Source organism: Osmerus eperlanus, chromosome 13 (genome assembly GCF_963692335.1).
Source record: "Osmerus eperlanus chromosome 13, fOsmEpe2.1, whole genome shotgun sequence".
In the NCBI taxonomy this organism is placed as follows: domain Eukaryota; kingdom Metazoa; phylum Chordata; class Actinopteri; order Osmeriformes; family Osmeridae; genus Osmerus; species Osmerus eperlanus.
The window spans coordinates 17,925,278-17,986,225 of record NC_085030.1 but is presented as its reverse complement, the minus strand read 5'-3'; the positions used below and the strand labels follow the sequence as shown (position 1 = coordinate 17,986,225).

At 48.6% G+C, this 60,948-nt stretch overlaps 2 protein-coding genes across 3 annotated transcripts; both read right to left on the bottom strand.

The window, feature by feature from the left end:
* Positions 1 to 468: 468 nt before the first annotated feature.
* On the bottom strand, positions 469 to 20,361 carry LOC134032282 (gamma-aminobutyric acid receptor subunit alpha-2). Its single transcript, XM_062476205.1, has 9 exons — positions 20,283 to 20,361; positions 19,078 to 19,193; positions 12,314 to 12,381; positions 10,154 to 10,374; positions 9,110 to 9,192; positions 8,482 to 8,625; positions 4,794 to 4,946; positions 1,497 to 1,699; positions 469 to 859 (listed from the first exon to the last, which is right to left on the bottom strand). The coding sequence occupies exons 1-9, from the start codon at positions 20,351 to 20,353 to the stop codon at positions 554 to 556; spliced, it is 1,365 nt and encodes a 454-aa protein (XP_062332189.1). The 5' UTR covers positions 20,354 to 20,361; the 3' UTR covers positions 469 to 553.
* Positions 20,362 to 33,597: 13,236 nt separating this feature from the next.
* On the bottom strand, positions 33,598 to 46,911 carry gabra4 (gamma-aminobutyric acid type A receptor subunit alpha4). Of its 2 annotated transcripts, XM_062476204.1 has the most exons (10): positions 46,467 to 46,911; positions 46,167 to 46,428; positions 45,847 to 45,965; positions 43,787 to 43,854; positions 43,445 to 43,665; positions 43,179 to 43,261; positions 40,871 to 41,014; positions 40,351 to 40,503; positions 36,164 to 36,420; positions 33,598 to 34,273 (listed from the first exon to the last, which is right to left on the bottom strand). In XM_062476204.1, exons 2-10 carry the CDS (start codon positions 46,250 to 46,252, stop codon positions 33,710 to 33,712), a joined length of 1,695 nt encoding a protein of 564 aa, XP_062332188.1. In that variant the 5' UTR covers positions 46,253 to 46,428; positions 46,467 to 46,911; the 3' UTR covers positions 33,598 to 33,709. The 2 variants fall into 2 exon arrangements, with proteins under 2 accessions (XP_062332188.1, XP_062332187.1); XM_062476203.1 differs by having other exon boundaries at positions 46,167 to 46,911.
* Between the last annotated feature and the right edge of the window lie 14,037 nt (positions 46,912 to 60,948).

Below are 60,948 nucleotides of genomic sequence, written 5' to 3'. Positions count from 1 at the left end.
AAGCTTACACAATAAAGAATTGAGTTTGCTCACAAATTAAAACAAACACAACAAAAGTCACCAAAAAGATAAAGGAAATTTGAGCTAACAGTATAATGGAATAAAACACTGAGTATTTAATGTAAACTTGTTTTTAAATTGTTCATGTCAGACTTCCTGTCTCAGTTTCTCAACACCATAGGGTGAACGGAAAATAGAAAGCACACAGATTTAAATACTATTTACAGATTATACCACCAAACACACATAACTCAGGAATATAAATACATACACATTTACAAAGGCAGTTATTTAAAAAGCAGAAAGTGGTGTAGAAAAGAGAAGAAAGAGGGTCCCAAAGCATCCATGGCTGGGCTGGCTGTAGAGCTCAGGGTTAGGGTTACTGCTGTAGAGCTCAGGCCTGGCTGTAGAGCTCAGGCCTGGCTGTAGAGCTCAGGCCTGCAGTTACTGCTGTAGAGCTCAGGCCTGCCTGTAGAGCTCAGGCCTGCAGTTACTGGTGGTTTTGGTTTGTCTCTTAGTCCCCGAATTCAGATACAGTATAGAAGTCGAGTCTTTAATTGGATGGGACCATATCCTTAATGACAGGTTCTCTGTTTAGGTACGTGGCCCAGTAGACCAGGTTAAAGCTTCCAAACAGAACAGGGAACATTATCCTCGACATCCGGTCGATCTTACTCACGCTGTTGAACGTTTTCTTGCTGTCCGCGGCCTTGCCCTCCACCTTGGTCTTGCCAGGGTCGGACACCCCGCCCTTGGCGATGGTGGGCAGGCCTGAGTCCTTGGTGATGTTGGGTGCGTAGTTGGCCACCGCTACGGCATACGCGTTGTTCTTCTTCACGACAGATGCCTTCTCTTTTTTCTGTCCAGGGATCGAAAGTTCAGAGATAGTCATCAGAGCTCACAGGAAGAACACCATGTGACACTCCTCCAGCCAGTCAGACTTAATGAATGAATTCACCGAGGCGGGCTCATAACAAGACAGAATGGGATCTGGGAAAGGCTAATGTATCAGAATGGGATCTAGGAAAGGCTAATGCATCAATATAAATGCAGGGGAACGGCGGAAAGAAGACGGCAAGGTCTCATATATACTCAAGTCAAGACGCACAATATCTCAGCCTCTGTCTATAGCTTCGTTCCCTTCCTGCCTGAAGAGGTAAGGGCAGCTCTACGCTGTATTGACTCGTCATTAGGAGCCCTCATACTGCAACATCTACCTGAACATCATAGTAATCACTTGACCTGTATAACAGGCTATGTTCTGGGCAGGAGAGGAAGCTGAACACAAACGTATTCACTGCTGAGCTTGTACTGAGGAATATGAAATCTGACTTAAAAAACAGATGTCATATAAAAGTGTCACTGGTAAAAGTGTTGCAGAACTCTGCATCTGAAGCACAGCCAAAGGTGCTTACACACAGCATAGTGCAACATCCTAGATTGGAGAGGATCCCCTTACAGAGAGATGCTCAGTAACAGAAGGACAGCATAGTTACCTTGTCATTCACAATGCTCTTCCCGTCCCACGCCCAACCGCGCTTGGTGAAGTAGTTGACGGTGGCAAACTCAATGAGGGCGGAGAACACGAAGGCGTAGCAGACGGCGATGAACCAGTCCATGGCCGTGGCATAGGCCACCTTGGGGAGGGAGTTACGGGCGCTGATGCTGAGGGTGGTCATGGTCAGAACAGTGGTCACCCCTGCAGGCACAGAACAGACCAGCACTCTGGTTGAGCTAGAGAAAACAGCCACTGAAAGGTCAACTGAAAAAAAACAGTTGTGTTGTTAAAACATCCAGAACTGGTCAAATGTTGAGGTTTGGACACCGTCGTGATTTGTGTCTCCGTTCCGCATCTCTTTAGATGACATTTACATTACGATGCGGTACGAGCCGGGGGTGGAATATGACACCACTGCTAAGGGTCTGAGGACGGAACTATATCTTCAGCATGTCATACTCTATATCCCCGGGCTGAGCTCCACTAACAACACAACTGGAGTTAGTTCAAGCTGACCTTTCAGGGACTTCCTTCGTCCTGGTTCCCAGCCTTGCAGGCTCACTATGTGGCTGTTTCAGATTGGTGATGACCTTCTTGTTATCTGTAAACTATTCCTAAAGCAGGCTTTGCGTTGATGGGAGCATTGTCTCCACTGTCACCATGTGCAGAGTACAGTCCTGCTGTCAATGGTTATTACTACATTGAAGATACTGTAACATATTTAAAACGTTGACTCCTCAAACTCAGACTGACGCTGAGCTTCTTGCCAGTCTTTCTTTTTCTGAAGAAGAAAAAGAAATCATCTTCTCTACAAATCACACAAAAGACAGTATTTACCCAAAGGATATTTTTAGAACCAACAACCAGAAAATAACACTTTGAATTTCTTTAGCCTACTTTTTTTTCTTATCAGAAGAGAAGAGAGCACACTCTACCAAGGGTAAACCATATGTGGCACCAAAATAATGAGGATGACTTGAAAAGCACACAGTGAACCATGAGCCAACAAGCCCCTCGTTCGACACAAACACAATTCAGACAGAGCCTGATCCATTAAAACTGTTGGAAGAGCTTCACCATCAGCCACTGTGCCGAGGTCATCATACTGTCTCAGTCCAGCGGGAGGTTCTCTTAGATTTTGCTACACATAATGAGTTACGTCAAACCCAGTTTCTCCTCTCAGACAAGGAATATAACACTGCATATACAGCATTCTCTACTGTAAATAATATAGTATACTATACTACAGTATACTATCTGTATATATTATACTTTACTGCTGTATAAACTTTATATAATATAGTATCCTATACTGCTGTATTTACTCAGGTAACAGACTGCAGTGGCTTGACATGCAGTACCGATGAGTACCAGAGCTGTTTAGCTAAGAGTGTAGATTCAATTGCAGTGTCATATTAGAGCCCAGCTGAGCATTTAATGCTGTCACATCACATCAAGTTGGTGTTGCACAGTTCCAATGACAGTCACAGGGGAGTCCCCTCTCCCACCCCCCCTGGCTCCCACACTGAAGCACAGATGCAGGGTCTGCATGTCAGACTTGAGGGTCAGTCTGGGACAACGCTGGCCAGCTGAGATACTACTGCAGGGAAGAAATAAAGGATTCCTAATCCTCACCCAACACACTATTTACCTACCCAACACACTCCTTACCTACCCAACACACTCCTTAACTACCAAACACACTCCTTACCTACCCAACACACTCCTTACCTACCCAACACACTCCATACTCACCAAACACACTCCTTACCTACCCAACACACTCCTTACCTACCCAACACACTCCTTACCTCCCAAACACACTCCTTACCTCCCAAACACACTCCTTACCTACCCAACACACTCCTTACCTACCCAACACACTCCTTACCTCCCAAACACACTCCTTACCTACCCAACACACTCCTTACCTACCCAACACACTCCTTACTCACCAAACACACTCCTTACCTACCCAACACACTCCTTACCTACCCAACACACTCCTTACCTCCCAAACACACTCCTTACCTCCCAAACACACTCCTTACCTACCCAACACACTCCTTACCTACCCAACACACTCCTTACTCACCAAACACACTCCTTACCTACCCAACACACTCCTTACTCACCAAACACACTCCTTACCTACCAAACACACTCCTTACCTCCCAAACACACTCCTTACCTACCCAACACACTCCTTACCTACCAAACACACTCCTTACCTACCCAACACACTCCTTACCTACCCAACACACTCCATACTCACCAAACACACTCCTTACCTACCAAACACACTCCTTACCTACCCAACACACTCCTTACCTACCAAACACACTCCTTACCTACCCAACACAATCCTTACCTACCCAACACACTCCATACTCACCAAACACACTCCTTACCTACCCAACACACTCCTTACCTACCCAACACACTCCATACTCACCAAACACACTCCTTACCTACCCAACACACTCCATACTCACCAAACACACTCCTTACCTACCCAACACACTCCTTACCTACCCAACACACTCCTTACCTACCCAACACACTCCATACTCACCAAACACACTCCTTACCTACCCAACACACTCCTTACCTACCCAACACACTCCATACTCACCAAACACACTCCTTACCTACCCAACACACTCCATACTCACCAAACACACTCCTTACCTACCCAACACACTCCTTACCTACCCAACACACTCCATACTCACCAAACACACTCCTTACCTACCCAACACACTCCATACTCACCAAACACACTCCTTACCTACCCAACACACTCCTTACCTACCCAACACACTCCTTACCTACCAAACACACTACATACTCACCAAACACACTCCTTACCTACCCAACACACTCCTTACCTACCCAACACACTCCATACTCACCAAACACACTCCTTACCTACCCAACACACTCAATACTCACCAAACACACTCCTTACCTACCCAACACACTCCTTACCTACCCAACACACTCCATACTCACCAAACACACTCCTTACCTACCCAACACACTCCTTACCTACCCAACACACTCCTTACCTACCCAACACACTCCTTACTCACCAAACACACTCCTTACCTACCCAACACACTCCTTACCTACCCAACACACTCCTTACCTACCCAACACACTCCATACTCACCAAACACACTCCTTACCTACCCAACACACTCCAAACTCACCAAACACACTCCTTACCTACCCAACACACTCCTTACCTACCCAACACACTCCTTACCTACCCAACACACTCCTTACTCACCAAACACCGTCCTGGCAGGGACAGACTCCCTGTTGAGCCAGAAGGAGACCTGAGACAGGATGACAGTCATGATGCAGGGCAGGTACGTCTGGATCACAAAGTAACCGATCTTCCTCTTCAGGTGGAAGTGTGCAGTCATCACCGTGTATTCACCTGCACAGCACAGGAACAAGGACACATTCAGTGACTTTTTTATGTTGTTACTGTAACATCTCATGACAGCATTAGACGAGGCGATGCATGGTGTATTGTATGTCTAACAGCATTATGAGCTGCTTGATTTCATATTAAAGTTCTGTGTTAGGATATCTAGTTGAGCCATTCACGTGAAATCTTGCATCATACAATATCTACAACTTTATTTTGGGCTGGGGCATGAGGATGTTTCCTGGTGTCCATTTTCTCACACTCAAAGTATATCGAACAACTGATGATTCTATAATAATCACACAAAGCTGGCAGAAGCTCGCGGCTAATGAGGACATGCTAGTGGTGCAGCTGATGGGAGATCTGATCTGATCTCAAAGAGAAGCTCAGATTAGACATGAGACGAAGAAGAAGAGTGTTACCCATGGCAACCGAACAGAGAAATATATCTAATTTTCTGCAATTCTGCAACGAAGGCCTTGATACTGCCACTTGACAGGAGGGGGCTCCTCTCTGAGCAGGAGGGAGGGACCGCTCAGTCTAATCCCTCAAGAGTTTGTATTCACTCTTTTATTCCAATGCACTTCCAGTGTTTTATCCATTGATGTGGCATCCTCTCTCTCCCTCTCTGTCTCTCTCTCTCTGTCTCTCTCTCTGTCTCTCTCTGACACGCACACACACACACACACTTCCCACACTTCCCAGCTCTGGAATGTAGATAAAGTGAGCCAGCACACTCCCAGTCCGCTATATAGCTCTACATCATGTGTAATTTAATTAGCATGCCTGTCCTCATGCCTGTCTGCTGTGGGGGGAGACAGAGGAGAGGGAGGGAGAGAGGGGAGTGGGGGAGGGGAGGGAGAGAAGGGGAGTGGGGGAGGGGAGAGAAGGGGGAGGGGAGAGAGAAGGGGGAGGGGAGAGAAGGGGGAGGTGAGAGAGAAGGGGGAGGTGGGATATGTGAGCCGTGGCAGCAGTCTCACCAGAGAAGCTCCTGCTGTCTGGTGAGAGTGGCAGGATGGTGATTACAGCACGATGACGCTCATGTCAGCAGGTGTCCTGGCGTAGGAGACAGGCCCTTTGCCAGAGGGACACAACATTGCTCACAAGGAGACGCAGATCCACGGCCAGCGGACCAGAGGACCAGTCTAGATGACCAGGGGACCAGGCTAGATGACCAGGGGACCAGGCTAGATGACCAGAGGACCAGGCTAGATGACCAGGGGACCAGGCTAGATGACCAGGGGACAAGGCTAGATGACCAGAGGACCAGGCTAGATGACCAGAGGACCAGTCTAGATGACCAGGGGACCAGGCTAGATGACCAGGGTACCAGTCTAGATGACCAGGGGACCAGGCTAGATGACCAGGGTACCAGGCTAGCAGACCGGAGGACCGAGCTAGATGACAACACGTCCTTACTAGGAATGCTAATATGGTAATGCTCGTGTCGGCGATCGTCTCTCGTCCTGGTGCTAGGAGGAGGAGACTGAGTCTCTTGGAAATGTCTCTGACCCATAAGACAAGCACATGAACACATGAAGGTGAGAGGTGTAGTCGTTTGGTAAAGGTGCCATGAACACTTATGAAGTCCTTTATTCATGTGGTGTTTTTGGGTTCTTTACAGTCAGTGTCTTGTTGTTCTCTTGGCTCCATGCAGGATGTCCCTCACCACCACGCCTGCAGGCACACGGGGCTGCCAGACGGCCTGGTTTCACAGCACGCTAGACGAGCCTCCCACACTGCACTGCTGAATTATTAAGCTGCTGTCAGCCAATCACTAGCATCCAAGCACATCATCAAACAAGGAAACAGCCTTGGGCGGCCGCCTGTGCGCTCCTATTGGTTGAACCACAACACTTGTTCTAGATTGCAGCTTTTAGTTGTGCATAAAGAACAGGACAGGGATTCCCTCTGGACGGGGGGGGCGTCTTGCTGTGGAGGTTCTCCTCAGAGAGGAGACACACCAGAGAGGAATCTAGGAAGAAGCTCCTTCCCCCTGGAGTGCTGTCTCTCTGTGCTGAGGAGGCAGAGAGCTTCAGATCTGTGGTGTCACCCTGCACTGTTAGGAATCCAACCTCTGTGACCAGCGCCACCTCTGAGAGCGTTCCAGGGCCTTAATGGCCCGTGTGACAAGGCTGCTCCCAGGAGAACGGCTAAAGGGCTGATCCTAATTACTGAAGACCACTGCATCTGCAGGCTATTACTGAAGACCACTGCATCTGCAGGCTATTGATCTGACCAGCAGTGACAGGCCTGATGACAGGACAGTCAGTGTCACATATTGGACAATGTTAAAGCCCCTCTCTCACCTCACTACAACAAACTATCGCTAGTTAGTTAGTTAGTCTGTACATTGGGTTAGTCATGTGATGAACCATGTCGGGGATGTGAATCAGCAGTTCTCTAGGATGACTCTGGGCTTTTGACTCATGATGATTACTCATGATGCTCAACTAAAAACGAAGAACTACATTTAATGTGGGAATCTGGTTTTTGAAAAGTCTCATAAGAAATGAAATTCTAAGTGACCAAACCTAATTCAACCAATGCACAAACCAGGGGTAAAGTGCTGTATCATGCAGCACGTACACCAACACGGCTACAGCGCTGCCTGTAGGTCTGGCCTGTGGACGGTAACGTCTAAAAAAAAAAAGATAAACAATAACTAGACCCATGATGCTATATCCAGTTCCGACATTTCAGAGTGGAATTCTGAAAAAAATCTCCATCGTAGTGTTCTTCATATTCCAGGTGAGGCCTGGTGACTGAGCCTTGCTGTTGGACGACTCTGGATCTGCTAATGACTCCTCTCCCTCCAGCCCCTCTGAGGAAGACACATCTGTTCCCCTCCAGTGATTTATGCTTCACCGTGTCTCCAAGCCCAGAACACAGCCTCTCCTGCTTAGTGAACGCTTCGCTGCTCGCCTGTTAGACAGGCTCTTCCTCCACAGCGCCAGGAGAGACGACCAGATATTCTCTTTAAGGATCCTTGTGTTGCTGACTGACACCACACAGATCCCCATTCTCACCTGACCCCTCATTTCACTCTCTCTTTCCCTCTTTCTCCCTCTCTCTTGTTCTCTCTGCCTCCCTCCTTCCCTCTCTCTTCCTACCCCCCCCTTCTCTTGTTCTCTTTGTGTTATTTCCAACCCCCAACTGTGGGTTGAGGCAGTTTTCTGCACATCGTCATACTGTGACTGAATTTCTAAAGTCCTTTGTCCTCTGTTAGAGGTTTTCTGTTCTTTGGTGAAGTGTAACGTCCTGGGAGGGGCAGAAGGTCTGCTTCTGTTGTCACACGCACAGTGACACATTCTGTAAATCATCTGCAGGTTGCCTTACATGTGGCTCCTACTTTAAAGACAACAAATCCCTCCTTTCCTACATGTCCTCTTCAATAAAGATGCTTGAAAATAAATCAACAGCCATCATTCAAGCTGATCAAAGTTGTGTACAGAGCTGGCAATAACCATACCCCTCCTGTGTGCTACACCAGTGGCCAGCTACAGCAAGCTCTTTGTGTGTACCAGAGGGTTGGGGGTACCTGTGCTGGACTTGATGGTTTCCTGTCCTGCAGTTTTCCCCACCAGGTCGTACTGGTTGAGACGGGAGCTCTCCTCCTCCACTACCACGGAGGATGAGGCGTTGTGGGTCCAGGCATACGTCACCTCCGACATGGTGTAGGCATCTGCAGGGGGCAGTAGATCAGTACTGGAGCTACATAACCAGGCAGCACAACAGGAAGTACACATAGCCACAATTAAACTACTGCTACACTATGAGACACATAGAGGAGAGGACGTCTGCTACACAATGAGACACATAGAGGAGAGGATGTCTGCTACACAATGAGACACATAGAGGAGAGGACGTCTGCTACACAATGAGACACATAGAGGAGAGGATGTCTGCTACACAATGAGACACATAGAGGAGAGGACGTGTGGTCACTATGTTGTTTACTAGAGGGACAAGATTCAACACTGACTGGGTGAAAGCAAATGACTCTGACCAAGGTCATGCTGCTGGTGCAATCTAGCTGGTGGACCTCTCAATCAATGAACCCTCATGATACATGACATATGATGTCCAGAATAACTTAATGATAATATACTTTGTGACAGCTGTTTTTTTGTATTTCTCTTTAAAGGATGTTGAACATGATCACTCACAGCTGCCGAACTTCAGGGGACATGAGTGGAAGTCCATGGGGAAATCTTCTAGATGCATGGGACACTCAGCATGAACTGTTAACCTGCGTCCGAAACACAGATACAGACACACATACCCCCACATATCCACACACACACACACACACACACACACACACACACACACACACACACACACACACACACACACACACACACACACACATACACATACACAGTACATTAATACAACATACAGTGCAGGTTACATGTTTTTCATCTGTGTTTGATAAATGAGGGACAACATGTCTCTCCATGGTAAACTGTCTCAGTCACTGAACCAGTTTCAGATGTTTCCTCCCCTGCTGTCTGTAAACCAGCGCGCCATGAAAGCATGTTTCCACTCTGCTGCTTTCACCAATTAAAACGTGTCAGGTCAGCAATCACCTCCACAAGGGATGGAGAAAGGAGGCGTCTAATATAATCAAACATGCTCAGATGAAGGAACTGAATGGATGCGCCTGGGCAGCAGAGATACAGCAGAAACCAGAGCAGGTCTTCACATTCCAGTCTGCATGCTGTGCTGAGGAGCTTTATAGTTTCATATGAACGACCTGACTATGCTCTTTCCAAAGTGATTTTCTCTCAATGCTTTTGACAATTCAATGCTTTCAGCAGTATCTGAGGGGAGTCACTTGTCAGAATAATGGCTGCTGTCAGACGCCATTCCATAAATCACTGCTTTATTGATTTAGAGAGATTGAGGTAGAGGATTTTTCCGAGACCGATTTAATGAGAAGCAAACGAGATGTGCAATAACATTTAATCTCTTATTTATGTTTAGGAATCCTCTGTTGGGTCAGTTTCCCTCTATTGCTAGAATATAATTATGATGTTATAAAATATGTTGAAAGACAGTTAATTTAGGTATTAGTGTGTTGTACATGTGTCATATGTTAGATGTGAAGCAACACATGCTATTTTTGGAGTGGTTTGGTTTTAAACAGAGTGAGATGTTTGTGTTTAGCTCATGGTGTAGAGCAGGTGAGGTGTGTGTGTGTTTACCTCATGGTGTAGAGCAGAGTACCATCATCTTGGATCCTCAGTAGCTTGTTGGGCATGGTCATGTTGTGGGCGACTGACTTCTTGCCATTGTGGAAAAACGTATCTGGAGTCCAGATCTTACTGGCCATCAAATTGTTCAGTCGCAAAATGTTCATTGGTCCCTCAAACTTCAACCGTTCATCTTTCCAGCTCTGCCGGAAAAAGACGTCGATGGTGTATTCCTGTGGAAGGAACATGGTCACTCACAACAACCTCAACATCTGTACACAGACCAGCACAGCAGACCATCTGGAGCGGCATGAAGGTGCTGTTCCTTGATGAAAGCTCAATGAAAACTTATTTGAAAAGGTTAGTTGGTAAAGCCAGAGTTCTTTAATTAAGCCTGCCGGTACAGGCACACACACACATTGATTTAGCAGCCTCCCTAGGTCATGAGCACAGACGCAGACCAACCCCCCCCCCCCCCCCCCCCCCCCCTCCTAGAGCTAGCATAGGGTATGGGATAAGGATAGGGTACAGTTAGCATGGGGTTAGTTTTGAGTTAGGATGGGGGATGGGGTTAGGGTTAGTATGGGGTTAGGGTTGAGTTAGGGTGGGGGGTGGGGCTAAGGTTAGGTACTGCTCTGTGGGTGCATGGTAGTTACTGTAACCTTGATGTAAAGTGTAACTATGAGGCTGTTCCTATAGGTGTATGTATCACACACCAGCCATGTGTGAACAGCCTCACATGATGACTAACCAGAGCTCACAGGCATGAGGGCCCTGGCCTCCTGAGACCATCACACAAACTCCACGAGCAAGTCTCCAACACCCCACATATGAACACTCATGTTAGTGACTTGAGTAAACTGATCACTTTTAGATGAGGGGCCGTGGCGTTAGCAATCACCTGCATTCAGACATCATAAATGTTTAATCAACAGTCCAATCACTTAAAGAATGCCCCATCTCCCTCTCTTGTCATTTCCAAGGAACCAGATGATAAATGCTTGTGTACTTTCTTGAAAACAAGCAGAAGATAAACGAAAAAGTGACTTGAATAAATAATAAAGTATTAGTAATTCATAAGATAAAACTGCCAATAGATGAGTGAACATTATCTGGCATGTAGGCAACAAAGACTTTTAAACTGAAGTTAGCACTTTTACCCTGCTTGATAGATCTAAGTTTAGAAAATAATAAAATATTACTTAAACATTCAGTGTGGAAATATCAAGTACAGTCAGTTACTATTCAGAAGGTTAGCTGTTACATGCACATTTAAACCACTTAAACTTAATCAGCTAACAAGTGTAATCGAGATGTTATTGTTGCTCTGCGAGTATGTACTGCACTGTTGTATAATATTTTGTTTACCGTGCATGTTGAGAAGTGGCTCCTTTGTCATGTGGCTTGTATATACAGACTGTTTCTTGACTGTGACCATCGAAATACTGTAGAACTATACACTTCTGCTCCTTGATCTGCTGCTGTACTTTCAATATACACGACTCGTGAGTCGCTTTGGATAAAAGCGTCCGCTAAATGAATGTGAATGTAACCCAACGATCCCTTCCCAGGCCTGGTCCAGCTCTGCTCTCCTCTGTCGCCTGGATCCCACGCCTTCCTTTAGTCTAATAATAGAGAGAAGGGAGCTGGAGGAGGGCATGCTGCCCTGCTCTCTGAGGTATATCATGAAGGGAATCAGGCAGGGGCTGACAGTGAGACACTCCAGCAGAAGGGGGAACCTGACGGACTGAACTGGAAAAATAAGGGACCCTCACAATGAACACAAACTGTCTGCTCTTATCTCTCCTTGTCATGCAGTGTGTTCCTGTTGAAGAGAGGGAACAGAGAAGGCTGCGCTGTGGAGAACATTAACCAGTCATGAAGGATCCAAAGAGATACGTTTTAGAAAAGCAAACAGGTGTGCAGCCTGTGGTATGAGGAGCACTAGTCTGGGTGAGGAGAGACTCGGAGCTGGGATGAGGAGGAGAGACTCGGAGCTGGGATGAGGAGGAGAGACTCTGGGCTGGAAGGAGAAGGAGAGACGCTGGGCTAGAGGCCTGGCGTGTGGAGTCCAAAGTGGAGGCCGGTGTGGAGGTCCTTTCCTCTTCAGGAAGGAGGGAGCTAGCAGGTCAGGATGCAGACGGACTGTGTGTGAAGAGGCAGTGTTCTCACCATATCTGTGTCTGACACGGGGCCAAAGCTGGTGACGTAGATGTTGGTCGTCACTTCTGTCACACGATCTGAGGAGAAGAACAGAAATGAGAGACCAGAGCTGCAAAATATAAAGCTTTCCTTGCCGACAAACATCGATAAATATGAATATACAGAGATGTGTCTGTCCTCCCTGTTCCCCCTGTTCTCCCTGTTCCTCTGGTCTGTCCTCCCTGTTCCTCTGGTCTGTCCTCCCTGTCATCCCTGTTCCTCTGGTCTGTCCCCCCTGTCATCCCTGTTCCTCTGGTCTGTCCCCCCTGTCATCCCTGTTCCTCTGGTCTGTCCCCCCTGTCATCCCTGTTCCTCTGGTCTGTCCCCCCTGTCATCCCTGTTCCTCTGGTCTGTCATCCCTGTTCTCCCTGTTCCTCTGGTCTGTCATCCCTGTTCCTCTGGTCTGTCCCCCCTGTCATCCCTGTTCCTCTGGTCTGTCCTCCCTGTTCCTCTGGTCTGTCCTCCCTGTTCCTCTGGACCACCGGCATGTCCTTGTGGTCTACTGGTAAACACCAGGGCAGGAGACCAGGGTTCAATCTCACCGGGACAAACATGTTGAACTATGTCATGACACAACAAACCCAAACGTTTCACACGAGCCTCCAGGTAATATTGCATAGAACCTGCCAACAACAACAGCAAACAAGCACAGCTCTGTCTCAGCAGCATGTCTGCTTCATTAAGCACCGCATCTCCTCTCCGCTCGGCCAATTCCAAAAGCTTTTAGAGGTTCCTATCCGCCCTGCCCGGCACACCACCTCGGTGTTCCAGAGAGCTTCTCATTAGGCTGACTAAAGTGCTGTCAGGAGCAGACCCGCCTTGCGCCTCGCCTCCCTTCGCCTCGCCTCCCTGTGCCTCCCTGCGCCTCCCCTCCCTGCGCCTCCCCTCCCTGCGCCTCCCCTCCCTGCGTTTCCCCTCCATGCGCCTCCCTGCGCCTCTCCTCCCTGCGCCTCCCCTCCATGCGCCTCGCCTCCCTGCGCCTCGCCTCCCTTCGCCTCCCTTAGCCTCCCCTCCCTGCGCCTCGCCTCCCTGCACCTCCCCTCCCTGCGCCTCCCCTCCCTGCGCCTCGCCTCCCTGCGCCTCCCCTCCCTGCGCCTCCCCTCCCTGCGCCTCCCCTCCATGCACCTCCCCTCCCTGCGCCTCCCCTCCCTGCGCCTCCCCTCCCTGCGTTTCCCCTCCATGCGCCTCCCAGCGCCTCCCCTCCCTGCGCCTCCCCTCCCTGCGCCTCCCTGCCCCTCCCTGCGCCTCCCCTCCATGCGCCTCCCCTCCCTGCTCCTCCCCTCCCTGCACCTCTCCTCCATGCGCCTCCCTGCGCCTACCCTCCCTGCGTTTCCCCTCCCTGCACCTCCCCTCCATGCGCCTCCCTGCGCCTCCCTGCGCCTCCCCTCCCTGCGTTTCCCCTCCCTGCGCCTCCCCTCCCTGCGTTTCCCCTCCCTGCGCCTCCCCTCCCTGCGCCTCCCCTCCCTGCGCCTCCCCTCCCTGCGCCTCCCCTCCATGCGCCTCCCCTCCCTGCGCCTCCCCTCCCTGCACACGGACATGTAATGGATATTCTTACTTATTCATGAGCTACAGGGGGACCACAGTGGGTGGAGGGTGCGGTACATACTTCACACTTCATATTTCATGACATATATTTAAGTATGTAAAGCTAGATTACGGAAGATTTTCAACATGATTCAAAACAGAAGCAGATTTGTTTTCCTTTTTTTTTATGCAAAATGACATTTGATAGAAAAGACAACATGCAATAACAACATGCTGGGAAAAACTGTATAACACTAAAGGGCTTGTTAGTAACCTTTATCTAGTGTCCTGGCATACATAGATGTTTCATGCTCTAGTTTGGCTTCATGAAGTATATTGTGTGCCTACATTATGTAAATGTATACATATGTGCAAAATGATGTTGGGGAAATCAACAACGCTGTAATAAACAAGATTTAAAAACCTATTTAAAAACACAACATACCTGTGTACATTTTAACAAACAAAATATAATGTCAAACTAAATCAAGAACAAAAATAATTTGAGCTATATTTTCTACTAAAAGAGGCACCCTAACATAACTGCAGAGTATAAGAAGACAGAAGAAGAAGCCCTGGGATGTTTATTAAGACCAGAGTGCTTTTACTGCCCCAGGACTTCAAACCACCCATTTATAGTAACAAGGAACAAACTGTCAGAGGTTCATTTGTGTGTCTCAGACGAACAGACCGAGTTTAACGGATGAGCTGTGGAACGGTCAGTTTGATCATCTGTCCTCGTCTTTCTACCAACACACATGATTCATGCATCCAACGGTCACAAATAAACTCAGTTAATTCAGCTGGATAACTCTAATCCGGAACAGTCAACAAAGCATGAAACAAAATATATTGTTTCAATTGATCTGTTGAATTTATCCATAACAATACCACATAAACCTAATTTGCTGAGAGGGCCACTTCTTTATATTGTATTGATGCAACGACATTGTGAGTAATTCTGTGAACTAGTTCTACAGTGTCACCCCAACACAAGGCCATGGGTGAGAGTGAGTCACCTCTCTAAGATGTCACAGCCTAACAGACACCAGCCCATGCTGACCACATGATGAAGACCAATAATATCTAATCTACTATTGTCTTGACAACATTGAAAAGGTGATTGGTTAGCTGGTTTAGGGTGCTGCTGGAGGAGGACTGGGGTGGTTAACCCTGCTGCTGACCAGCCCCCCAGGAGGACTGGGGTGGTTAACCCTGCTGCTGACCAGCCCCCCAGGAGGACTGGGTAACTGGGACTTGCTAAACCAGCAGCTTCGCTGTGTTCTTCCCCGGAGCACTGCTCTGGCTCTTAAATACAGACATTTAACAACTGGTCACGCTGACCTACATGCTGTAGCTGGGATAAATACAGACCCTGTCTTGAAAATAAAAAATATATTGTTTGTTTGTTGGAGTTCAGAAAACAAATATGCCATTGACACATAAAATTTTCATGGATCCATCATGTGAATACGTAGAAGAGGGCAAAAAGGAATATTTCTTCATGCGGCATGCGGTTTTCGGGGCACTCTTTTAGAATGGTTTTGTTCTGTGATGCATAGAGATCTGTCTTTGATGTGCTCCCTGCCCCACATACAGGACAGTACTCAGGGAGGTACAGGACAGTACTCAGGGAGGTACAGGACAGTACTCAGGGAGGTACAGGACAGTACTCAGGGAGGTACAGGACAGTACTCAGGGAGGTACAGGACAGTACTCAGGGAGGTACAGGACAGTACTCCACCCCCTGACCAAGGGAGAACCTCCCTTTTTGAACTTTCAGTTTCAAATCACACCTGATGGGAGACAGTGGTGGGGTGAGGGGCACTCGGAGAAGAGAAGGAAGAGGAGAGGTAGAGGAAGAAAGATGGAGGAGAGAATATGAATAAAGAGAGGGAGAGGAGGAGGAGAGGAGAAGAGGAGGAGGGGGGTAGAAGAGATGCACAAGGACTGGAAGGAGAGATTCGGTTACTGATGTGGAAAAAACATCATACTGTTGTAATTATGAAGATGGTTAATGATTATGGACTTAAAGATATTTGTAATCACTCTTTGGTATATGCTATATTATTGGAAACCATATTATTACAAGTTATATTATAGGAAACCAGATGCAAAGCTGTTTGCTGATTATTGTTATTCCTAAACAATAGTAGGAGACATGAAGCCCAAAAATAAGGTTTAAATAATTAAAGGATGAGTGGGGGAGAGGAGCATGTGTATGCTTTCATAAAGGACCAGGTGTAATTTATGAGACATATTTGTGGCCTTACGCCCAGAAGCCTAATGCAGCTGGCTGTTCAAGGTCAGAAAGAGCCTAATTGGAAGAAGTGTCTATGTAGGAAAGTACCTGTTTTGAATCCCCTGAGACAAGGGATCCGCTTTGTAAGATTACCTAATGTCTACGAAACCAACAAATATCGTACCATATTAACATACAATGGGGAGAAGACTATATAAGTTAAATTGTCCGGAGAAAACTTCAGTCTGATCCCGGGATCACGCTCACGTTCTATTGGCAATCTTTGTTACCTGAGAACCAATAAAACACTTTGCATCAACCCTGCTGAGTTCCAGTGCTGTTTTTACATCTTGAGAAGTGACTGAAGACGTACAGAACTTTTGTTTCATCATTACCATATAGAAATATTCTTCTGTGTTCTTGGATGAAGACTTTTAATATGTCACATGTTCCTGTGTACAGAGACATCATCTCTCCAAGGTACATCGTTTATGATCCACATTAACACCCTGGCATTGATTAGCTCTGCTTTGAGTTTTTAATCCTCATTACCCCATAATGGAATAAACATCTCATATAGGGCACACACACATTCACCTTAGATTAGTACCTCTTGTACCCTGCCTCCACAAACCCTGAGTCTACACACACACACACACACACACACACACACCCTGCCTCCACACACCCTGCCTCTACACATACACACACACACACACCCTGCCTCTACACACCCTGCCCCTACACACACACCCTGCCCCTACACACACACACACACACACACACACACACACACACACACACACACACCCTGCCTCTACACACCCTGCCTCTACACACACACACACACACACACACACACCCTGCCTCTACACACACACCCTGCCTCCACACACTCTGCCTCTACACACCCTGCCCCTACACACACACCCTGCCTCTACACACCCTGCCTCTACACACCCTGCCTCTACACACACACCCTGCCTCTACACACCCTGCCTCTACACACACACCCTGACTCTACACACCCTGCCTCTACATACACACCCTGCCTCTACACACCCTGCCTCTACACACACACCGTGCCTCTACACACCCTGCCTCTACACACACACCCTGCCTCTACACACCCTGCCTCCACACACCCTGACTCTACACACCCTGCCTCTACATACACACCCTGCCTCTACACACCCTGCCTCTACACACACACCCTGCCTCTACACACCCTGCCTCCACACACCCTGCCTCTACACACACACACTGCCTCTACACACCCTGCCTCTACACACACACCCTGCCTTTACACACCCTGGCTCAGACAAATCAGCTGACATGAAGATACATGAACAGAAACTGTAGAACGTTTCCTAGCAGTAGAGTTGTTGCTGGCGAGGCATCGATGCAAACGGTCACAATGATACCAGTGAAATGATGGCTGGCTTTTTATCCTTTCGTAAAAAGGTCCAAGTAATGGTATTACTGTAATTTACATTTACTAAATGCCATTACATTCCTCATCCACTCAAGATAAGGGAGAGTGCTTTTACGGCTTAGTAGCGCTGACCTAAGATATGAATATCACAATACAGTAAAACACCCAGGAGAAGGAACAGGCCTGTCAGAACAGGGCCTTCATGCTGGTGAATCAGCACAACTCCGTGACACAGTTCTGTCACAAACACAGAGACACTGGGAGGACGCGTGGCACAGCCCTGCTGACTCACAACACCAGGAGACGGGGAGATCCACAACCAGCCCTGGGCTCTCACTGTCCCAGAGAGAGGAGGAGGAGCGAGGGGAGGAGGGAGAGGAAGAACGAGAGGAGGAATAAGAGGAAAAGCAATAGGACAGGAGTGAGGAAGAGGAGTAATGAGAGGAGTGAGAGGTGGGAGAGAAGGAGGAAAGAAGGAGGGAGAGGAGAAGGGAGAGGAAGAAAGAGGGAGTGAGAGGACGAGAGAGGGAGGGAGAGAAGGAGGAGGGAAAAGAGTGATGACAGGAGGAAGACGAGGAGGAAGAGTGAGATGAAGCAGGAAGCCTCCCCCCTGCGCTCCCTGGCACGGTGTCTGTCACCCCAGGAGCCTCAGGATGCTCTCCCTCCACCTGGCTGCTGTCAGCCTGTCAGCATGTCAGCCTGTCAGGCTGGACCCCAGACACGCTGTTCTCACATCACCCCTCTTACATGATTACTGATTAGAACACATGGCTCTGCCAACGAGCAAGGACATGCATTCATCAGTTTGACACCATTAAGACTGTTGATAGATGTGGCCTGGGTACGGTCCCAGAGGTCATAGTTCAAGACTGAGCGTTGACAGAGGACAGTCACCTCCCCCCTCTGGTGGTCCAGGACAGTCACCTCCCCCCTCTGGTGGTCCAGGACAGTCACCTCCCCCCTCTGGTGGTCCAGGACAGTCACCTCCCCCCTCTGGTGGTCCAGGACAGTCACCTCCCCCCTCTGGTGGTCCAGGACAGTCACCTCCCCCCTCTGGTGGTCCAGGACAGTCACCTCCCCCCTCTGGTGGTCCAGGACAGTCACCTCCCCCCTCTGGTGGTCCAGGACAGTCACCTCCCCCCTCTGGTGGTAGCAGGACAGTCACCTCCCCCCTCTGGTGGTCCAGGACAGTCACCTCCCCCCTCTGGTGGTCCAGGACAGTCACCTCCCCCCTCTGGTGGTCCAGGACAGTCACCTCCCCCCTCTGGTGGTCCAGGACAGTCACCTCCCCCCTCTGGTGGTCCAGGACAGTCACCTCCCCCCTCTGGTGGTCCAGGACAGTCACCTCCCCCCTCTGGTGGTCCAGGACAGTCACCTCCCCCCTCTGGTGGTCCAGGACAGTCACCTCCCCCCTCTGGTGGTCCCGTCCGGCTGGGACTCACTGCCACTGTTGTGGACTTATAAATCAGTCAAGTGCTCCTTGTTCCTATAGACTGTGGATTCCCCTACAGACAGAAACCCCAAGCTGCTCACCCCCCAGTCCTGGACGCAGGCGATTGTCATAGCCATCCAGGAGGCGGTCCAGGATGCGAGTGAACAGGGTGATGTTGGTCTTGAAGGCGTTGGTGGCAGCATCAGCAGAAACGGACCTGGACACACCAGAGTTAACAGCAGCAGCAGCTGTAGAGCTGTGCTTCATCACAACAGACACAGGGGAGCCACTTCCTGTGACTGGGAGCTGGACTTCATCACAACATCTTTCCACAGAAATTAATCACGTATTTTTAAACATCAGAAGGCCTCTCATTCACTCACATGCAGACACTACACGGAAAACACACACACACACATACAATATAGTGCACACACACACAACATATGTGCACACACACACACACATACAATATAGTGCACACACACATACACACACACATATCACTCTGCTTAGCTGACCCAGTTCAAGACTGAACATTTGTGTGCCATCTGATCTGGGAAAAACACACAATTGAATATGCAAATGTAGCGGTACACTGAGGGTAGCATATGTATATATACAGACCGTTCTTTGACCACCAAAATTACAAACATACACTTCTGGACCTTGATTTTCAGTTACTAGCTTTGGATAAAAGCATCTTCTGAATTAATTAAATTGAAATCTTGTAACAGCATTGTTCATTATTGTTCATTTTTTATATTCATAACAACTTGAACCCACTGTACTTACACAACGCAGGTTATATAAAAAATTACAATGTACCACCATCTCCAAATAATAAACAGACATCAGAGCACCAATCCTGGTCCTCCACTGAGCCAACACACCTTAACTATGACACTGGTTGGACATTTTTATCCAGTGAAGTTAGTCAATATAAATAAATAAATAGATTCTATGTATTTGCTTATTTTCCCAATTTGTGAAGAGTACTTCTCCAGGGCCCCTAACGGATGAGGCGTGACTACATCCCAGACTCCCCCTCACCGCCACCGGGACCGCGTCCTCAAATCAAGACGACACAGTCAGTTTACAAAGACCCCCGCTTTGACAACTATTCACTGCCGCTTGCTCGCTACCTCACGCTGGGGCATTATCACAGAGTCGAGTCCATCCAAATCCTACATTGTTGTTCTTGTGTTCTGAACGAACATTAATTGTGAGTCCCAGTATGAGTGAAACACAGAGCTTTGCTTCGTAATGCAACTAATACGTTTCTTCCATTAATTAAACGACTTACCTCGTCTGCCAGAGGATCATCAGCATGAAGCAGATGATCAGATATGGAAATCCACTCTCCTTATTCCTCATCGCTGCATGCACACAGTAAGAAACAAAAATGAATAGATAATTAATGCAGTCACATAATTAGAAAAGCTGCTGTAAAAAGCGTTTTATGTGTGGTATGACCAAGAAAACCTAGTATGGCCTCAATAACCAAGTCGTTGGGCGGCCCACACCATGTCAATATGAAAGCCCAATTGAGTATAACAGCGCGTTAACCAGGGACGCCCAATTAGTATTCAGTGACACGTAACATGCCTGTGTTGAATAATAATGTATAGGCTACTGGCTAACGTGATATTCAATGACCATTTCTGAAAGAGTTGGCATCTAAATTCCCAGTTTATCAAAACGTTTAGTTCAGAGAAGCATTTAGGAGGGATATCCCCGTTAACCGAAAACTCTAAAATATGGGTTAATTTAAGCAGAACAGGCAAGCCGTTAAGATCTTAGAACATGTCATGCTTTTTTCATTCGTAGATTCGCTGATAGACTTTTTGTCCGTAAAACACATACAAAAACACTAACCTGGAATGTAGGGCGCACTTGCAACTGATCCGACCTCAAACCGAGAAAAACGTGAGAGTTGAGCCCAATTAGACCACAGTGCTTTCAGTCAAACTGAACCAGGTTCTGTTGCTACCACACGTCTTGGAAATTCCAAGCCCAAGAAATGACTCTTGAACACTGGGATCTCACAGCTGTCTCACAAGCTGATTAATCTTTTTTGGAGGGCTGATAAAATTGTAGTCCTAGCATTCACAGGGGAATAATCATTTTACATTCTGAAAGCTGATTCCAGTTCAGTGTAGATCGTGATACAGACGCGCTCTCTCTGTCCCTTGCCTCTCTTCACCCTCACTAACTACAGAAAAAGCCAATGAAGAACGACACCGGGTCCTAAAGGTAGCACAGTTTAGTAATTGAAAATTGTCACCGAATGTTATTTTCTTAACGGTTACAGCCTACGATTTAGATTCTAATTCCGCAACAGAGATATAACACCTCTATCGAAGATCGTAGTTCGTGGACAAGTGAACAAGGCACTCGACTTGAGAAAGAGCTGTTCCTTCAGCACCACGTGCTTTCCTTAGAATTAAATATCTTATTTGACGAAATAAAAAAATGCCAGGTGTACTTTAATTAATCATGTACATTGGTCATTAATCAAAACCCATCTTTTAAGGAAAATGACATGATATTATCAGTGGCAAGTAAGGGATTCACCTGAATTTTCCACTTTAGAGTGCATGTGTGGATATATCTCTGTGCCGAGGTCCTGTAGGGGATAGTCCGCGTGCCTCCACGCTCTCCGGGGACAGACCTCAGGTGTTTGTCTTCACACAAAGCTGCATATGTCAGGAAGAGATCTGCACATGGTCAGCTCAACAGACATGGCACAAACCCGTTCATGCCCAGGACAGTGTGAGAAGTGGTTAGGCCGTGCTTTTAGGGTCACCAGCATTGAGAATAGAAAAGCCATATTCATCTTATTTCTATGTTCTGGATTAGACAGCTGGAAACAAGAAAATACCTTGTTGAACTTTTTTTGCAAAACAGCCATCAGTCAGTTCCTATATCAAATAAAAATGTGTTGCCATAATTCATTTAGTCACGGTGTAAGCACAGCACATCAGTCACATACAGATATTTCCATTTTTAAAGAGGAAACATTTTTTTAGATTGAGAGAAAAGGCCATGTGCTCCTGATGTAGGTGGCATGTGTGGGAGGCTAAAACACTATGAAAGGATGAATTGAGAGAAACATGATAGAAAGAGAATTTTCATGAAAATGAACTACACAGCACTACCTATTGAAAGAACATGGTAGTTACACTTTACATTAAGGTTACAGTAAACATGATAGGTTTCACTTGGGTAAGAACTCTGAGTTTGAGCTTTCCAGGAGTGGATGATCGTGGAACAACCTTCATCTGCCCCTTTACAACATCCACTTACCCCTCCCCCACCCCTCCCCCACCCCCTCCCCCTACTGTGCCTTCTTAAACTTTACAACAACACTTCATTATTTAGCAGCTCCTATGGATCTATGTTGTTACTATAGGTATTGCTATGCAGTCACATGGTAGGTAACATAACATCAATGTAAAGTGTTTGTGTGTGTTGTGTAGTTGTGGAGGGGGTTGTGTAAGTCACGGTATGCCCCTGGTTGTCACATTATTCCATTGATTCCCAAACCAACCTCTACATGTGACAGGTCATCAATACCACAGTCAACCTCAGCAGTATGACCTTCACAGCTAGTGTCCTGTCTGGTCTTGTCTGGACCTGTCTGGACCTGTCTGGTCATTCACAAAGAACCTCCACAACTGGCCAGTGGTTGGTAATGAGAAATGTGACATATTTGCATTGCTAGGTGTTGCATCATGTCACTTCGTTGACAACAGATCACTTCTGCATTTCTGGGACTGTGCTGCAACACAAGGCAGGGTAATCGTCCTTGCTAAAGAGATTTGTTTTAGGAGCTGTGAAGCAGTGCTGTCGCTGACCCTGAGAGTGTACCGCTTCCTCAGGTAGGGAATATCTCCTTATCAGCTTGTTTTAATGACAAAAGTTCTCAAATTAGTGCTGAAGCAGGAGGCTTAAGCTTAAACTCATGCTGTCACTTCCTGTGAGTCTGTACCAATGATGCTATCCAGTCATGTGTCTTGTCTTTAGTGTACACAATACACCACTCAAAACGTATTCATATATTCATCTATGACTGAAGGTGTGCTTAAGTTAATATCACAACCCAGGCGTGCTCCTACCCAGCAAGATATTTGATCACAGTGCCCCCTCCTGGACAGATACATGAACACAGCCTTGGACTGATATTTACTTTACATGAAAATGAGTTATCACAGTTTGTCATGTATTACATTAACAGTAGTAGACAGTGCACGTGGTCCTACTCCAAGGGGGAATTTGAGGATGTTTGGGATATTTTACAGAATATCAAAATACCGTCACAAAAGACATGAAGTTGTTTAACAGTAACCCACAGCATTTACATCCACAAATGTGGGTATTCTGGTACCAGAGGAGCATTGTAATATTGGATGATCAAAATCAAGGTATGGTGCCACAGACAAACCCATAACATATGCAAGCACATACACACACATACACACACATACACACACAAACAAACACATACAGAAAAACACAGACAAACACATGCACACACACAGACACACACATATGCACACACATGCACACACACACAGACACACACATATGCACACACATGCACACAAACAAATCCACACACAGACACACACATACAAACGAATACACGCACACACCCACACACAAACACACAGACACACACATGAACCATCAGGAGCACATCCGAAGCTCTTGATTCCACTGAGCTGTACATTTATTCATTTTTTAGCAGACGCTTTAGAACCTGTCTCCTGCCTGTTGCCGAGGCAACAAGCGTTCTGTGGCAGAAGAGAGATGCAGAGTTTAGGGCCTGTGACATGCAGCTACACAGCTTCTAATACACAGCCTCTAATAAACAGCCTCCTAGACACAGCCTCCACTACACAGCCTCTAATACACAGCCTCCACTACACAGCCTCCACTACACAGCCTCCACTACACAGCCTCTAATACACAGCCTCCACTACACAGCCTCCACTACACAGCCTCCACTACACAGCCTCCACTACACAGCCTCTAAAACACAGCCTCCACTACACAGCCTTTAATACACAGCCTCTAATACTCAGCCTCTAATACACAGCCTCTAATATTAAGCCTCTAATACACAGCCTCTGCTACACAGCCTCTAATGTTCAGCCTCTAATACACAGCCTCCACTACACAGTCTCTAATACACAGCCTCCACGACAGCCTCTTATACAGCCTCTCATCCTTCCTTCCTGCTGCTGTCAGGCTGTACAACCAGCTGTGCTCCCAGTAGACCACCAAACACAAAATCTGTGCAATGTATTTAATTATGTAAATACTTTGTCTTATTATTATTATACTTATTTTGCTACATTGTTGTTTTTGTACTGTTGTTTTTTACTTGTTTGTAGTTTGCACTATCTCTACGCTGCTGAAATCCTGCAAATTTCCCCATTGTGGGACTAATAAAGGATTATCTTATCTTATTATTGTCCGCTACTATCTATTTGATTATTAAAAACTGCACTGTTGTAGGTAGCTCAGCGGCACAAAGCTTTTCATTGTATACTTGTGAATCCTGTACATCTGACAAACTTGAATTGAAGCAGCCCTCTCAGGTCCCCCTCCCAGCAGCCCTCTCAGGTCCCCCTCCCAGCAGCCCTCTCAGGTCCCCCTCCCTGCAGCCCTCTTAGGTCCCCCTCCCAGCAGCCCTCTCAGGTCCCCCTCCCTGCAGCCCTCTCAGGTCCCCCTCCCAGCAGCCCTCTCAGGTCCCCCTCCCAGCAGCCCTCTTAGGTCCCCCTCCCAGCAGCCCTCTCAGGTCCCCCTCCCAGCAGCCCTCTTAGGTCCCCCTCCCAGCAGCCCTCTCAGGTCCCCCTCCCAGCAGCCCTCTCAGGTCCCCCTCCCTGCAGCCCTCTTAGGTCCCCCTCCCAGCAGCCCTCTCAGGTCCCCCTCCCTGCAGCCCTCTCAGGTCCCCCTCCCAGCAACCCTCTTAGGTCCCCCTCCCAGCAGCCCTCTCAGGTCCCCCTCCCAGCAGCCCTCTCAGGTCCCCCTCCCTGCAGCCCTCTTAGGTCCCCCTCCCTGCAGCCCTCTCAGGTCCCCCTCCCAGCAGCCCTCTCAGGTCCCCCTCCCAGCAGCCCTCTCAGGTCCCCCTCCCTGCAGCCCTCTTAGGTCCCCCTCCCTGCAGCCCTCTCAGGTCCCCCTCCCAGCAGCCCTCTCAGGTCCCCCTCCCAGCAGCCCTCTCAGGTCCCCCTCCCAGCAGCCCTCTCAGGTCCCCCTCCCTGCAGCCCTCTCAGGTCCCCCTCCCAGCAGCCCTCTCAGGTCCCCCTCCCAGCAGCCCTCTCAGGTCCCCCTCCCAGCAGCCCTCTCAGGTCCCCCTCCCTGCAGCCCTCTCAGGTCCCCCTCCCTGCAGCCCTCTCAGGTCCCCCTCCCAGCAGCCCTCTTAGGTCCCCCTCCCAGCAGCCCTCTCAGGTCCCCCTCCCAGCAGCCCTCTTAGGTCCCCCTCCCAGCAGCCCTCTCAGGTCCCCCTCCCAGCAACCCTCTTAGGTCCCCCTCCCAGCAGCCCTCTCAGGTCCCCCTCCCAGCAGCCCTCTCAGGTCCCCCTCCCTGCAGCCCTCTCAGGTCCCCCTCCCAGCAACCCTCTCAGGTCCCCCTCCCTGCAGCCCTCTCAGGTCCCCCTCCCAGCAACCCTCTCAGGTCCCCCTCCCTGCAGCCCTCTCAGGTCCCCCTCCCTGCAGCCCTCTCAGGTCCCCCTCCCAGCAGCCCTCTCAGGTCCCCCTCCCAGCAACCCTCTCAGGTCCCCCTCCCAGCAACCCTCTTAGGTCCCCCTCCCAGCAGCCCTCTCAGGTCCCCCTCCCAGCAGCCCTCTCAGGTCCCCCTCCCAGCAGCCCTCTTAGGTCCCCCTCCCAGCAGCCCTCTCAGGTCCCCCTCCCAGCAGCCCTCTTAGGTCCCCCTCCCAGCAGCCCTCTCAGGTCCCCCTCCCAGCAACCCTCTTAGGTCCCCCTCCCAGCAGCCCTCTCAGGTCCCCCTCCCTGCAGCCCTCTCAGGTCCCCCTCCCAGCAACCCTCTCAGGTCCCCCTCCCTGCAGCCCTCTCAGGTCCCCCTCCCTGCAGCCCTCTCAGGTCCCCCTCCCAGCAGCCCTCTCAGGTCCCCCTCCCAGCAACCCTCTCAGGTCCCCCTCCCTGCAGCCCTCTCAGGTCCCCCTCCCTGCAGCCCTCTCAGGTCCCCCTCCCAGCAGCCCTCTTAGGTCCCCCTCCCAGCAGCCCTCTCAGGTCCCCCTCCCTGCAGCCCTCTCAGGTCCCCCTCCCAGCAACCCTCTTAGGTCCCCCTCCCAGCAGCCCTCTCAGGTCCCCCTCCCAGCAACCCTCTCAGGTCCCCCTCCCAGCAGCCCTCTCAGGTCCCCCTCCCAGCAGCCCTCTCAGGTCCCCCTCCCAGCAGCCCTCTTAGGTCCCCCTCCCAGCAGCCCTCTCAGGTCCCCCTCCCAGCAACCCTCTCAGGTCCCCCTCCCTGCAGCCCTCTCAGGTCCCCCTCCCAGCAACCCTCTTAGGTCCCCCTCCCAGCAGCCCTCTCAGGTCCCCCTCCCAGCAGCCCTCTTAGGTCCCCCTCCCAGCAGCCCTCTCAGGTCCCCCTCCCAGCAACCCTCTCAGGTCCCCCTCCCAGCAGCCCTCTCAGGTCCCCCTCCCTGCAGCCCTCTTAGGTCCCCCTCCCAGCAGCCCTCTCAGGTCCCCCTCCCAGCAGCCCTCTCAGGTCCCCCTCCCTGCAGCCCTCTCAGGTCCCCCTCCCTGCAGCCCTCTCAGGTCCCCCTCCCTGCAGCCCTCTCATGTCCCCCTCCCAGCAGCCCTCTCAGGTCCCCCTCCCAGCAGCCGTATCAGGTCCCCCTCCCAGCAGCCCTCTCAGGTCCCCCTCCCAGCAGCCCTCTCAGGTCCCCCTCCCAGCAGCCCTCTCAGGTCCCCCTCCCTGCAGCCCTCTCAGGTCCCCCTCCCAGCAGCCCTCTCAGGTCCCCCTCCCAGCAGCCCTCTCAGGTCCCCCTCCCAGCAGCCCTCTCAGGTCCCCCTCCCAGCAGCCCTCTCAGGTCCCCCTCCCAGCAGCCCTCTCAGGTCCCCCTCCCTGCAGACCTCTCAGGTCCCCCTCCCTGCAGACCTCTCAGGTCCCCCTCCCAGCAGCCCTCTTAGGTCCCCCTCCCTGCAGCCCTCTCAGGTCCCCCTCCCAGCAGCCCTCTCAGGTCCCCCTCCCAGCAGCCCTCTCAGGTCCCCCTCCCTGCAGCCCTCTCAGGTCCCCCTCCCAGCAGCCCTCTCAGGTCCCCCTCCCAGCAGCCCTCTCAGGTCCCCCTCCCAGCAGCCCTCTCAGGTCCCCCTCCCTGCAGCCCTCTCAGGTCCCCCTCCCAGCAACCCTCTCAGGTCCCCCTCCCAGCAGCCCTCTCAGGTCCCCCTCCCAGCAGCCCTCTCAGGTCCCCCTCCCAGCAGCCCTCTCAGGTCCCCCTCCCTGCAGCCCTCTTAGGTCCCCCTCCCAGAAGGAGAACCATCCAGTCTGAATGCTCCAGGCACACACAAACAGGTCATGTGAACATCAATCATCAGATAAATGGAAGCTTGTACTACGCCATCATTAGATAATTTAAATAATTATATTATAAGCGAGAATATTGTTTACAAACAAGTGTTTGGCAGAAGAAGGTGTTTCGTAGTTGATGTGCTCTCCTTGTCACAGATCCTTCCACTATTTGGCAGGAAACTGTCAGATGCATGTGAGGATATCTTGGGTTAAAGGTCACGGTTTCTCATCTGTTGAAAGCAGAAAAGACAGCAACAAAGACTGAACCTGCTTCAGACAAACACACTGCCAAATTAGCTCCAAAACATAATCAACTTCCCTAACCCTAACCCAACTTCACCACAATCGTTTGACCGATTAATAAAAAAAACGACGTGTCAAACTGATGTTAATGTTTGATGTCTTCACTGTCATCTTCCCTGTCATTACTCCACAGATGAAGTAAACACTCTTGGATCTGTATTAAATCCACAGAGCAAGTATACACTCTTGGATCTGTACTAAGTGAGCCCTCTCTGACCTTGCAGAGTCATCTTCTGTACAGGTTCTCTGCACATTCACTTGCAAATTTATTTCAGGTTACCAGGGAAACAAAACCAGCAGAATTCTACCGCATCCATCTCCTTTTTTGCAGCTTATTGCATCATAATATATTTTACAATTGCAGCTTTTCTTCAAACGGCATTGACAAAAAAAAAGAAAATAATATGTATTTGAAGAACAACATAAGACCAAACAACAACACACACAGAACAGGGAGTTCTTGGCAACAGAATGACAGCAACATCCACACAGAAGGCTGTGATAACCACGGCAACATCTCTGCATGTGTTTGTGACAGTGCACCCCTCATATCTATCAGTTGTTACATGGCTCACCAGTAGTGTGTGGCTGTGGTTGGTGTTACCCTAACAACAGCACATTCAGGACATCACCATATTGTGCATCTTATCACCTGGGGAGTTTAAAATTATGACGTTTCTTTAAGGTACCCCACATGTGCAGTATCATCCCTGTGTTCATTTGAAATAAACACAATTGACAGTACTGTAAGTACATGATTCACAGCGAGGCTTTTGCCATCATGCACCATCCTTCAACTACAACAGGCTTTCCAACATTACCAAAAACAACCAGCAAGGGGTGCTATACTAAAACATTGTACTAAAGAATCATTTTCCACACTGTGGTAAGAGCTACTGTAACCCAGAGGAGATAACAGTTCACTGATTTATTATTCTACCCTAAGTAGGCCTACACCATCTCTTGGTCAGTTTTTGGCACTTTCTTCATGAGATGCAGTTTGTACAACTCATTTACTTGTAACTGGGTATACATGAGATTACATTAAATTTCACAGTTCCACATGCAGAATTCACCTGCCATTAAATGAACATCTCTATTGGGGGTAACTGCTACTACAACTTGAAATAGGCACCAATTGATATTTACTTTGTATCATGTCCAATATGATTAAAACCAAGGTGACTTAGAGGCTACAATCACAAGCATATAGCCTAAGCAAAATATGCCTTACCTGTTCGTAGTATGTTTTTATATTTAATATAACATTGAACATGCTATTTTATTAAGTCCACCACTTTTTCTCCTGTAATATTAACGGACAGTGGGGTTAAATGTTCAATGTATGGACTGGCTATTGCATTCAAATGTATGCATTGATTCGGTAGCAATTGTCTCCCACTCCAATTGTATACGCTGCTACAGCCATGTTGCTTTTTTCCGGAATATGTGCTCAGATTGACCATAAACACGTAATACAACTTATATCTGAAGTGTGGTGAAGTAGGATCAAGTGTTTGGTCGCCGGGTGCCATGGTGAGTATCGGAGCATTGATGTTGGCTTTTAATAGTTCTCATGCCCGCGCTTAACTCAGAGTTGACTTAACAAATTCAAGTCTGCTTTTCTGGAACCGAAAAGTCGGAGTTTCCCATTTCAGAGTAACTCAACTCAGAGTTCAGGGTTAGGCTCACAGTTTGTTAAACCCGCTACCTGGAATACCCCCCGAGTGTGTATAACATCCTCAGTTTGCTGATGTTTACGTTTCTGTGTCTGCCAGAGCTGCTCTCTGACAGGGTGGGAGAACAGGACCGAGTCTCTGAAATGATGTTCCTTCATTATCCATAATTACTTTTCTGAAATTGCCTTTCTTGTGTTGTGGTGTCCCGACACACATGTGTAGTCCCTGTCGCACAGGGCCTGACCCATCCAGACCGGTCAGCACTGGTTGTCACTGGGACGCCTCTGGCAGGGAAGTCAGTCAGGACAATTAGTCAGAAACCAGGTGGGTTGAATACATCACCTCTCCTCCATCAGGACTGACATGACTGCTTAGAAGTAAGAAAGAGAGAGGGCCATGCGTGGCCAGAGAACTTGGAGCTTAAATGCTTCTAAATTGAAGCCCACCGCCTGAACGACCTCTCTGTGCTAGAAACAGGTATGATCGGACCAGGGGAACGACCCCTCTGTGCTAGAGACAGGTATGATCGGACCAGGGGAACGACCCCTCTGTGCTAGAGACAGGTATGATCGGACCAGGGGAACGACCCCTCTGTGCTAGAGACAGGTATGATCGGACCAGGGGAACGACCCCTCTGTGCTAGAGACAGGTATGATCGGACCAGGGGAACGACCCCTCTGTGCTAGAGACAGGTATGATCGGACCAGGGGAACGACCCCTCTGTGCTAGAGACAGGTATGATCGGACCAGGGGAACGACCCCTCTGTGCTAGAAACAGGTATGATCGGACCAGGGGAACGACCTCTCTGTGCTAGAAACAGGTATGATCGGACCAGGGGAACGACCCCTCTGTGCTAGAGACAGGTATGATCGGACCAGGGGAACGACCCCTCTGTGCTAGAGACAGGTATGATCGGACCAGGGGAACGACCCCTCTGTGCTAGAGACAGGTATGATCGGACCAGGGGAACGACCCCTCTGTGCTAGAGACAGGTATGATCGGACCAGGGGAACGACCCCTCTGTGCTAGAGACAGGTATGATCGGACCAGGGGAACGACCCCTCTGTGCTAGAGACAGGTATGATCGGACCAGGGGAACGACCCCTCTGTGCTAGAGACAGGTATGATCGGACCAGGGGAACGACCCCTCTGTGCTAGAGACAGGTATTATCGGACCAGGGGAACGACCCCTCTGTGCTAGAGACAGGTATGATCGGACCAGGGGAACGACCCCTCTGTGCTAGAGACAGGTATGATCGGACCAGGGGAAATCAGGAGCACATAAGAGGAAAAAGACCCATCATGTGTGGAACACTGTACTCTTTTATTGGTCAGAGTGATGCTTTGCTCATCAAGGCTCTTTTTCTATGACAATTCTAAAGTCTCTGTTTTGCATAGGGCAACAGTATATATAATCTCAACTACAAAACACACAAGGTCAGTATTTTGTACAAACACATTCTGTTATTATTGTGAGTATATGTACAGGAGGTGGATCGATCACAATTGTTTGCCTCTTGAACACAAAGGATTTTTTTACTCCCATGTTTTGCACGCCAACTCTCTCCGAAATACATCCATGCTTCTACTGTCTTTGCTTTGGATGAAGTCCAAGGAATGATAATGAATATTTGTTAGCATAACTGTTAACAGCAGACTTTTCTTTAACTCTGACTGTTTTGTCAAAGAAACTGAAACTTGTGTTTTATGAGTAAATTATCCCTCTGTCTGTCTTGTTTATATTTTCAGTGATTCTAAAATAACCCACATGAGACAACGTTTCTGTCATACAGAGCTACACAACACTGACTGCTTCTGACCAAAATATAACACTAAACTGTTTTAGATCACATATGTTCTTACTACAGTATTCTTATTCATTGCAAGTTAGTGTCATGTGTTGGGGTCGGACATTGGGGTCAGGGTCATAGGTGAGGCCCATGGCATTAAATACAATTTAGTCTTATGGTTACGGTTAAGATTAGGGAATTAGGGCCATAGGGCTAAATTCATGGTATTGGGGTTAGGGTTGTAGCATTATGGCAGGCATCTAGCGTTAGGGTTTGAGGTTAGGGTCATGGTGTTAGGCTTAGGGGCAGAGGGTTGAGGTCAGGGGTCAGTATAGTGGCAGTACAGGACATTGTCCCTCCCTCTAGGAAAGCTGGATAACCAAATCATATTGATAGTTTTAACAGTACATTTACAAAGAATTTTTAAATAATTACAAAATAAAATAAAATCTGTTCAAATCTGTTTTGCACTAAGATAGGTTATGCAGTAATCGAACAGGGAATCAAGGTCTTGATAAAAAGCATGAAAAGCATTTTGATGACAATAAATTCTACCTGAGTCCACAAGACCTTTGGGTAAAATAAAAATAAACCAACTCACTGAAATCAACACACAGAAAATGTTGTGTGCTTCTCATTGCATAATGAAAACAACCTGGACGTCCCTGAAAGTGTTCTGCTGACGTGCTGGGCCTGCGCTCTGCTTCCTGTGTGCTCCAGGACAGCTCCTCTGTAGTGTGTTCTGCTGACGTGCTGGGCCTGCGCTCTGCTTCCTGTGTGCTCCAGGACAGCTCCTCTGTAGTGTGTTCTGCTGACGTGCTGGGCCTGCGCTCTGCTTCCTGTGTGCTCCAGGACAGCTCCTCTGTAGTGTGTTCTGCTGACGTGCTGGGCCTGCGCTCTGCTTCCTGTGTGCTCCAGGACAGCTCCTCTGTAGTGTGTTCTGCTGACGTGGTAGCATTGGAAGCTGTTTACATAGATCCCCCCAACTCTACAGCTCCACTTAACCCAGCAGCTCTTCTGGAGCACTTCCTGTCAGCTGTTCTGCAGGACAGCATTTCCTCTGTCATCTGTTGCCCAGACTCATTTTAAACAAGCAGAGCAGATGTGGATGCATACACCGATCACAGTCAAGAGTGCTCACACAGGATACTACTGGAGCCCCAGGGGGAGAAACACCGACACGCTGACATCCACATCATAACCAGGTCTTTAAAGGGGAGTGTTTGTCTGTTGTGTATTTTTTATTGCGTGGGGATGTGAGGGACCAAATCAATTTCATTCAGTGCATTTAAGAACACTGAACAGAAGGAGATACTTTAATCTTTCTATCACTCTCCCTATTCACATGCTACTAGACCCCAGCCTGATCTGCCCCAGCCTGATCTGGCCCCAGACTGACCTGTCTGGGTGGTGTGGCTGTTAGAGTAGGCCATCAAGCATCACGATAAAGAGCCACCTTCATGTGGTGGCTCTTCTCCAGACGTGATGACAGGCCAGCCTCCCTCAGGGAAACGTCCCTGACAAACGACATCAGTGAACAAGAATCTTTTTGGAGTGACCAGCCATGTGTTCACCTAATGACACACAGACAGAACCATACATCTCCTGTCAGCAGACCTGAAGCAATGAGGAATGTTCTTAACTTGTAAGTAACAACAGAGAAGTATTCCACACAGACTGTGTGAAGAAGCTTGGAATTCTGGATTGGCTTCTGTACGACAGCTCAGGCCAACTCAAAACCAAACGATGATTCAACTACGGTACCATGGTGTAGCATGCAACATTCCCAAACCCAGCTATTTCTTATGCTCTCTGAAAGTGCTACCCATGCAACACTTTCTTGACGATGTCTTCACGTGGTGTGAGGTTCCTTGGTGAAGTGTGAGGACACATTGCAGGGTGTGAGACTTGTTTGTTCTTCCCGCTCTAAGACGCAGGACTCACTTTCCCTGTGTCCTTCTAGGTTCATTAAAGCGATCCTGCTTTGTAAAAACGTATATCAAGGTGTGTATGAGACATGGTAGAGGTGACCAAGCTGTCCACCATGTTAGGGCACTGGGCACTGAGAATCAAACAAAATTATCTCACAATATAGTTAGACTCGTAGGAAATGTTGGGAAGATTTTGTTACCATTCGCATTGTGAGATGACCTTTACAAAACAAAACAAATATGTCCACATATCTGCCCTGGATATCCTTCCAGTCCAGAGAAACTGCTAGAGTTGAAACAGAGTCTCTCTATATCTGTAAAGATCTGACAGATTTTCAAACAACCTGGGTGACATCTCAACATCTCAACGACACAATTCTGGAATGGATCCCAACCTGAACTTGAAACAGGAAACAGAACTACCTTCAAAAGTACCTTCGGACTCCACAGGAAATGAAACTACCCTCCTTCCGACTTCACAGGAAATGAAACTATCCTACTTTGGTCTCCATGGTCTCTTTGGACAGGTACACCACCCAATAGACCATGTTGAAAGCCCCGAAGGACACTGGGAAGAGAATGCGGGCATACTTGTCGATTTTACTGGTCCCGCCCATTCCAGCAGTGGTGGGCTGGGAGCATGGAGACTGCTTGGGCTCCATCTTGTTTCCCATTCCAGCAGTGGTGGGCTGGGAGCATGGAGACTGCTTGGGCTCCATCTTGTTTCCCATCATGTGGATGTGCTCCAGCTCTGGGCCGAGGAGGTTCTGGAGGGAGGAGGAGCCAGTGCTCTCCCTGGACGGCGTGTCTCCGGGCGCGGCCGGCATGGAGGGTGGAGCTGGGGGCAGATTCTTCACCATCAAGGTGGACGAAGCTGCATTGGATTGGCTGGTGGACTTGGGGCTGGAACACGATAGGCTGGAGGAGCTGCCAGTCATCACTGTGGTTAAACAGGATTGGCTGGAGGCGTGTGGTTGCTTAGTTACTTCTGCGTGGGGGTCCTGAGAGGTGGTAGTCATCCTCTTGCGCAGGTGTCCATTCGTGTCAAGGTTTCTCTGCAGACAGAAACAAGCAGAGAGGATGAGCGCTGGGCCAGAACACAACACAGCATGTCTATGAACGATAAAGCCCCCAATTGGTGTCATTGCAATGTAGATTCTAAGACAAATCTTTACTCTCGAGTCTCCTAATTTGCGGACCTTATCTATCACATCACTGCTATCAGTCAGATGTAAACAGACCTTTTTTGACATCCTAAACCTACTCTGCTTGCTTGCCTTGGTTTCTCTCCACTTGTATGAGATGGTATGAGGCAGTGTTGTAGTCAAGACCACCTAAACCGAGACCAAGTCATGACCAAAACCAGAATGTATCGATACCGTGGTCACTCCCTGTTCCGGTTACATTACATTTAGTCATTTAGCAGACACTCTTATCCAGAGCGACTTACAGTAAGTAGAGAGACATTCTCCCCGAGGCAAGTAGGGTAAAGTGCCTTGCCCAAGGACACAACGTCATTTGGCCAGCCAGGAATCGAACCACTTCCTGTTCCAACACAACACAACACAAACACTGCCACTTCCTGTTCCAACACAAACACTACCACTTCCTGTTCCAACAGAACACAAACACTGCCACTTCCTGTTCCAACACAACACAAACACTGCCACTTCCTGTTCCTGTTCCAACACAACACAAACACTGCCACTTCCGGTTCCAACACAACACAAACAAGGCTTTCACACTAACTAATGTTAGAAAGTACTTCCTGCTTAGTGGGGTGGCAGAGCACACCATACAGGCATCAAAGCAGCTTATCCTCAGAAAGAGAATGATTCCAACCAGCGCGTGTGTCACACTGGTTCTGATCCTAGCGGCTGCAGTCTGCAATCCTATTGTCTCCTGGCAGGATGGGAAACACATGGAGAGGAGGTCTTGTTGGAGCAACACAGGGGCCAGGGAGAGGCGCTCATAACCTGGACACACCGCCACCCTAGCGCCCGCCAGCCGCCTCCCTGTGTGAGGCTTCAGGGCTGCTGTCGAGGAAAACGCTGCTAATTCCCCATCCTGGCATTAGAGCCTCCACCAAAACCTATACAGATGTGCCCTGGACACGTTGCCGTGGCAACCCACTAATCCATCGAAGCGCGGTTGTCATTAAACTGCATTACAGTACGATCATACCCGCCAGGTCTGAACCCCAGGGCATCTTACAGTAGGGATGCTGGTACACTGCTTTACTATCAGTTAACCATTTAGTAAACACACAGGAAACACTCAATATGCTGGAGCTAGTTGGGCTATCATATATTTGATGAGCTGTGTGCAGTATAATATACAATATATTCTACAGTTCTTTCATTTGAAGACATTATTTCATTTCAGACATTGATGTTGAATTAAACGTTACATAATTTCATGTGTCCTGTGAAATGCACGGTGATGTAAATAGTCTGAACTACATTCACCAGCCCACACATTTATCCCAACACTGACTTTCTGAGACAACAGAGAATGTAGGACATTCACAGCATATTTAGAATTTTTAGGGATGAAATTGCTAAGCTGCTGAGATGGATTACAAATGGCGTGCATTGATCTAAGCAGACAGCTGGGGCGTGGGGCTCTGCATGGGACAAACTGACAGAGGATTCTACATCTACACAGAACTGAGAGGAAGGTGTGTGTGTGAGAGGGAGAGAGAGAGCGAGAGAGAGAGAGAGAGAGAGAGAGAGAGAGAGAGAGAGAGAGAGAGAGTGGGAGAGTAAGATAAAGAGTGAGTGGGTGGGTAAGAGAAAGAAAGAGAGAGAATGAGAGAAAGAGAGAGAAAGGACTTATTCAGACAAAGAATCCTAAGATAATTAGCCAGAGAGAATCCTGTGTTGATAGTGCAGCAGAGTCCTGAGCCTGTCATCTGATTTTCTCCGGAGTGTGAAGCTGTTTACCTGCAGCACCTCCTCTGTGTCCTTGGCCTTCACAGGTGTGGTCTGGGGCGCGGGGGGGCACCTCCCTGGCCTCCTCTTTGCCCTCTCCAGCCGGGCGTTGGTAAAGTAGTTTACAGCAGCAAACTCGATGAGGGCGGAGAACACAAATGCAAAACAGACAGCGATGAACCAGTCCATGGCCGTGGCGTACGAAACCTTGGGTAGAGAGTGGCGGGCGCTGATGCTCAGGGTGGTCATGGTCAGCACTGTGGTAATGCCTGAGAACAAAGATGTGAAAAATGTGTTTTTTTTTCAAATGGATGCAGACTGATACAAATGCTGATTCCAGCATGAGCAACGTGCATCTATCTAAGGGCCTCATGTACTAACGTTTTTGCGCTCACTTCAGGCATATTTGTTTCGCAATTTGCACGTAAAAGCATGGCGAGGTATGTACAAACATGCCGCACTGAGGTTAAAGCGTAGACGACTGCCTGTTGCGAGAACTGAAAATGGCAAATTGCGCTTTTCTATGTCATGCATATGCATTCACAGGAGGGTCAAGGGGAAAGTGGGAGTTTCCCATAAAGAGATGGGAGGGGATGCGTAAAGTGCGCCTAATTATGTATTCCGCAGTATGTACAGAAACCGCCTGTGAAAGCGCACCTTTCTCCGCCTGTTAAAAGCAGGCGTAAACCAGGATGCGCATATGCCTAATGGTGAAATGGCAGCTGTAACCCGAGCATGACGAAGACATAAGCCAAAGAATTTTTGCCGCAAGGATCACACTTTTTGAGTTGAGTGAACACGAAATCATTACGCGTTACAAATTAAGCAGCCATGCCATATTACAGTTACTGGAAGAAATCAAAGATTACATAGAATCTCCGACTCACAGCGTTCACATTCCATTTCAGCAGTTGTTAAACTCCTCGCTACATTACAAATATTGGCATCAGGTTCATTTCAAACAGTCATCGCAGTTTTGACTTTGGTGGCTGATCCGTGATAGAAAGAAAGGAGGCCCATTTAATTGCGTGTTCAAATGCTCGTAATGTACGGTATAGTGGGCGGAGAAAGGCGCTCATTACCCGATGACCTGCAGGTTTCGTAAATACGACGTAAACTTAAGTATCACAGCGTGCGCAATCTGTGGGTTGGCCATGGCGCTAATAGCGCTACGTTTGCGAATGTACGTACATGAGGCCTTAAATGTCTCAATCAACATGTCTGCATTCAACAGTTGACAGTGTACGGGACATTCGCTGAAAAAGAGGGGTAAAAGGGGTAAAGGGTTTTGTTTGGTGTGATTTTGCGACTGTGGAACTGCGTTTGAAGCTAATGCAGAACCAGTGTGTAAGGTTTCCCACAGAGGCTGTGAAGTTCTGCTGTGGGCTTAATACCATCACAAAAACAGCTGCATCACATCTCTTTAGGATTAGAAGAAAGCAGCAGTAAGTGTGCTTTGGAGAAAATCCCTTTTGTGTTGGAGATCCGGGGCAGCAGTGACACACTGACACCTCTCTGCTCCCCTGTGACTTTTATGCAGTCATCTGTCATCAAAACCTGTCTGATGACCATGCGAGTGAGACAGGAGGATGACAGCTTCAGACACAGTGCTACCTTTAATATGAAGTTCTCTCACTGATGTTTTGGTCAATATTAGCACAATCAACCACCCGAACCCACAACCATCCTAACCCTAACCCGTACTCTGATGTACAACTGATGTGATCAGACTTGCTCAAATCCTGTTCAGAATAATAACATTGCCTCTGTGTTTCCAAAATTGCCTCTGTGTTTACGGATGAATGCAGCTGCTATTTTCCCCTTAAACCTTTTTTTGAGCATGCATCGCTTGGCTCTCATGTAGCCCACAGCTAGAGAATGAAACTTGTGTCCTTTCAATTCCACTAAAAAGTGTAACAAGCATTCTGTATGTTAACTACAGCCTGTATGATTAGTAACATGTATGCACTCTCCTATTGCAGATGGACTTAGCATTTATAGACTGTACACAGGTCCTGGAACCCCAAACCAACACCCAACATGAGATCACGAGCCTTGGAGATGGTTGTTGAGAAGTATCATGCTCTGAGAACTAATGTCACAGTAAATGTACATACACTTACATTTAGTAATTTACAGACACTGTTATCCAGAGCGACTTACAGTAAGTACAGGGACATTCCCCCGAGGCAAGTGGGATGAAGTGCCTTGCCCAAGAACACAACATTGTTTTTTCATGGCCAGGAATCGTACCGGCAACCTTCTGATTAATAGCTCGATTCCCTAACCGCTCAGCCATCTGACCCCCCTTTCCATATATCCCACATAGTGCCGCTCCTAGCACACTTCCTAGCTGTCTGCCCTTTGGCTCTCATCTGGAATCCTCTGTTGCACAGAGACACATGTGGATGACCAGCAGTCAAATGCTCTACCACTGAGCTATACCCATTCCCATGTTCTACCACTGAGCTATACCCATTCCCATGTTCTACCACTGAGCTATACCCATTCCCATGTTCTACCACTGAGCTATACCCATTCCCATGCTCTACCACTGAGCTATACCCATTCCCATGCTCTACCACTGAGAAACCGTGTCTTTATTCAGCATATACAGAATGTACAGTATGATACCCTAGCTATACCCACATATAGAGACCAATCACATTCACCCAATTCACATTAATTCTACATATGAACAACTCAGAACCTCTGATTCAGTCTCTCCTAAATGTCCTGTCATTTCAACAAGAATAATACATGAACCACCAGGGGGAGCTCACAAAACATCATTCCTCTAATTATCCTTCAAGTGAATTCTTGCTTTTCTTCCCAAACAACACTCCTGCCACCACGATCACAACGAGGCACGACAAGTCCTTGAGTCATGGAGGCAGAAAGCGGAACAGCGCATCACTGGCAGAGAGGAGAAGGAGGAAAGTGAAAAAGACAGCCATCCCCAACACACACACACACCCATATGGACACACATACACGCACCATATGAACACACACAAATATGCACAAACACAAACAGACACACTTACACACATCCACAGACACACACATACAGACGGGAGAGCAACAGCTTACAAACTCGAGGGACCGGGCCAAATGACAATATTTACCTTGCCATGACGCCCTCTTGTCACACTGTGGGAAGTTTTATTAGCTTGGGAGGGGGAGCGGGCCTGTGCAATAAATCAAATTCACCCTGGCCAGAACAACAGAGCAGATTTACTATATATATATAATAATCTCCGTCCTTCACCCAGGAAGAGGACCACGTCTGGCTCTGTCCCATCTCTGAGTCCACCACACATTCAGGGCTGCCCTTCCTCTTGTCAGCCTCACACAGAAACACCCCACTACCAACCTCTCACACAGAAACACCCCACTACCAACCTCTCACACAGAAACACCCCACTACCAACCTCTCACACAGAAACACCCCACTACCAAACTCACACACAGAAACACCCCACTACCAAACTCACACACAGAAACACCCCACTACCAAACTCACACACAGAAACACCCCACTACCAAACTCACACACAGAAACACCCCACTACCAACCTCTCACACAGAAACACCCCACTACCAACCTCTCACACAGAAACACCCCAATCCCAAACTCTCACACAGAAACACCCCAATCCCAACCTCTCACACAGAAACACCCCACTACCAACTTCTCACATAACATAGTAACCTGCATCTCACAACACTACACTCCCAGCCTCACTCAGAAGACATTGTTAATATAATATTCTCTCAAGTCTCTCAGGCAGCAGGTGAGCTATGAAATGAAAATGCAGATGCAGAGCCACTGATGAGCCTGACACAGATACAAGCTGCCTGAGACACCAACAGGCTGTCCTCAGAGCAGGGCTTCCAGCAGGAGGGACACACACACACACACACACAGAGGCACACAAACACACACATATACACACACGCACACACACACACACACACACACAGACACACATACACACACACACACACACAGAGGCACACAAACACACACATATACAAACACACACACAGAGGCACACAAACCCACACATATACACACACACACACACACACACACACACAGGCACACAAACCCACACATATACACTCCCAGGGACACAAGCACACACATATATACACACACTCATCTCAGGGCTTCCAGCAGGAGGGAGACGTACCGAACACTGTCCGGGCAGGTACTGACTCTTTATTTATCCAGAAGGACACTTGAGAGAGAATGACTGTCATTATGCAGGGGATGTACGTCTGGATCATGAAGTAGCCCATTTTCCGTTTCAAGTGGAAGTGCACCGTCATCACCACATATTCACCTGGAGGAGGGACAGTGGTCAGTTCAGGAGTTTGAGGAATGTAGAAGCTGAGGTAACTCTCCTAACCTGAGGTAACTCTCCTAACCTGAGATAACTCTACTAACCTGAGGTAACTCTCCTAACCTGAGGTAATTCTCCTAACCTGAGGTAACTCTAGAAACCTGAGGTAACTCTCCTAACCTGAGTTAACTCTACTAACCTCAGGTAACTCTCCAAACCTGAGGTAACTCTCCTAACCTTGAGGTAACTCTCCTAACCTGAGGTAACTCTACTAATCCTAACCTGAGGTAACTCTACTAACCCTAACCTTGGGTAACCCTCCAACCCTTACAGTAATATCAACAGTATCAGACAGTGATGTCAGTACCTGTGATGGATTTGACCGTTTCACTGGACACAGTTTGGCCAATCAGATCGTACTGCACCAGGCTGGAAGATTCTGGGGGAACCTCAACGGAGTGTTCTGGTCCTTTGGTCCAGGTGTAGATCATTTCTGTTTTGGGGTATGCATCTGTGGGTGACACACGACACACAGGGGATGTGATAGTCTGCATCTGTGGGCGACACACGACACACAGGGGATGTGATAGTCTGCATCTGTGGGCGACACACGACACACAGGGGATGTGATAGTCTGCATCTGTGGGCGACACACGACACACAGGGGATGTGATAGTCTGCCCCCTCCTGGAACGGCCATGGTTGGAGCTTGGAGAGTTTTAGAGTTATTGTAGTTTGTTGTATAGTTATTTAGAGGCACAGTCGATGAACACAGAATATACGTATTGGTCCTGTTTGGTAAAATGTCTAAAATTGAAAGGGGTTGCACAAAACCTTCTCTATAAAATTTGGAAGAGATGTCTGTTTCTACAATAAACGAGTACAAAAGGAAAAGCAGTGTGTGTGGCTGGATGGGTTCCACATGTCACTCCTGCAGCAAGTCAGTTTAATATTCTGTATTTAAATGAGACATGTTGGAGCTGTGCAGCCAGTCACACATGACTCCATTTGATCTGCGTGCAACTCACAGGCTTTAATTTACATTTACATTTAGTCATTTAGCAGACGCTCTTATCCAGAGCGTCACCCTACTTCCCCCGAGGCAAGTAGGGTGAAGTGCCTTGCCCAAGGACACAGCGTCAGTTCGCATGACCGGGAATCGAACTGGCAACCTTCGGATTACTAGCCCGATTCCCTCACCGCTCAGCCACCTGACTTTCACTGAGGATTTCTGTGAGCGGAAAGCGGCACACACACTCACGCACTCATGCACACGCACTCACACTCACTCACACACATGCACACACACATATGAAGAGGAACTTATATAGGTCTGAGCTATCCTAGGGCAGAGTGGGATTTTGACCTTTCCTAAGATACAGCAGGGGTAACAGCTAGATGAGTGGGGGGGTAACAGCTAGATGAGTGGGGGGGTAACAGCTAGATGAGTGGGGGGGTAACAGCTAGATGAGTGGGGGGGTAACAGCTAGATGAGTGGGGGGGTAACAGCTAGATGAGTGGGGGGGTAACAGCTAGATGAGTGGGGGGGTGAAAGAGTTTGGTGGAGGGAGATAGAGGAGGGTAGAGGGGTAGACGGGTAGAGGGGTAGAGGGGTAGAGGGGTAGACGGGTAGAGGGGTAGACGGGTAGAGGGGTAGAGGGGTAGAGGGGTAGACGGGTAGAGGGGTAGAGGGGTAGAGGGGTAGAGGGGTAGTCCCAATGAAGTCCCAGGAAGGGTGATGGGGGGTGATGGGGGGTGACGAGGGTATTATGTGGGTGTTGAGGAGAGTGTTGGTGGTAATGATGGAGTGAAGATGGAGGGGGTAGATGTGAAGGAGGATGGTTACTATCTAACCAGTAGCAATTTACTGATAACCAGGCTATAGAAGTTGTCCTCTACAATGTCACATTTGAAGACAATTGAAGGGAAGTGGACAGAGAATGCTGTATGGCATCCCCCCCTCCTCCTACCCCCCGCACCACCCTCCTCCTCCCCCCCTCCTCCTACCCCCCGCACCACCCTCCTCCTCCCCCCCTCCTCCCACCCCCCGCACCACCCTCCTCCTCCCCCCCTCCTCCTACCCCCCGCACCACCCTCCTCCTCCCCCCCTCCTCCTACCCCCCGCACCACCCTCCTCCTCCCCCCCTCCTCCTACCCCCCGCACCACCCTCCTCCTCCCCCCCTCCTCCTACCCCCCGCACCACCCTCCTCCTCCCCCCCTCCTCCTACCCCCCGCACCACCGTCCTCCTCCTCCCTTCCTCCTCACCCCTCCCTCTTCCCTCTCCCCCTCCTGTATTTGATATCTGTAAATCTCTCCTCTCTTCTTGATAAGCAGCACCTTCTGTGAGAATCTTTTATTTGAGACGCTTTTTTGCTGACCAGGAGCTGCTGAGTCTGTGTTTCATTGTTCTGTTTCAGGAACAGAACATGATTTAGTTTTAACATCTTTTACTTTACAGAAAAAGTACTGTCATCTCACTTTGGGAAACTGGTGCAAATGAATGATGGTAACCGTAGTTACGACAACATGGTGAAGTGTTATGATGAAGATAAATGATGATGAGTTACATGATGATACTGTACAGTGTTAAATCAATTCAGTATTCTTCCATATTTGCTGATGTAGTTAATGACGGTGGTGGTAACCCAGCCCTGCTCGTCAAGTTGGACTCACAGCTTCCAAACTTTAGAGGGCAGGCGTGGCCATCCATGGGGAAGTCCACCAGCTTCATGGGACACTGTGCAATGATGGTCAACCTGGAGCAACACATTCATCTTAATTTTTACTGTATAATAACTGTACATTTTACATCATATTTGTATTGTATAGTGGATAATGACAAGCCTCAGCCCAAGTCTTTGTTAAGTCGGGTTATTATTACTATTACTATTATTCCTAAAGCTGAAGAGAAGACTGGGGTGTATAGTGTAGTCCCGTACCTCATGGTGTAGAGGATGGTGCCGTTCTTCATGATGCGGAACAGCTTATTGGGGGCAGTGATATTGTGAGCCACGGACTTCTTGCCGTTCCTGAAGAAGGTGTCTGGGGTCCAGACCTTGGTCACCATCAGGTTGTTGAGCCTCAGGATCTCGATGGGCCCCTCGTACCTCAGCCTCCTGTCCACCCAGGTCTGACGGAAGAACACGTCCATGGTGTACTCCTGGAAAACACACAGGCTGTCACTCCCCACGCGCACATCTGGGCTCTTCAAGTGTAATTTCACAAGGTTCAAAAGTGTCTACTTTTACACATCTGTGTGGAGATGTTGTTAGGGAACATACCATTTCCACATCAGAGACAGGTCCAAAACTGGTCACGTAAATGTCTGTTTTTACTTCTGTCACTGGACCTGCACAGAGAGGGAGTCAGTGGGCTATGCAGTTACATGTTACCTGTGATAGATGTGTGTCACACCTCAAGACTACTCCCTTCCCTGAGTCAGGTTTTAGTCAGCCCTAAAATACTGGTACATATAGTAACATACTGGTGGCATTAATCATTTATCTAATTAATCCATCTAATTTACTTTTGACGTCTTATCACATAAACTGTACTGATATTTTTTACCACTTTCCATAAGCAAACAGTCCTGTGCTCCTCATATGGAAACATAGTTGAACTGAGTCTCTGTCCTCAGATGCAGCCACAGCCTGCAAGCCAGAGCACATAGGATGTCTAACACCAACATCTAACTCTGTCTAGGCTTTTATATAATGGAATGAAAAATAGCTAAAGAGGTTTAAACAGTCGGCCATCGAGAGTAATCCGCTCTGCTTCCGATGAACACTTGTGGGAACAGTTCTGAAGATAAGCGTTCAAAGGTTACTGGATCAGATAAGCACTTCACATATTTACGTCTTTCCCCAAAAAATTCGACCATACAGAACATTTCAAACAGCTACATGTACCTCATATTAGTATGTGCGAACGGTTATCCTACAATACTGTTTTAGGGTGCGTGTAATAGATTTAAAAGTCTGAAGTGATGAGTCTGGAAAGGTACAGCTAAAAGAACATCTGGGTTCTCTACTTAACTTGTGCATTAAGCGGCTTTTTCTAGCGACGATTACATAACTAAACTCGCTTAAATGTGTGGAGGTGGATGTTATTCAGAGTCCAAGCAGCCATTTCAAATAAGAAAGTCCTATGAGCCATAAATCTTTTGAAAGCATAGCGATATGGTGACATGTGAAAGCTGTAGTTCTTTTGGTGCAACATATGTTTACTCTAACACAAGTCACAACCAGTGATTCTGGTAACGCGTTACTCTAATCTGACCACTTTTTTCAGTAATGAGTAATCTAACGTGTTACTATTTCCAAACCAGTAATCAGATTAAAGTTACTTGTCCAAGTCACTGTGCGTTACTATTTTGTCATAGAGCTACCACTCCCTCCCAGTGACTCTGAGTCGCCACTTTCCTCAAGCCCCTTTGCTCCGGTGCCATCTCGATTTGATTATATGTGACAAATAAGAAAGACAAATAAGATTAATAAACTATTACATGAACAAAAGCAACGAACCGCAACTAAATCCATGTTTTTTCTGAAAGTAATGGTTCGCAAATGATCTCAGATTTACTGTACGCGGGGGCGTTTTTTTGCACCCAATTAGGCCTACTACTTGAGTTGTTTTTCCAAGTGCGTTCTTAGGTCAACATTTCAAAAGAAACTCTTGTCTATAAATCAACATGAACATCAACTATCATCAACAAAATGTCAGGAGATACATTGTACATTGTTGTTGTGTACATTACTGTTAAAAATGCACTTCTAATAAAGTGACTGTTGGCAAAACCGGTTATCATTTTTCTGTTGAGGCGGCGGGGGTGTTGTCGGCAGCTGCTGAATGTAACTAATAAAGTTAAACTTTTAATCTAATTTAGTTACTTTTTAAATCAAGTAATCTGTAAAGTAACTAAATGACTTTTTAAAAGAGTAATCAGCAATAAGTAATCAGATTACTTTTTCAAAGTAACTGTGGCAACACTGGTCACAAGATATGTTTACTCCAACACAAGTCACAGTCTTGCGTTAAATAGGGTATGGGTGTAGTTCAGTTGGAGCATTTATAACCAGAACATAAGGTTGTAGGTTCAAATTTCCATGATCAGTAAGCTACACTAAGCTATGGATTAGAACCTCTGCCAAATGAATTCATTTTTATAGGCTTAAAGTGGCGATTACAATGTTAGCACACTTATTTAAAACACAATTTCTTCTGGTGACATCAGAGTGCCATTTCCACATCACAAACCAATTAACAGCTGCTTTTGCAGGTAGCCTGTAGCCTACCCCGGTCTTGAGGCAGGTTACACCCCACACGGTCTGCAGGTACATACCCCCGAACCCCGGTCGCAGCCGGTTGTCATAGCCGTCCAGAAGTCTGTCCAAAATGCGGGTGAAGTTCTCGGGATAAATTCTCTCATCCTTTTTTACCTGTCCAGTGATCCTCCTTATGCTGAAAAAAGAGACAATGGAAGACTGCTAGTTATTCTGACCACCGAGCCAGTGTTGATATGTTGATTACAACACTACATTGTGGGATATCTCTCGCAGTTCAAACCCTATTGTAATCTAACGCCGCATGTCCATGTAACAGCACCATGGACAGCGACAGTCCCAGACAATAAGCCGTTTATCTGTGATCCTTGGAACTCACCACGCACTCCAGCACAACAAGTAGAAGACAGTCCAAATGTAACTGGGGTGCATCGCAGTCCACATCTCCTTCTTGGCAGAAACCATCTTTGCATGCCATACTTTAAGCTTCTCTTTACATTTCCCTCCGCCGAATGGCTTGTCCCATTGACGGATGACAGGCAGAGAAAAGGCGCAACTTCAGCATCTGCCGCTATATTTCCTGTTCAAAACGACGCTCCAGATCTGCCGCAATTTTTCCTGTTCAAAACGACGCTCCAGATCTGCAGCTATCTTTCCTGTTCAAACCCCCTCTCCAGACGGACCCCCGACCGCACACCTTTCTGTTGTCCGCTTGACTACATCGAACACCCGGTCTCAGACGCTGATACACGCAGTCCAATAAACATCATAGCGCGCACTGCCGAAACGCCAACTACAGAAGTGTAATGTGTTGAAAAAAAGGCCGGAAGATAAGAAAAGTATGATAGTCTCGAGCCACACATTTCGTGGTTTGACCGACAGTGAAAGGATTGCGTTGGGAGGGAAGACACCCGCCTGTTAGAAACTTCCAACAGAGTGCTACTTCCAGCATCCAGGAGGCTTAACGCTCCGCGTCCGGGATCCTCAATAACGAAGGTCAAGCTGTTTTTTTTCTTTTCAAATTTTATGTTCTGAGGCAGACACACTTCTATGTAACTTTTTTTCAGACAGCTTCCATGGAAATGTTTTACAATAACAAAGTGCAAAACATGAGATTTCCTAAAGTTCCATCTTTCCATCTCATGATTGGAAGTAAGGAATTACGTTTCCCTATTCAAATGGGTCACTTCTGTCGCAATACGCAATCACGCACACACACGCTCACACTTCTTTGTTCTATCTCTATCCCCACCTCTTCCTCCTCCCTCTCTCTCTGTCACAGGTACTGTGGAGGAACTGGGACAAGCCACATGCTGCTTCACAGATTTCTCTGCACCTGGGACAAGAACAGGACCTTCACAGAAGTGTGTGTGTGTGTGTTCACCCCTGAAGGTGAGCAGTCTAATGAGATAGAGCAGCCATTCCAAACCGTTTCCACTTCCATTTACTTAATTTGCGCTTATCACACATGTATAAAACCCCAGGAAACCCAAATTCACAAAATAGGGTCAACATTTAGGGTCTTATGTACATATTAGTAAGCATATTAGACATGAGTTTCAATCAAAAATCGAAATATTGTCATTTAAATTTGTGTAATGTTCCTGACAGTGCTGATAAATTCTCTTTTTTCTATCATGAAAAAAATCCACATCAGTTGTCCCACCCCCAACAGATGCAACTGTAACAAACCTCAACTCAAACTTGATAAAAATATTTATAATAAACATTTTGTTAACATTAACATTTTGTTAACATTAACATTTTGTTAACATTAACGACTAGCAAGCAGGCTGAGTACATTATAATGTAGCAAAAGATTGTTAGCTAACATTATGGGATGTTTAGGTATTGTCTAGAGCTGATTGTAAAATAAAAATAAAATAAACATATTACTGATTACTCCCTCCTCCGCCTCCACCCCCTTCCTTCCACTCTCCCTCCTCCATCCCCCTCCCTCCTTCCTCCACCCTCCCTCCTCCACCCAGAAGGCACTACAGCCAAGCTCCTTCATTGAGGGGGCTGGCTAACATGTATGCGCTTCATGAGGGCGGGCTCTGGTCCAACTGTCAACTTTTTATACATTGTTTGATTACAATTTGCTGGTTTAAAGGGCTGTCGGCCGTGCTGTACTTAAAGGGAACATGGAAAATGTTTGTTTAAAATCTGCAGAATGTTTTAAAATGTCAGCATGGGACATGAGTGGTGATGACAGAAAACTCATGTGAGGCAGATTAAGCTGCTGACCTTTCACTGCAGATTATGCTGCTGACCTTTCACTGCAAGCCTGACCTCTGTGTCAAAGACAGAACATGACACACTTTACTCTGTAACCCTGGATTCAGTTCAGGTCAAAGCTGACTATTTATTTACTGTGAGGGCAGGGGTGTGATGGAAGTCATTTGCATCAGTATCATGCCTGTGTGTTTCTATATGTGTGTTTATACTGTATGTGTGTGTGTGTGTGTTTGTATGTGTGCTTGTGTGTGTGGGACTGCTTGAAATAGGTTCCCATGCTCGGTGAGTGATACACCCTACAGCCTAGATGACGGCTATGATAACCTAGTTTTGAACCAACGTGCGTGTGCACTGTACGTGGGTGAGTGTGTTTGTGTATGTGTAAATACTGTATGTGTATGTGCTTGTGTGGTATTGTGTGTGTGTGTACATGAGTGGGTGTGTATTTGTGTGTGTGGCCATATGTCTGTCCTCATGCCAACAATAATAATGCCATTCACTACATTAGGAATCAAAAACCACGACCATATGAATCGCAAACGTCCCTTTCAACTCCCAACGTCTAACAGATATAATCTTTTCTCCAGTGCTATCTGGAGCAGGGAACAAGATGTGGGAACAGGTAGAGAGAAGCTGCAGCTCCGGGGTTTGGGGTTGATGAGGCTGGGGTGTTGGAGCTGGCGCAGGAAGCTAATGAGTCAGAACCATGAGTCAAGCTGCCTGGTAATCACTCCCTGCCTCAGCTATATCCCACAGCAGGATCCACGGGGAGGCAGGCCTCTGGCTGCAGGAGCCACATGCAAAGTCATTGTCAAAGATTGGGAAGTGGGAACTTATGTATTTTGGTTGAAAGCATCTGCTAAATGAAGAAAATGTAATGTAATGTTCATGTGTAGTTATGTGACCTTAAAGGTCAGGCTAATGGTCATTCAGAAGTGCTTCGAAGAGCATACAGTATCTAAAAAAGAAATCCAAACTTCAATAGGATAATCATTTAGCTGAATTGATCTACATATCAAGATTTGTATTTACGTTCTCGACTTACAGTAAAAATGATCTGGGTATCTGTCACAGTTAGCAACATAACCCATGTAAGAGATTAGCTTTCTGTTGACAGTAAAAAGACAGATAGAAAACCTAGCATGGAGTTTGTGTTCTTGCTTGTCCTCTCATCCTCCCTTTCACACGAGCAGTTGAGTGGTGTGTCTTGTTCATGTATGCTGGAGATAGACCATGCTGGAGATAGACCATGCTGGAGATAGACCATGCTGGAGATAGACCATGCTTGGGCTGGATATAAACCATTCTAACATGAATGGTAGCAGAGCTACACCACTGGGCAGTAGGTATTTATTTATTGAGGGCGGAGATGAGGCGTTCACACATTTTCATGTCTGTTTTTGGTGATCTCACATGTGTCCCTGGAGGATGGGCCATGGTGAGAGGGGAGGCGGGAGGAAGGATTTGCCCTGGAGCTAATGGTGTGTGTTTCCATGAATACATTACCTCTGGAGCACAATACCTCCTACATCGCTCCTCCAGCAACTCTCAGGGTAACAGACTCACTGACAACGGGTCATATTTTGCACAGATGGGATTCTGATTCTCTGGGTATAGGGCTGGGTTTTCTTATTCCAGAACCTTCTATTCAGATATGGACCATCAGAGTATACTCACCTTCTGACACACTTGTAGACAGATATATCTGCAGTGTATAGATCTGTAGTCTACCATGGATAGATATATCTGTATCTCCACACCCTCCTCCCATCCTCCCTCCACCCTTCTCCCTCTTTCCCCCTCCTTCCCCTCCACCATCCTCCCTCCACCCTTCTCCCTCTTTCCCCCTCCTTCCCCTCCACCATCCTCCCTCCACCCTTCTCCCTCTTTCCCCCTCCTTCCCCTCCACCATCCTCCCTCCACCCTTCTCCCTCTTTCCCCCTCCTTCCCCTCCACCATCCTCCCTCCACCCTTCTCCCTCTTTCCCCCTCCTTCCCCTCCACCATCCTCCCTCCACCCTTCTCCCTCTTTCCCCCTCCTTCCCCTCCACCATCCTCCCTCCACCCTTCTCCCTCTTTCCCCCTCCTTCCCCTCCACCATCCTCCCTCCACCCTTCTCCCTCTTTCCCCCTCCTTCCCCTCCACCATCCTCCCTCCACCCTTCTCCCTCTTTCCCCCTCCTTCCCCTCCACCATCCTCCCTCCACCCTTCTCCCTCTTTCCCCCTCCTTCCCCTCCACCATCCTCCCTCCACCCTTCTCCCTCTTTCCCCCTCCTTCCCCTCCACCATCCTCCCTCCACCCTTCTCCCTCTTTCCCCCTCCTTCCCCTCCACCATCCTCCCTCCACCCTTCTCCCTCTTTCCCCCTCCTTCCCCTCCACCATCCTCCCTCCTGCCTTCCTGCAGGGTCTTCTGGGTGATGCCCCCCCGCCCAGCAGCAGATGCATCCTGCACACTTGGTTTCCAGGCAAACACAACGCAGAACCGGTGACATCAAATCCTCCATGACAACATACACACTAAACTCTGGCACACCACAATAACTGTGTGATCATTGTGCTTGCGTGATGCTGTGGTGATGTCCAAAACTAAATCCAACAGAACAGAACACATACCCTCAGACAAACTGCAAAGCCAGATGGTTTGCATGTCATTTGAAATATTTAAATGGAAAATAGATTTTGCAGCGCCTCTGATCATTAAGCATGTTTGTGAAGGGCTTGTGTTCCGTCAGGAGAGTTTCCTGTCATCAGAGCATGCAGCAGCTGGGTCAGCAGGCCTGGCTGGAGACTGGAACAGGCAGGAGCACCACTGGCCGCTACGTCACACTGGGCTGCATGGAGATGACCACACAACAACAGGAGACAAAAGGGTTAGGTGAATTGATAGAACATTGATATTGTAAAAACAAACAGTATTCACAGTAACTTTAGATGTGGATCTCTGGACGTAGTGTGAAATACTTAAACGACAGGGCCAACAGTGGCTTGTGTTGTCAGCGTGCTCACAGTTCACAAGCTTGATTGTTCATTTAGAATACTGACAGCCATTTCTGTGACCCATGCACCCCTGTAGCACCATCCCTTTTGCTATCTCGTTCCCCTGCAGTCTGTCCTCCATAGTAACACAGTAAACGGTTGATGGTAATGATTGTGTGAGTGGTCTGCCTGAAGCTGTGTATTTCACATCCCGTAGAGAGTCTAGCTGGGTGGAGAAGGGCTTCTCTCTGCCAGATCTCTGGCCTGATTGCTGGGTAGATTCAGCTCGTTGTGCCTCTCCACTGAGCTCTGTATAAATAGGCACGCTGCAAATAGACCCTCTCTCACAGGAGGCTCTCAGGAGAAGGTTTGGACCGATGGCCAGATTCCCAAACTGCATCATGATTATATAGGCCTCTGCAAGACACTCACACTTACATCATGTTTGGTTTCATGTTCTGCAGTTTATTAAGCAGTGTGCATATTTACCTCTGGTTTTGAGGAAGTGGTTGAGAAGGAAAACCAAAAATATAGGCTTGGTGTCGCTGAGAAACAATGAATCATCTCAACAAGGGTGGAAAAGGGATTAACAGCGTATGTATTGAAACTGTCTTCCAGCCTGGCTTGTGTCTTGAAGACTCCACAAATAGACAAATGATGCATTGTATTTATACTTGCACTGAATTTCCACACATACTGCAAACCGAAAGGCAACCTACACTGCAAGCAGGTCAGGATGTATTCCAGACTTCTACTACCCCCCCTCCACACACACACACACACACACACACACACACACACACACACACACACCCTAACCCCCCCAGCCCCAGTCCTGGTGTGGAGAGTGACAGAGAAGGAACTGTGAAGATGTCTGTCTTTCCCCATGCACCATGTTCCCTGTGCCTTGCCATCTGAAGGTGCTAATGAAGAGCTGTTTCTTAGCCTCCTCCAGACTCCCATCCAGCCGTCCCCAGGGGCCGGCCTCCAGGGCCGGCCTCCAGGGGTAGAAGTGTGAGAGGAGCTGTCGGACCTCCTGGGTGTTCCATGTGAGAGGAGAATTACAGCCAGATTTCTCTGTTCTGGTTTGATTAGCTTTACACTCTGTTTGAAGATATTTCTGCATGTTTTGGTGCTCACACACACACGCAAGGCATGTTGATGTTCTCCACCACACACACGCTAGCTGGAGAAACAGAGTGTTGAACACGCTCCTTAACGAGGGAACAGAGAGGATGTGTGTGAGGGTGTGAGGGCGGTGGAGGAGTTCTGCATGGGCGCCTCCCTGCAGGGCATGTGTACACAGACCCAGACCAGCCCTGATTCTTCCTCCTGGCTGCAGTCAGGATAAGCACCTCTGCTGTGGGGCCGGGCCCGGTGCCAGAGGCTCTCCTGTGGGGCCATGCCCGGTGCCAGAGGCTCTCCTGTGGGGCCATGCCCGGTGCCAGAGGCTCTCCTGTGGGGCCAGGCTCGGTGCCAGAGGCTCTCCTGTGGGGCCAGGCTCGGTGCCAGAGGCTCTCCTGTGGGGCCATGCTCGGTGCCAGAGGCTCTCCTGTGGGGCCATGCCCGGTGCCAGAGGCTCTCCTGTGGGGCCATGCTCGGTGCCAGAGGCTCTCCTGTGGGGCCATGCTCGGTGCCAGAGGCTCTCCTGTGGGGCCAGGCTCGGTGCCAGAGGCTCTCCTGTGGGGCCAGGCTCGGTGCCAGAGGCTCTCCTGTGGGGCCAGGCTCGGTGCCAGAGGCTCTCCTGTGGGGCCATGCTCGGTGCCAGAGGCTCTCCTGTGGGGCCATGCTCGGTGCCAGAGGCTCTCCTGTGGGGCCATGCTCGGTGCCAGAGGCTCTCCTGTGGGGCCAGGCTCGGTGCCAGAGGCTCTCCTGTGGGGCCAGGCTCGGTGCCAGAGGCTCTCCTGTGGGGCCAGGCTCGGTGCCAGAGGCTCTCCTGTGGGGCCAGGCTCGGTGCCAGAGGCTCTCCTGTGGGGCCATGCTCGGTGCCAGAGGCTCTCCTGTGGGGCCAGGACCGGTGCCAGAGGCTCTCCTGTGGGGCCAGGCTCGGTGCCAGAGGCTCTCCTGTGGGGCCATGCTCGGTGCCAGAGGCTCTCCTGTGGGGCCAGGCCCGGTGCCAGAGGCTCTCCTGTGGGGCCATGCTCGGTGCCAGAGGCTCTCCTGTGGGGCCATGCTCGGTGCCAGAGGCTCTCCTGTGGGGCCATGCTCGGTGCCAGAGGCTCTCCTGTGGGGCCAGGCTCGGTGCCAGAGGCTCTCCTGTGGGGCCAGGCTCGGTGCCAGAGGCTCTCCTGTGGGGCCAGGCTCGGTGCCAGAGGCTCTCCTGTGGGGCCAGGCTCGGTGCCAGAGGCTCTCCTGTGGGAGTCTCACAGCTTCTTCAGACATGACAGCAGCAGAAACTGGTTTAGCTAATCTGAGTTCACTGATTAGAAGGAGATCAAGTGATGTGGAAGCATGGCTAAGTGGTGCTGAAGAACTCTGAAGTGGTGAAACATGTCTCTCTCTATGTCTCTCAGTTGAGGAGATACAGATCTGTCTCCTAGCTCCCTCCCATCTCTGAGTACACTTTCTGTGTCCTGGTCACACTAACCAGTCTCCACCCAACAGATTCAATGTTTTACAGGCTACATAAAAATACTCTGCATAAAAATACATTACACTCTGTCAATAAAGATACTGGTGTTGTGCTAATGATGAGTCATAGCTAACATTAGCACAATGGCTTTCTGCTGAGGTGTGGACCAACCATATCAGAGGAGGAAGATGCTAAAAAGATGTAACCTAAATCTCCCTGACTTCCATCCCTTGGGAAACACAACTCTTCAAGGGAGACTGATTTGCATGCAATTGTCCTCTGATGAAATCATAATCTATTTTTATATCCCTGTGATGAAACAATCTTTGTTAAGAGTCCTCTTTTGAGTAGGCGTAGAGGACTTTCGCGTGCTGGAACACAGCGACAAACACCGGCTGAGACAAACACCGGCTGAGACAAACACCGGCTGAGACAAACACCGGCTGAGACAAACACCGGCTGAGACAAACACCGGCTGAGATGCCTCCGAAGCCAGGACCTCCTCCCCCCTCCCTTCCCCCACTCCACCCTGCTCTCTTCCCCCCCTCCACCCTGCTCTCTTCCCCCCCTCCACCCTGCTCTCTTCCCCCACTCCACCCTGCTCTCTTCCCCCCCTCCACCCTGCTCTCTTCCCCCCCTCCACCCTGCTCTCTTCCCCCCCTCCACCCTGCTCTCTTCCCCCCCTCCACCCTGCTCTCTTCCCCCCCTCCACCCTGCTCTCTTCCCCCCCTCCACCCTGCTCTCTTCCCCCCCTCCACCCTGCTCTCTTCCCCCCCTCCACCCTGCTCTCTTCCCCTCCTCCACCCTGCTCTCTTCCCCCACTCCACCCTGCTCTCTTCCCCCCCTCCACCCTGCTCTCTTCCCCCCCTCCACCCTGCTCTCTTCCCCCCCTCCACCCTGCTCTCTTCCCCCCCTCCACCCTGCTCTCTTCCCCCCCTCCACCCTGCTCTCTTCCCCCCCTCCACCCTGCTCTCTTCCCCCCCTCCACCCTGCTCTCTTCCCCTCCTCCACCCTGCTCTCTTCCCCCCCTCCACCCTGCTCTCTTCCCCCCCTCCACCCTGCTCTCTTCCCCCACTCCACCCTGCTCTCTTCCCCCCCTCCACCCTGCTCTCTTCCCCCCCTCCACCCTGCTCTCTTCCCCCACTCCACCCTGCTCTCTTCCCCCCCTCCACCCTGCTCTCTTCCCCCACTCCACCCTGCTCTCTTCCCCCCCTCCACCCTGCTCTCTTCCCCCCCTCCACCCTGCTCTCTTCCCCCACTCCACCCTGCTCTCTTCCCCCCCTCCACCCTGCTCTCTTCCCCCACTCCACCCTGCTCTCTTCCCCCCCTCCACCCTGCTCTCTTCCCCCCCTCCACCCTGCTCTCTTCCCCCACTCCACCCTGCTCTCTTCCCCCCCTCCACCCTGCTCTCTTCCCCCCCTCCACCCTGCTCTCTTCCCCCACTCCACCCTGCTCTCTTCCCCCCCTCCACCCTGCTCTCTTCCCCCCCTCCACCCTGCTCTCTTCCCCCCCTCCACCCTGCTCTCTTCCCCCCCTCCACCCTGCTCTCTTCCCCCCCTCCACCCTGCTCTCTTCCCCCCCTCCACCCTGCTCTCTTCCCCCCCTCCACCCTGCTCTCTTCCCCCACTCCACCCTGCTCTCTTCCCCCCCTCCACCCTGCTCTCTTCCCCCCCTCCACCCTGCTCTCTTCCCCCCCTCCACCCTGCTCTCTTCCCCCCCTCCACCCTGCTCTCTTCCCCCCCTCCACCCTGCTCTCTTCCCCCCCTCCACCCTGCTCTCTTCCCCCCCTCCACCCTGCTCTCTTTCCCCCTCCACCCTGCTCTCTTCCCCCCCTCCACCCTGCTCTCTTCCCCCACTCCACCCTGCTCTCTTCCCCCCCTCCACCCTGCTCTCTTCCCCCACTCCACCCTGCTCTCTTCCCCCACTCCGTGCCCTCACCACTCCACCCTACCCTCCACCCTGCTCTCACCCTCAAGGGGTCAATGGGTGGGAGAAGTGTGGAAATGTCATCAAACAATTATGTATTCATTAGTACTCCCAACAACATATCTTTAATGTTGTAAATATGAAACTGTACATTTACATTTAAATTGTGTTTATTTAGCAGATGCTTTTATCCAAAGTGCCATCCAGCATGTTGAGTGCATGTATAAAATACAACAGAACATCATAGTTCAGAAGTACATAGTTCTAACATACCACCATAAGAAGTGAGAATACAATGTTTAGAATAAGAGTACGACCATGTCTATAAATCAAATGTTCTGTTTTGCTCTGCATTACAGAAACAATAGTTCTCACATAGAACATAACATATGAACACAAATTCCTTATTTTTGTCCAAGGTGAAAAAGCACATTATCCTTTCCTGCCCAAGGTGTGGACTTCTTCGTTCTGCATAGCTCTCAACGACAACTAATTTAGCTCTGGTAAATTGATCTTAACTGATTTTTAGTTTTTAACTATCAAACCTTCTTTTAAAGCTTCACATACTACACAAAACAATCAGACAGTAGACAACAATTTTTTTTTTAGGATATGTTGCTACATATATACAAAAGGTTGGGATTTGTTTTGTTTAACAACAGGATGTTGTTTTCTGTAGCACTTTGATGGTCTGCAGCCGTTGTACCAAACAACACCTAAAACACATTGTCTCCTCTTATAGTCTCTGCTCCAGTTGAGGTGGTCTGCCTCACCCTGACAATCCAACATGGCGCCTGGACGTGGAACACAAACGTCTTCTTTGAAGGTTTCTCTGCTTCCAGAGCCTTCTGTCTGTGGTGAAACTCAGCGCCCCCATGCATGATGTGTGCCACACAGAGGATCTGACCTGGTGGTGTTGGGATTGCTGACAAGCGAGAGTGTGTGGGCTGACTTGCCGATGTAAGATGTGCAGGGTCATGTGTGACTGGGTGGGAGGAGGTAATACATCTGGTTCCAGGCACATTCAGCCTTACTCAGAACGGAGGAAGAGTGGGCGATATAAATCAACTTGCTCAAAAAAAATCTCCCTTTGTGACCACTGCGCCACTCCACTCCCAAATACAAATTGAGATCTGTAATATACAAATCCATCGCTTTTTCTTATATTGTGTCCTCAAAAAGAATGATTTCCTCTCTGGTGGATGATTCTGTCCCTGCTGAGGAAGGCTGTGCTGGTGGAGAGGAGGAGCTGCGCTGGGGGGAGATAGCACACAGATCTGGGCCATCTAGTGGATTGTGTTTGTCAGGAATCTGGAATGTTACTTTCACGGTTGATTTCTTGATACAACAAGGTCAGGATATTTAAATCATGCACATTGTTGATAAACTGGCTAATTTTTTATAATAAACATATTGTATGATGATAGCAGTCGGTCCCTGTTAGTAACAGAGACAAAAACATGAATTCAAAGTGGAGATGGTGAAAAGGAGAGACTGAGGCTTGATACTGTAGCAAAGTGGAGAGAAAGGAAAGAGGGAGGGAGAGAAAGAGAGAAAGTGAGGGAGTGATTGATAGATGAATGTTCTAGAGTCTATGCAGGGAAACACTGCTGCTTTAACCTCTTTATTAGAAACTAGGGTATCTGCCCTGGTGGGAAATCTGTGTCTTCCTCACTCAGTGTGGGAGGGGAAAAGGACTTTGCCGTCAGCCTGGAGAGCCCTTTACTCAAGGGCACAGAGGAGGGCCAGCTCAGAGCCCACCTCCAGCCCTCACCCTGCATGCAGCTCAGAGCCCACCTCCAGTCCTCACCCTGCATGCAGTGCCCAGCTCAGAGCCCACCTCCAGCCCTCACCCAGCATGCAGTGCCCAAGATACGAGAGACATTTATAGGCACGACTAAGCTGCCAGCTTCACTTCTGATAAGGAAGGTAAAAGGTAGAGGGAGTTAGGACACATCCACAGTCCACCATACAGAGTCCTCTAAGACGACCAACCTGCATTTTATTCATTTAGCAGACACTTTTATCCAAAGAGATGTACAAAATGTGCATATAGAAAGTACAGTAGCAGATGAAGGATCAGAAGTGTATAGTTCTACAGCACTTCGGTGGTCAGACCAAAGTAAACACATCTCAGCTAACATGCACAGTGATCTACAAATACTAGTGTTCTAAAACAATACAACATTACAACTACAGTGCAACTATGACACCTCAATTTCTCAAGCATACAGCAACAATAACATGTCATTGACAGTGGCTGATAGCAGAGAGAGTCTGATGCCTTTAAGACACACACGCTTCCCTGTAAGTTCCCAATCACCTCATCCTGGTCTTCAGTCAAGCAGGTGGAGCATCCACTGCTCCACACAGTTGTCAGTATGCAGGGTGTGGAGGTTTTGTCAGTATGCAGGGTGTGGAGGTTTTGTCAGTATGCAGGGTGTGGAGGTTTTGTCAGTATGCAGGGTGTGGAGGTTTTGTCAGTATGCAGGGTGTGGAGGTTTTGTCAGTATGCAGGGTGTGGAGGTTTTGTCAGTATGCAGGGTGTGGAGGTGTTAAGTACGAATCAAGTAAAACCTTTGCTTCCATCTGTCCCTGTGGAGCCAGAGTGAGTCTGGCCTGTATAGAGCCTGTATAGAGCCTGTATAGAGCCTGTATAGAGCCTGTATAGAGCCTGTCTCTGTATAGAGCCTGTATAGAGCATGTCTCTGTATAGAGCCTGTCTCTGTATAGAGCCTGTGTAGAGCATGTCTCTGTATAGAGCCCGTATAGAGCCTGTATAGAGCCTGTATAGAGCCTGTATAGAGCCTGTGTAGAGCATGTCTCTGTATAGAGCCTGTGTAGAGCCTGTATAGAGCCTGTATAGAGCATGTCTCTGTATAGAGCCTGTATAGAGCCTGTATAGAGCCTGTATAGAGCCTGTGTAGAGCCTGTATAGAGCCTGTATAGAGCCTGTGTAGAGCCTGTATAGAGCCTGTGTAGAGCATGTCTCTGTATAGAGCCTGTATAGAGCATGTCTCTGTATAGAGCCTGTGTAGAGCATGTCTCTGTATAGAGCCTGTATAGAGCATGTCTCTGTATAGAGCCTGTGTAGAGCATGTCTCTGTATAGAGCCTGTATAGAGCATGTCTCTGTATAGAGCCTGTATAGAGCATGTCTCTGTATAGAGCCTGTGCTAAGTGACCTACATACAGGAGGAGCAGACACTGTCTCAGTGTACAGGGGCGTACAAGCCCCAGTAAAACTGAACTTTTCAGGGTTCCACCAGGGGCCTCCCGCCAGACGACACTGCAAATCCGCCCCCCCCCCCCCGCATTATGATATATTTATCTGACGTCCCATCTCCAGAGGCTGACACTAAGCTGTGGTTCCTGTGCAGTGGAGGTCGTCCATTTTGAAAAGTGATATCAACAAATGGCATGGATGTGTCTACACTTTCTCCCATGGCAGAGTGCTATGTGATCACTTCCTCCCAGGGCAGAATGCTGTGTGATCACTTCCACCCAGGGCAGAATGCTGTGTGATCACTTCCTCCCAGGGCAGAGTGTGGGCAGCAAGATGCTGACTGAGCACCAGCGGCCTTGCTCTCGAGGACAAGGTCATGTTTCTGCTGATGCAGGACTGTGTGATCGCATTTACATGGTTTCCATCTGTCATGATTTTTAATCTCCGTCTATGGAAAACATAACACAACAGGAATCAAGGATTATTGAACACAGAAACGTTCAACTCTCCTGTCACATACTCATCCTCTCTCACACACACACTGACATACAATTTTATATTTAAACTGTTTTGTTTCCGGTTAGGGGTAGAGTCCCCGGAGTTAGGGTTAAAGAGTCCCTGGTTTTTAAGGTTGGAAAAAAAAAGGTTTTGAAAGGTTGAAATTATTTTCAACCTTTATTATACCTTATTTTCGAAAAAGGTTTTGAAAAAACTGTCTCCTCTCATTTCACTATGAAAAACAGGTTTGAAAGCTGGAAAAAATATATTTTGTAAAAAGTTTCAAAAGGATTTGAAAAGGTTGAAAAAATATATTTTTGAAACTTTTTGGGTGAAACATTCTTTTCAATTTTTTTTTCAAACTTTCAAATCCTTTTCTTGAAACTTTATTTCAAAAATATATGCGGTAAACTTTTCGACAAAAATATTGTTGGAAACTTTCTTGCAAGAAAGTTTTTCAGCCTTTCAAATCCTTTTGAAACTTTTTACAAAATATATATTTTTGAAAGAAAGTTTCAAGAAAAGGATTTGAAAGGTTGAAAAAATCTTTTGAAAAGAAAGTTTCCAACGATATATTTTTTGAAAAGTTTACAACATATGTTTTTGAAAGTTTCAAGAAAAAGATTTGAAAGGTTCTTTTTTGAAAAGAAAGTTTCCCCCAAAAAGTTTCAAAATTGTTGTGCTCTGCTCTGCTTTACTCCTCTCCCCTCTCCTCCCCTCTTTTCTCCTCTCCCCTCTCTTTTCTCCTCTCCCCTCTCTTTTCTCCTCTCCCCTCTCTTTTCTCCTCTCCCCTCCCTTTTCTCCTCTTTTCTCCTCTCCCCTCTCTTTTCTCCTCTCCCCTCTCCTCCCCTCTTTTCTCCTCTCCCCTCTCTTTTCTCCTCTCCCCTCTCTTTTCTCCTCTCCCCTCTCTGCTCTCCTTTCAATGTATGTGAGAAAAAAAAGTTTCACAAGGTTGCAAAAATATTATTAAAAAAGGCTTCATTTTATCAATGTTTTCAATGTTCCACACCGTGACCATGTGCTGAGTCAAAACAACTTCACACTGAATCCTAATAAACGTGTTTACGGTATTCCTGTTGTATGTGGAGGAGCCCACCAGGTCTGCTCCAGTCTGCCTTCCTGCCAGCAGCCTGCAGGAAGCTGTCTGCGTGAGGCTGTCTGCAGCCTGCAGGAGGCTGTCTGCAGCCTGCAGGAGGCTGTCTGCAGCCTGCAGGAGGCTGTCTGCGTGAGGCTGTCTGCAGCCTGCAGGAGGCTGTCTGCAGCCTGCAGGAGGCTGTCTGCGTGAGGCTGTCTGCAGCCTGCAGGAGGCTGTCTGCAGGAGGCTGTCTGCATGAAGCAGTCTGCAGGAGGCTGTCTGCAGGAGGCTGTCTGCAGCCTGCAGGGGGCTGTCTGCAGGAGGCTGTCTGCAGCCTGCAGGGGGCTGTCTGCAGGAGGCAGCCTGCAGGTGAGCACCTGTGTGTGTTGCAGCGTTCCTGCGGGGGAACAGGACTGGTCAGGGAGGCAACACCTCTACCTGTCCTGCAATCTGTGCTCGGCCATGTTCCCGCTGAGGAGAGTGATTCACGCCCGGGACACCAAGCAGGGAGGCAGCTGGGATGTGATCCAAGCAGGGAGGCAGTTGGGATGTGATCCAAGCAGGGAGGCAGCTGGGATGTGATCCAAGCAGGGAGGCAGTTGGGATGTGATCCAAGCAGGGAGGCAGTTGGGATGTGATCCAAGCAGGGAG

Coding starts and splice junctions, on each gene's coding strand:
- gabra4 (XM_062476203.1), bottom strand. CDS start 46,252: ATGGTTTCTGCCAAGAAGGAGATGTGGACTGCGATGCACCCCAGTTAC. Junction 40,504..40,870: donor AACGGTCAAATCCATCACAG/GTACTGACATCA, acceptor TCCCTCCTCCAG/GTGAATATGTGGTGATGACG. Junction 34,274..36,163: donor ACACAGAGGAGGTGCTGCAG/GTAAACAGCTTC, acceptor TTCTGTCTGCAG/AGAAACCTTGACACGAATGG.
- LOC134032282 (XM_062476205.1), bottom strand. CDS start 20,353: ATGAGGAATAAGGAGAGTGGATTTCCATATCTGATCATCTGCTTCATG. Junction 19,194..20,282: donor ATGATCCTCTGGCAGACGAG/GTAAGTCGTTTA, acceptor TGGTGTGTCCAG/GTCCGTTTCTGCTGATGCTG. Junction 12,382..19,077: donor CCTGCGTCCAGGACTGGGGG/GTGAGCAGCTTG, acceptor TCTTCTCCTCAG/ATCGTGTGACAGAAGTGACG.